We start from the raw sequence: 72,089 nt of genomic DNA, 5'->3' as shown, positions 1-72,089 counted from the left end.
CTTATGCCAAGTATAAGTACACTTGAGTTTATTATCTTTTTCAATAAATATACTTTCTTGTCAACATGCTGATTGATTTTACAAGCTTATTCAAACTTTATTTTGGAATTTAGCAGGTGAAGATTTTATTGACCTGTTCACAGGTTTATAAAGAACACCAAACACTGGACACCTGAAATGAAATAGCACCTCTGGAATCTTTAATGCCTGCCTCAAAACACCATTCTGGGGCATTAGTTGTATGTTGTGATTGTCCACTATTATGCTACCAACACAACTTAATGTCCCCCATTTATGTATTGGCAGGTGAAACATTTTTTAGTTTTGGTTGTCGTTTTCATTATCGCTGCAGTGTGTGGGGTCATTTTATCAGGAAGGTAGTCACAAAATAAAAATAAACTCTGTATAATTTCCTGTTATGTTAATTTCAGATTGGGGCTCCCAAATGGCGCATCCAGTAAAGGCACTCCACATGGAGTGCAGGATGTGCCCTATAGCCTGGGGATCACAGGTTCGAGTCCAGACAACTTTGACTGGGAGTTCCTAGGGGAGGCACACATTTGGCCAAGCGCTGCCAGGATAGGGTGCCTGTGGTTCTGCATTGGAGCTGCCAGATCTGTGCTGCCCTCTGGCACTATAGGTCTGGTGGCCTCGCTATGGATCTGCAGTGTGAGAAATGACAGATTAACAGGAGCGCATTTCAGAGGCAATGTATTCTATTTTTCTACTTTTTTTTTGCATCGTACTTCTCCTTTACTATCTCCTTTTCATTTTTTGTATCCACACCTACAAATGCCTAATTATTTATTTTGTCCCTGTCTTTAGGCCAATATGCTCATTACTTACATTCAGTTATCAGGTACCCTTACCTGGCATTAACACAACTTGTCCCCCCCTTGCTTCCTTATACTTTCATCTCCCACTATGAATGCCCTCCCAATGCTACCCTTCTCCAATTAATGACTATGGGCAGTGTTATTGTATCGAACTTGTGGTATAGTATCGAGAGATACAGTAGCAAGTGATTTTCAAACGAAATGTGTTAATTAAATGCTTTGAAATTGAGTCGATGAGGTTGTTAATAAACGCATTTCTCGTTAAAAAGCTTAATCGTTGCAGGTCACCTACATCACTTCACTGGCATCAAAATCAACATCAAGCTTGTGAAACTTGTGTTGTAGATAAAGTGTATCTGCAAGGACAGCTTTCAGTTCTAGTACATCAGATGCATGTTCAACATTTAGGTCTTGCAAAACAAATACAATGTGTAACCCATACTGATCTTGGTGTCAGTCAACTCATCAGTGTTCGGTGAATTGTTCCTGTAGTCATGCATTTTCTCAGTTACTCTTTGCTCGCCTCCGCGATAAATATACTCAACATGATTAGAAGTAGCAACCAAACACTTATAGTATTATGAGAACATTTTATATGCACACAAACGAGTGAAGGTGAAAGTGTACATTGTACATAAAGTGTGGGGTAAGTCTGACAACATTACAAAGTACGTTTAGGTTACAAATGGTTAAATTAAGTAAATAAATCTATAACCACAAGTATAGAAAGGGAAAAATATTTTCTTAAGTACAAATATTGAATTATCGAGGTAGTCTGTAAGAAATTAACCCTGGTCCTGTACACTCTGTATTGTCGGCATCACAGACACGGTCTGTTAAATGTCTGTTTCAAGATGAGTTATATACTCTTTCGTTAATTAAAACCCTCTTTTTCCAAGTGTAAATAAACTGATAACTGATGACAATTAACACAGATTTGCTTTTAAATCCCCATGTAAACAAAATAAATAGTCACAAGAAGCACTGCTGTTAAGATATTCATTATTTCATAAACCAACATAATTTTGGAAATCACATTAGGACGATTATTGAAATCGACCGCTTGAAAATGCCAAAATCAATGCTACATACTGATTTCTTGATTAACACTGACGTTATCATTTACGACCTTTTGAAAATCCTGCCCTATGTTTCTTCTTAGTTATTTGCATGTCCTGTTTTTTCATATCTTGCATCTCATTTTTTTACCTTACCTGTGTGTCTTTGAACTATGCGTTTACCATACAGACATATGTCTAGTACAGCTGCAATAACATTGGTAAATCTTTAACCAAACTAACCATTTGGAATAACAAATACCCATATGTCGAGGCTTTTGGACCATTTTAAGGAACTTGACTTCTAAATGAACAGTTTAGAATCATTTTTAAACTATCACAATTCTGCAGCCATATGTGTTTATTTTTTTTGTTGAGCATTTGAATAAAGGTTGTTTGTTTTATCAGATGGTACAAGTTTCTATAGATTCATCTTCTGAACAAAACCAGAGCTATTTGAGATAATGATTTATGGAATTATATTTTTAGATTGTTCTTGATAGTGGTGATGAGTGAAAAGGTTGGAAGTGTTTCTAAACCAAAGACTTGGCTCATAGTTTTGCTCTCGATCTGTCCGTTCTCAGGGCAGTGAACAGCGGAATCCAACCCCAGTTTTATAGGGTACTGTTATTTACTACAAATCCCTCAATAGTTAAACTACCGACAATACTGTTTTCAAAAATACATAATTTAAATCTTGTGCAATAGAATTCTGCTTTGTTGCAGATGAGTAATGTTGTTTTAGTCACTTGTCTGGTATGTATATATTTGTTGATTGTTTCTTAATATATCAGTGGATCAGTGTAAAAATGTTTTTAAATTAATGTTTGTTAAAGAATACCATCAATATGTCTATTTTCCATTGCCTTATTGACCCCCTTTATCTGTGATGTTAAATTATTTTGTAAGATGTGTGCAGGCTGCAGTGTGATGCTATTGACATCCCAAGAAACTTGAATCCTGCTGGGTTAATACACTATTATGTCTGTAGAGCCTTCCGTAGAGTAACAATTATATCCATTACAAAACTGACATGAATAGTGTTGACCCTTGAGAACTCATATAAAGTATAAATATAGTCTCACAACTAAACCTGTTTCTCTTTAACGTGTTAATGGAAAGGTAAGAATTTTCTTTTTACTATTTGTGGAGTAGAGAAGTAAAGAAACTAAGTTGAGATAATGGGTAATTGGATTAACTTATTTATTTACATTTTGTGTTACAGATCTTCCGTTGTTACATGTAACTAGGCAACCCTGAGTGCTCTTGACAGTTTCTTGGAAATACAGCTGAGTGCTTTTCTGGTCTCTCAATCTTGTTTAAATAGCATTCCTATGACAATATGGTATGCTTGTAGGCAGCTCCGTTTTACTATTTATTTTCTGTGTTATAGGTTACCAGTGGTCCTGCCAACTAAAAATGAAACGCAAAAGATGACCACAAGTGAATCCTCAGACAATCAGATCACCTGCCCATTCTAAAGAGTACACCTTTACATGAAGGGTCATCACAAAAATAAAATTTGAAAGAAATCCATTTAGCCGTTTAGGAGGAATCTTGGTATAGAGAAAACCTTGAAGATGGTTTCCAGACAGAAAGCCCTTTGGGCTCTATTAAACATTTACCACATGGTTAGCCACAGAGTTAGGTTATCAAAGTCAAGGTCACTCAAGAAATTCAACACCCAATATCAAACCTCAATCAAATAGATTGCTCTTTGGACTGTTCCTGTACCTCAATCAAATAGATTGCTCTTTGGACTGTTCCTGTAGCTTTCCTATTTACATTTTTTTTTATATCCTGTGCTGCTGAGTGCCCTTTTAGCAAACTCACAATTTACCAGACTGCTGATGGTGAGTTAAATATTTGATCTAACTTTAAAATGCAATCTGAGCATATTATTGCAAGAACTATTACCCCTGTGTCTGGGAGAGTTCCTATTTACTGCTAGATCTGAGCTTCATTATTATTATTTTTGTGGAGTATAATTGCAAAGTTGCTAAGTTACAATTTGTTTGGTGGCGAGTTAGCCAAATACAAAAATACAGTACATTGTCATTTCCTTTGAAGATGTGTCCTTGTTTAACAACTGTTTGTTTAACAGCACAACTATAGAGTATGATGTACTGTACTTGTATTTTCATCTGTCTGCAGGAGATTAACAACTATAGTTATAAGGTAAGTCTACTACAGACCAGTGTTCATAAAATATAGAAAAATAAATATTTTGAATCTCGATGCACATTGACATGTAGTGCAATACAGGTCTAATATTTTTAAATCTTATTTTTCAGTTGCTCTGTTTGATTCACTTTGGCTCACAAAACTAGGTTTATACTAATACCTAGAACCAGAGCGAGTGGTCATTATGATGGTTACATTTTAAACAACCTCAATATTAAAATGAAAGACACAACTCTGTACAACTCAAAAGTTTTATTCAAGCACATTATATCTGCACAGCCAAAGCAAGGTATTTAAATCAACAATTAAGCATAAACGGTTAACTTAACACATATAAAGCACTACTTAAAAAAAAATGAAAAACTATAATAAAGTAAACATTTCTAGTGTGTAAACAGGTACATGTAGATACACAACTGTAAAAACAAAATCATTATTTTTGTTTTTGAAAGTAATATATATAAAAAAAAAAAAAACTCATTCCCATTATGTAACGTGAATGTGCTTTCAGAGAAACAGACTTCAAAGTATCACCCAAGTAGCACAATCCACACAGATATAACGCTTCTCATCTTTTCCTGTGCATTTACCACATACTGCTCTCACATTGGGCACAGATATCAGAAGTTTTTATTGCATTTAGCTACCTGACATAGTCTTCTCTTACATGTGTCACTGGGTGCAGCACTGAATTCAGGTTGGGCTGCATTTGCCTGCTGCTTTGCAGTTTTCTGATCGAAATGTTTCTGCCAAAGCTCTGTGGTCAGCTTCATGATGAAATCTCTCCTACTGATATTTTCTTAGCCAGACACTACTGCAACTTGTTTTATGATGATAAACATGAAGCACCTGAGTGTCTGACATTCAAAACTGGATACAGAATAATATATTGCATTTCAAACAGTCCATCAATCTCTACAGGAACATCTAGATGAGTTGTTAAAGTTCAATTTAGCTAAATGTTTGTTTTAGTTGATGCATGCATTTGCAAATGTGCAATAAACCAGCAAAGCTGCTGACATCATAGCACTGGAAACCAGATTCCATGCCTTATTAAATTATATATTATGACAGTAGGAAATGTAAGGAAACACATAACACAACAATAATGGCAGTGTGTTTCCTGCTTTGACTTTTATCTTTTATTTAATAAGGGGTGTGTTTGTTCTTTCGGGTGAGACATGGTTGTAAGTGACTCTGTAGCTGATGCACAGTTCACACACCCTAGTCTTGTATCTTGTAAAGCGCTTTGTGATGGTGGTCCACTATGAAAGGTGCTATTTAAAAATAAAGATTATTATAATTATTATTGTTGTTATTATTTCTTAACACGGCTTCACACAGTTGTGGTTCATTTTAATAGTTATTCTAATTACAGACCACTAAACTGAGAAGAGCCAGTGGGTTTATCACGCTATTCTTTTGCAAATGATTTGTCTAGCTTTAAACTGTCAAGCTATAAAATAATATTCAGACTTACGATCCCAAGAGGGATTCCACAACTGGATATTTTTTTTTAGAAAGGTTGACTTTGCAAAACAAATTCAGATGCCAGACTGAAATTTGATGAAACAGCAGCAAAGAAATGACAGGAGTGTTCTAATTAATCCCATTGTAGGGGTAGAACAGCTATGATTATTTGAGATAAATGTGTCGCTGGTTTTTGTTTCTCACTTTTTTGTTGAATCTGCTGCATTGAAAGCATTGTTTTTTTTATTTTTGACTGCACTTTCACCAGCACTGTTGACTTGGTCCTGCCTTAAGCATACTGCACGACTGGTGATTGGATGAGCAAGGGGAAGGGGTTGTATGAAGAAGACTATGAGGCGACCTAATTCAAGCATTCAAAATTCTAAAAGGTATTGACAGTGTCGACCCAAGGGACTTTTTTGACCTGAAAAAAGAAACAAGGACCAGGGGTCACAAATGGAGATTAGACAAAGGGGCATTCAGAACAGAAAATAGAAGGCACTTTTTTACAAAGAGAATCGTGAGGGTCTGGAATCAACTCCCCAGTAATGTTGTTGAAGCTGACACCCTGTGATCCTTCAAGAAGCTGCTTGATGAGATTCTGGGAACAATAAGCTACTAACAACCAAATGAGCAAGATGACCCTAATGGCCTCCTCTCTTTTGTAAACTTTCTTATGTTCTTATGAAGGCGGAGGCTAGCGAACCAGGAAGGGGAAGCACCAGGGAGAGCCATGGAGGCATGGAGGGATGGTTCTCGACATAAACCTGGTGAATAACTACTATTATATAAAAAGGAAGATACTGATGGAAAAAGGGTTGTTTTTAACAGAACTTTTATTGATTGGTTACAAGTGTGGAAACTATTTGGACGGTGCACCACGGGCTATATTGCAGTAGCCCCGCTATTTTCTTTTTATGTGTGGCTTCTTTTTTTGTGTGTTCCCTCTTCATGCTGCCACCTGGGAGGAGGAAGGAAAGATATAATGGCGTAGTATTGTGCGATGGTGGCGGACTACTTACCGGGATGAACGCAGCAGGCTCGGTTGGAACAATAAGGTACTGGGAACCTGAAAAGACACCAGCAAGGGGGGTAGTATTCTGGTTGCATTCATTGTGTGATTTCATGTTAGTGTGCAACTGGGAGGAGCCTAGCAGCTACTTTCCGTGTGCATTATTACAAGGCACCACTGGGGGCTGTTGATGATAGTGATACCTACCAGTTCCAGAGTTCAGGAGATAGCAGCGGTGATACGGATTCCATCCGGGCTGGGGAGGCAAAGAGGTGGAGACACGCAAGGGCACAAGTCTAGCTAAAGGGAAGTAACCAGCTTTGCTGGATTTAGGAAGAATTGTGAACCTGCTTACCTGTATTTCCTATTCCCTGAAAGCTATTTTTGTCCTTTCTCCTCTCTCTAGAGTCTACAGAGGATTGGAGGATGGTTCCGGTGGATGTAGCGCCTCCTGGAGGACAACAATCTAAAGCAGGGACGGTGGGGGGGCGTATAACCACGCCCCCTCTTTTTTGGACTCTTCGATCTTTTCCATTCCTTTGCAGAATTCTGGACTACTAACTACAAACTGCATTATTATTGCACTTTGTCTCCTTTGTTGGATTTGCTGTGATTATTAATCAAGTGTTTTTGCCCACAGGAGGGTAGCTCCAAGTAGTATTTTTAGACTTTGTATTTTGTTTGTTTTAGTTGGAACTTCCTTGTGTGTATTTTTAAAGTGAACCTAACCCTGTGGAGAATTAATAGTTTGTTTTATTAATTTTAACCTTGTTGTCATTGCTGTGTGTGTGTGTGTGTGTGTGTGTGTGTGTGTGTGTGTGTGTGTGTGTGTGTGTGTGTGTGTGTGTGTGTGTGGAACCCTGGGGATCGTAAAGAATCTGTATAGGGATAATTAAAAGATCTCTCAGCCACGAAGGTCCTTGCCCTTCTGAAACCCAAAGTGGCGTAGTTGGCTACTCATATTCAAGTTCTTTTAGTATACTGGTTATCGCTGTCACCTTACCCGTGACAAATAGTTCAGATAAAAATAGTGCAATAGCTTGATTAGTCGCCAATAACAACATTAATAAATCATGAGTTTGAGCCTTAGCATAAACAAAATAAAGATGACGTTATGTTTGGATAGTCAACTAGCAGTTTCTAAGGTCGACCACTCATCTATGGTATTCCTTACTAAAGTTAGCCAGAAATAAAATGAATCCCCTTCAGATCCTTGAAATTGTTAAACACTTCCTTTCCTGTATTACTTTTGGCATATAAATGATTTACCTTTTCGAGTTTGAACAGTTTATTTCATAAGACACTTTTTTTTTTATGTAGTAAAGATGTCAATATTGGTTCTATACGTTACATTTAGTAGTAATGTAAATTATATGAATTACTGGGTTGTCAAAAATATTAGTAACATTGTACATGTTGTGAAACCTTTTTATGACTCATTTATATCATTAAAGAACATTTTGAGCTGATTAATAAGAATAATTCATAGTTTATATTGATAACAACAGTTATATTTTACCATGAAGTTACAACTGCATTTTTGCTTAACTGGTGGATGCCTTCATGTTACTGCTGTTGTTTAATGTTTTACTGTATGCAGCAAAAGCATTTCATTTAATGTATGTTGCAAAAACAAATGACATGTGACATGCAAAAATGACCAAAAACATTTCAAAAGATATGGTTTCAAATATTTCTAGGTACATAAAGTATTGAGGTGTGTTAAATGGATTTCAATTGTTTAATTATAGTATATAACCCTAGCCAAGTTCTACAATTTAGAAAACAAATAAATCTAATATTATTTACGAATAATGCTCTTGAAAAACTGAAGGTCACACAACTGTGATTCTAATTAACAAACAAAAAAAATCCATACTGAAGAACTGACATGGTCAACAAGCATTTTGTTCAATCCAAAAAAAAAAACCCAAAAACATGAGCGTTCTTGAGAGAGGAAGATATCATTATGTTTTCTAATAGCAATACAATTTAATTTCCATTCTCCACAGTTCTGTTGCAATACGAGTATAGAAGCGTTAAACAGTCATCATCAGTTCATAAAGATAAAAATACTTTTTGGACAGTGGTATTTATTCCTTAAATGGTAATTTACATTTAATTTCATTAAATAATTATAGCTCACTCAGGTTTAAATAGGCAAGAGGCACAACATTTATTCAAGCATGATAAAACCCCTGGCCAGGACTCTTTGGGGAAACAGCTCTGTGACATTCTTTGGTTTAATGTTATCATCATGATTTATGCTAGGCTATTGAAATTCTTATTGCAAGCACTCCCATAAGAAAAACATGCATTATTTATGAATATTTCTACCTCACTGTAAACTGGAGCCAAGATTGTAAACAGGCTTTCATCAGAACCAATGCTAGCATCAAGTTGATCATCTGCGTGCCCCCCAGATATATTATTGATCTTTATTAGCACAGTAGACATTGGTCTACTGTAGGAAGAGTGGGCTTCAAGCCTTGACTGCTACCTCTAGGTTGTATTAGTGCTTTGACATACTGCACTTTCTCCCATGTGAAGAACGCCCAGAAGAACACCAACACTGTTACAACAGTTTTTTTTAAATAAAGCATACCAAATCATTTCAAAGAGGAACATCAACAAAAAAAGCATTTACAAATTTCCGTGGTCTATACCTTAACAAACATATATGTAAATAATATGTGTATATGTATTAATCGTGACATTTTCTATTGATAGAATAATCATCCAATCTATGTGATCAATTAATCGCATCTGCTGGTGATATGCATTTGTATTGAAAGACAATTCTAAGTAATAAAGAGTATTAGCATAATGTTATTTACTGTAAATGTTTCATAATGCCAGCTAATGTTTAATATACACACATATATATAAAGGGGGGGAGGGGGGCGTTATACCGCCCCCCTTTATAACACCCTGTGGCAGAGCAGAGCTCTGCCCTATATAGATTGGCAGGGATGGGGTTAAATTCCCCTACCTGCCTGGGTTTATTGGGTTCAGGTGGCTGGGGTTGATTGGAGTAATTAATGATCAATCAGCACTTGGCCACCTGACATAAAAGGAGGCCTCAGCTTCCCATTAGGGGAGGAGGGAGCTGAGGAAGCAAGCTGGTGTTTGTGTTTGCTGTTTTTGTGGGGTTTTTTTGATCCAGTGAAGGCATCGCCCAGCCTGGAAACCTTTATTTTTGCTTTGTGTTTTGTTATTTGTGTTTAAATATCTTTGTTTTTGCCCTTGTGCACTTTTATTTTGTGTTTATTTATAATAAAAGTATTCTTTTTTTGACCTGCAGTCTGTCTCTGGGCTTCTAGCCACTCGCTAGCTTGCCACACACCCCCTCGCATACCACCAGCTATTCTCTCTGAACAAATGTCACCAAAATAAAAACAGTGCTATTTGTACCCATTATATCACCATCTCACTGTCCTCCACCCGCCAACATCCCAAGCCAAGCAAACGTAAATATAAAAACATTGTGGTTTCCCCCATTGTAGCGGCAGCGAAATAATCATGGCCAATTAAAACAACAATGTTAACCTTTGACTCCCTTTCCTAATTCGTTGTTAACTGAACGTTCATACCAATGTCATCAACACTCCCGCTCCCAAAGCAAAACAGAAAGCACAAAATGGATGTGTGCATCTGAAAATAAGAAAGCAAGACATTGCAAATGTATTCTTGCCTAAGTGAGGCACATACTGTTAATCGAAGGACAATTGGATATGTTGTAATGGATAAAAACAAATAGCTTACCTTGATAGAAAGGGTTGATTTGTTTAACCTGAAAAAGGCTTGCCGCAGTCTAAAACAAGTGACTTTTATAAACCACACACACACACACAAAAATAGTATGGTAAGAGGTTTGATTAAGTTTTGCACAAATGAAGGCTGAGTTAAACTAAAGCATCAGTTTTGTAAACAGCATAATAGTTTTTTCTTTTTTTTTTTTAATTTTCATTTAAAAAAGTGTTTGCCTGTACATATTAAACTTTATTTATTTATTTTTTTAACTGCTTAAAAAAAATGCTGTTGAGCTTAAATTACTTTGTGAAATAAATAGATGGCATTGTTCAATCAGGGATAGTATTCAGCAGGGTTACAGTTGTTCCACAAACACTGAAGTTCAAATGACCAGTACAGTATATATATATATGTATATATATATATATATATATATATAACAAATTGTTATGTATAACAAACAAACAAACATTTCAGTTTATTGCAAACATAGAAGGCTGTGTGTGTGTGTGTGTTTTTTTTTTTTTTTTTTTTTTTTGACCCTTACTATAAACAGTGGAACCTTGAATAACAGGCAAAAAACGGGTACCGGGAATGGTCCGGTATACTACTCCAACTGATGAGGGTATCTATATATATATATATATTATATATATATTATATATATATATATATATATATATATATATATATATATATATGTTCCGATCTAAAATTATGGTATGAATGAAGGCTAGATTTTATATGAGCCACTCGAATGTATACAAGTATGAAAAGTAATGTATACTTTTTATATAGACACACAGTAGGACCATCAAAGAGGTAGATTGCAGACTAGCTTTTTAGAAAATCTTTTACGGTTTCCTCCATCATAAATACTAACAAAAATAATTTGAATGATGACCTTTAGCTACAGTATCAGTATTTAGATTTTCAGTTTTATTTTCAATAGTTTTGAAATGGGAACACATATTAATAATGAATTTTGGACAAATTCATATTCATTGCAAAGTATGAATCTGAGCTAAAGTGCTTTTCTCTATTCCATCAGATATTGAACTCTAAATCATATATGCCTTAAAACTATGTGCCTTATTTAAATTACGTGATCAGACCTTTATGCCCAATAATAGTGTCTAGAATTGTGACAAGGGGTATAAATCACAAGTAAAATATCTGCTTATATATATATATATAAATTATATTTTTTTTATTTGTTTTTTTCCATAACGTTTATGATGGACAATAACAATTACTGTCATATTAAAACCATCCTTTTTATCGGCAGTGGAAACATATGTGAATAAAATACAATGTTTATATAAAGAAAGCCTTTGATGTTACCCATATTTTAGCCAGTTACTGGTATCAGTTGTACAGCTAGTATACCTCGGTTCATCCCAATCTTCTACTTTCTGCTACCTGGTTATCACATCAGCAGCCTATTTATTTGTATGCATCTTAATTGTTACATTATATAAACTGTAAGTATAATTTAGAAATGTTGCAAGCTTTTAAAAAAAAAATAAAAAATTCTGAGGACAGACTTGGAGGTTATCATCTCCAATTTCCCTAATCACTGAGGAATGGTAAAGTTCAGTATCCTTGTTAAACACCTTGGAGTCCCATCAGTCAAATCAGTGTTGTGTTAACCGTTGACAGTGATACGATTGGTGTTTCTATGTTTCTGTCCAGCACCAGTCTAAAAGTAACACCCAAAGTGTAAACATCGTTAAATAAGTACAAAACCAGGAAGTCGTGTAAAGGTGCAGTTATAATTTCAGCAGCTAAAGTCCGGATTTTGCTTCATTTCCTTACAGTGACCCAGTTTTCTTAGTAGAAAAAATACAGCTATTGTTTTTAAGTATGAGCTTTACTGTTGGTGTAAAATATAGACCACAATTGATTAAAGTGTGATTGGTTTGACTTTCCTTCTCTAAATGCAATTAATAACTTGGCAAGCAGTGGAGTGAAGCATGTTAAAATACCCTTGTACAAATAAACATTAAACAAAAAACAAACAAAAAAAAACCCAGTAATTAAGAGTAGATTAAGGCTCCTGTTTACTAAAAAGTGTGGAGGACAGTACTAAAGATTTAACCATTCTATTTATTTTCCTTGAAATTAAGGGTAATGGCCTATAATGGTGTAATTGCATACAGATATGCAGCACTTTAAGTTTTCACACTGTAACACACCTCTTTCAATCATTAAAGATATGAGTAACAGTTCCCTGTCAAAACATAATTGTACTTTTCAGTAAGAAAAAAAGAAATTGTTAAATAGCCTTATATATCTCTAAATTCCCCAATGTACTATGAAAAGCCAAATAAATAGCATTGAAAAACAGACTTGATATATCATTTACAAACACAAATAGGAAATTCAAAGTTAACGACTTCCTCGGGCCAATTAACTGAAATATTGTTAAACATAAATTAAATTAATAAAGCACATACATACAGACCAAGGCAGAAACAGGAATGCATGTTCATTTTAAAAAGTTATCTGTATTTCACAGTTTTATATTTTTTATTAAAACTACCTTAAATGGCAACTGTCACAACATTACAGCAACTACTATAAGCATATTGAAAGCTAAATGATGGCCCCATGGAGTTTTAGATGAGAAATTAACAAAATCAGCCCCCTTATTTGGAGGTAGATCTATTTTACAAGTAATTTGGGTTTTTATAACACAGGAAGCTTTTGTTGATCGATGTACTTGTCTATTTGAATTGCAAACAGGGTGAATAGTTACCTGTGTGTTCCCCTTGTATCTTTCCCTTGCAATCATATGTAGACCTGACATTTACATCCATGGATTCTACACGGAAGTGAGCTGTGATACAACTGGAAATTAATTTCTGCCTCTTTGAAAGTGGAACTGAATTTCTGTCTCCTCATTTGCAATCATTTTGAAGTCCTTATGTGTACTGTAAAACAAGATATCTTTTGCAGTAACTTAATTTCGCTAATGACCTTCAAGGTACATTTTCATGACAAGAAATGTTTGTGGTTCTGGCTTGTAGATTTAAAAAAATCTCAACATTCACAATCTCAGTGTTTAAAAAAAAAAAAAAAAATTTATTGGCATATTAAAATCAAGTGTTGTACAGTGTTGTACCACTGTTGATCTGTCATTAGCTTGCACAGTAGATTTGTAAATAGCAACACTGTCATTTAATCCCAAAGAACAATGGAACACGCTGCACTTTACTAGTATATAGTACAGTATACAACAATACAGTAAAAAAAAGTCACTGCACACAGAAAGATAAACGTGTTGATGACGTGTTAAACAGATAGGCTGTATGTCATAGCAAACTCAATTGCTTGGATTATTTTAAACATGACAAATTATTTTCAACATAAAAATTCAACTGAATAACATAGTTCATTAGTAGTTGGTGTATTAAATTCTCTAGCAAACAGTTTTAACTGAAAATGAAAGTCTGTACATAATGTACATGTCTATTTTTATTTTAATGAGAATAAAGAAAGTGCTTAAAAGACCAAAACCAAAACACTCAATATCAGCTCTAACTGATTTAGAAAGCTTATCCTGCCAGTAACATCAGCATTCTAATGCAGTGTTACTATTACTGTAGTTTTATTTATTTTTTATTGCTCAAGTGAACAAGCATCCCTAATACCTGTTTTCAAAAATACCATGGTAATTTCTCTGGTCTTCTGTTTTAGCAAATTTTAGCAAAGTGTTGATAAGCCATTTAGCATTCAGAGGATGGATAGCAGAAATGTGTAGGTCTGGGCGTACGTCCTCCAAAGGAAAGCTCTTTCTCATTACATCACAAATAAAATCACTGTGAATGTTTTAATAGCAGCATTCCCAGAAACATCCAGAGGCTGGAGTTCACTTGTGCAATTTCCAGGAATAAATACCTGACATATATTGTTCTCAAAGTTTTTTCAGGAAGGCTTCAGTTCTCGGAGCTGCAAAAACATCAAATATAGCTAGAGCTTTCTGGGTGTTTGGCAAGCCAAGCTTCTGGTGGACTGCTTCAACATATTGAACAATAACTGTGTCTGCATAGCTCAGCATGGTCTCATCTGGGCTATGCCAAATATTCCACCCTTCAGGAAAATGTACTTTGGGGTGAACATGCTCTGTTTTCCCAGCATAAATGATTGGGGGACACAGCATATCTCCAGAACTAGCGACAACATGTAGGAGAGCAATTTTACATTTGTCCTGCAGCCCTCTACCTCCATGGTCCACTCACTAACTGGAACCATCCTAATAACTATAAAAACAACAATAATTAAATAATAAGCACTGTATAAAACATTTCATAAACTGGAATACAGTATTTTTCAGAATCTATTACAGTACTGTTTCCATATTTATGACAACATGATGTAAAATACTGTACTATCATACTGTATTTAGAAGCAGTAGTACTGTAACCTACTCTAACTCTACACATACTGTACTGTATTAATGCTACGAAGCAGCACTGTGCTCCAAGATAATGTTCCTACTCTACAGAGAAAACAGTACAACAACATGCAATATATGGGATTAAAAAAAAAAAAAAAAAAAAAAGTTTAACATAAGTTTAGTACTGAATAATAAAATGTAAGCTTCCTACTGTGGCAGTGCAAAACAACGGCTATGTAATTATTAGCTTAAATTTAACACACAATATACTGTATTAAAGATTGCAACTAAAATAATAAACACTATTATTGTTACTGAAAATGAGCAATCGGATATACAGTGAACAAGCTACCAGTAACACTTTCGAAAATAAAACGCAAAAAAAAAAAAAAAAATCATAACCTGTTTGGTCCCTTAGGAACAGATTCCCTCGTTGCCGTCTCCTTGATTCTTATAAGAAACCCTTTCTTCAATTGTTTGAAATTTGGCAGCAGTTTTTTAGCAGCCTTTGTTGTCTTTCTCTTGACAAATCCTACCCGTACCATGAGAGGCGTGGCCCAGGCACGACCAACATCAACTTCACTAAGAGGCCCGTATCATGAGAGGCATGGCCAAGCATGACCAACATCAACTTCACTAAGAGGCCCGTATCATGAGAGGCATGGCCCAGGCACGATCAATATCAACTTCACTTAAGAGGCTTGGTTTCTTGTGTTTTAAAATTCCAGTTGCTGCTGCAATTGCAATTGATCGATTTACTACACTACCAGCTGCTCAAAGTTTAAGCAAGCAATTTTGTACATCTTTGTCATATTCACCTAGCATGACAGGGTGTCATATTCACCTAGCATGACAGGGTGGCCACGACATTGAAAAGACAATTCAGACATATCATCACCTTTCTTCAGGCTTTCAAAATATCGTTTTTTAAAATGTCTTAAAGTAGACTCGTTAAGGCTATGTCCCAGTTCAATGGAAAACTTATGAACGGCACCAGCATTTCTACTGAGTGTAGCGTACCTTGCTGTTTCGGCTCGTGTTGAATAACAGTTGTCATATACGTGATAAGGTTTTCTATTTGGTCATTCGGTGGCCTCAATAACGTTTTCATTGACAGATGCTACTGATCTTGCTTCACGTGGATGGTCAGTGGTTCCTGGGTTGTTTTTAAACTTTACCCAGCGAAGAAGCATGATTACAAAAAATGAACACAACCAGGCAAGTACAGTAATGTACAATACTACAGTACTGGCTGCATCATGGCAACTGACAGAGTGCACGTGACCAGAAATACAGACCTGCACTGCAGAACTGTTGTGTGTTGTGGTTGCACCTGTCACGTGGGTACTGTACATCGGCTGCAATCTTTTTACCAGTACGTCACATGTATTTTATTAATAATATATTTCACGGCACATTAATTTTGCAGATTTTTGATGAGCGCAAAATTTTCAGAAAATTCTTCCTCACGAAATGTTCTTGTTTTACAGTATTTCTACCATCAAAAGCGGGCTAGTCTAAAAGAAGATGTTACCTTAATAACAAGTAAAAATCATTATGGTTACCTGTTTATACTGATGACTTGGCACACCCATAATGATTGTGTTTGATTATCTTGGAAACACTGCTAGACACCTCGCTGTCTTTTTCTGTCAACCGTACATATCACCTTGTTTGCAGGTTTTCAAAAGAAAATCATCTCCTAAAAAAATAAATAAATAAATCACTTCACACTGGTCAGGGACATCAAAGAAATCAATCACACTGTAAAAACACAAGGCAATAGAGAAAGCTAACAAATATAAACCAGTGCATAAACTAATGTCTTTGTAATCACTGACTGCATTAATCTAATGGTTAAATATCTGTAGAGAAATGCACTTTAGGATAAACAGCAGAATTCTATAAGATATATAATATCTTTAAAACTTCACAGCAAATATAGCCAACATGTTTTGACTCATATGTCTTCTTCAGAGCACCGACAAGAAAGATAAGTACATAACCCTTAAACAGTCATTATTCATTTCAGGTGAACAAAAGGAAACATTAAGCAGATCACATTTCAATTAGATACACGGGTAGATCACAGCAATCAGTTAACAAATAACACATTGTTTTAATGGCAGCAGCAACAAAGAGACAATCATAAAGTTAATGAAACAATCAAATATGATTCATAATAATATATCCACTCTAGCATAACAATAAACATTAAACATAATAACACAGTTCATATCATTAAAAAAAAAAAAAAAAGAAGGATCTCCAATTCAGCTTTGTTGTTGCTTGTTGTTGAGGGAGTCATTATCTGGGAAACATCTTTGCTATCACTGAAAACAAAGAAGCTGTCCTCTTCCTCGTCATTGCAGATTCAGGTACAAGACCCAGCTCTTCAGCAGCATGACACATATTCTGATGGATTATCTTTGTTTCTCCAGCAAATGAGATGAGGGGATGAGATCACCATAGTTACAGGTTTTCTGACCCTGAAGGTGATCTATAGCATTGGCCATGGACCTCAGCACTCGGCAGTGAGTACTCATCAAGGAAGTCTAACCACTTCCTTAAAACTAGGAAGTTTGTCATGGATTAGTAGGTTCAAACTATCAAACAATGAATTCCATCAACTAGGACGGGTTTTCAAACTTTTTTTCCTGAGCCCCCCCCCCCCCCCCCCCTTTAAAAATGTTTCAGGCTGTGATGACCCAACTCCCCACCCGCCCGGTACATTAGTATTAGTAAATTACTGTACATACTACATAGAAACGCTAAATGAAGCATGGACATGCAATCATTATGCCTGCAGTCAAAAGTGCCAGAGCCTTTCTAAAAGTGTGGGTGGGGTGTGGGGTACAGGGTGCAAGATCCACTGGTGAGGGGGTTTTGGTCGTAGCAACGGTTTTCAGGAATAAATTATATTTTTTTAGCTCATATAAAATGCACTTTTATTTCAACCAAACATCTCAACTGTAAAATAAATAACCCGATTACAAAATGAAGCCATTACTTAGTATTAGACCTACAAAGACAGAAGTGTCTGAATCAACAGCAAGCCTGTCATTAGTGTTACTTGTGTTTCTGTTTCAAGATGATCATTCTGTGTGAATTAAGAACTCCTCTGATTTGTAAATAAAGTCTGTTTTCTTTAAGTTCACTTTCAAAGACTCTTCTTCAGGGGTATGTAGTCATTTAAGAAACATGTTTTACTGTCTGAAAATGTTGTGTCTAACCTTTCGCATCCAATTGGTTGTAGTTCAGGGAGCTGGAAGTACAGTACTTGCAAACAGAGTTTGCCAAATGATTGTGGCAATAATCATAACATTGTACTAGGATTGTGGCAAATTGAGAAACAGTGTGAAACACAAAAAAACCTGAACATTTTAAAAAGTTTTTTTGACTGGCACTAGCACTTTATACAGAATTTTAATATACACAAACAAACGAGCATCTGGACGCTTAATAAACACAACAGGAGGTCTGGCTTCATATTACATCATTTACCGTTAAGGATTAAGTCTATATGCGCTGCAATGTAATGCTAAGGACTTTAAGTAGCGCATCTGTTTTTTTTCCATTTTTAGGTGCTTATTTTGATCTATTTTCGAGTTTTATGTAAATCTTTTTTTTTTTTTTTTTTTTTGTTATGGCACTTACGCTTTGTATATAGTGTATTGTCACAATGGTAGTAACTCAACAGTACACTACACACTTAGTTGTACCTTCTTTCCTTTGCTGTCTTCCACAACAAAATGTATGTTTGTGGGAAGGTAGTGGGTGGAGCTTTTGGGAAGGACCAGAAATGACAGCACACAGGAGCCGGAAATGGAGATTAGTCCTTAGAGCCCTGTACCATCAATGGTATCAGGGCAGGGTTTTATTTTACAAAAACAATAAAAATAGAACAGTCCAGTATTGCAAAAAATAAACAAGAAAACCACCTGGAATACCAGCAATGGTAAACTCAGGTTTGAAATAAAAAGAGTAAACAAAAATGTCACGGTTACAAAATAAATAACAACAAAGGAAGCAATGGGTTTCGTTGTGGTACTGCGGTGGGTTTTCTCTCACCGCTTCTTAGCTCCCTTTCACAGATTAATGGCCAGTCCTCGGTTCCTCACTCCGGTAATCCAACAGTGTTCAAGGTTTTCAAGCTTCTGTGAATAACAGCAGTGAATGAAAGCAACACAACAAGCGCAGCATGTGTTTTCAGTTCAGCCCAGAGAGCACGAATGGCAAAACCATACTGCTTAAATACTGCCAAGTCCCACCCCTGCAATCAGCACGCTGCCCCACGTCAGCCAATCAACGAGAACAGCACAGCTGATTGCAATGATGGGACCCGACGGCCGCATGGTTTTGCCTTGGGCCAAGATGGCTGCCTGACCCGGAACTTCCTGTATGGTCAGAGTTCAGCCTCCTGATCCAATCACTGTCAACCCTACACAGCGCTGCCAGTGGTCGGGAGGGCAAATTACGACAGGGACTCCTTCCAGTCCTGTCACAATGTTATATACAGTTTATTATTATTATTATTATTATTATTATTATTATTATTATTATTATTATTATTTATTATTATTATTATTCGATTTTATGTATAATTATGTTCAACGTTTAAAAAAACAAAGTCCCAGGAACATTCTTCTGCGGTTTTTGTGTGTCTAGGAATTTCGCCACAATTTGCAATTCTTTAATAAATTGTCACTATCTGACTATAACATAGCTTTAAATCTTGTGAACAAGACTACTACTGTACTTGTAATCTTGTTTTACATCTCACAAACGGAGTCACCAATAGAAATGTAGAATTTACTGCTACTCAGTTGTTGGGTGGGTTTAAAGTATTCAGAAAAAATCAATGCTAGATACAAGTCAGGAAAATTTGACCAGCTGCACTAGGAAAGGTGGTTTTGTTTTAGTTCTTTGTAGTAGTTTATTTATTTATTTATTTATTTATTTATTTATTTATTTTTAATGGGAAAGGGGTGAAGTCCACGTGAATTGAGTAACCATTTCCAGTGTTTCCATTTTTGTATCAGGTGTATTATCGGCTAAAACCAAAAATCAGAGGCCCTAATATTAAGGTTATGTCAATACGTTTTGTGATCACGTGACCCCCCTACAATAGCCTTGCGACACCCTTTTGGGTTGGGACCCCCAGTTTGAGAAACGCTGAACTAGGGCATGGAGTAATCAATTGACAATGGCAGATTTCCAGAATTCTGAAGTTTTTGGTCGACCAGATGCATTTCACTTGAGCTGTGTAGCATTGTCTCTCCTTAAATCGAAATATGTACTGAAACAATGATATAATTTTAGTTTTGCTTTTCTACTATTGTCTATGTATTTATCTTTTCATATTTCTACTTCAATGGGAATACAAGTGTATTATTTTGAATAAACAACATGATTGAGGCAGTGTGGTCCAATGGTTAAAGTCCAGAGCTTGTAACTAGCCGGTCACCAGTTCAAATCCCTCCCCTGTCACTGACTTACTGTTTGACCCTAAGCAAGTCACTTAACCTCCTTGTGCTCCATCCTGTGGATGAAATGTTAGATTAATGTCTTATTGTAAGTGACTCTGCATAATGTACAGTTCACAGCCTACCTCTGTAAAGCATTTTGTGATTGTGATCTACTATGAAAGACACACTATAAAGATATTATTATTATTTTAACTCACATTGGCCTTTGTTATTATTAGAATTAAAAGAAAAGTACTAATTTTTTTTTAAACTTTACTTTCATTTCCTTTGGATGTTCAGTTTTTTTTTTTTTTATTTACATTGTTTTTTTTAACATTGAACAGAATTTAATTGATTAAAATATTGTAACTTGTCTTAATATCTAATAATGTGTAATAATAATAATAATAATAATAAACTGTATATTACATTTTTTCTTACCTGATGTGCTGACAATTTAACAGTTTTCTTTGGGCTGCCGGTGAGAATTCCTGACTGACTATATGTAGGATTTAGGAAGGATTTAGGGGAAAATGTTGCAGATGATAGTGTACTTTTTTAAGATACAAACCATATGGGAACAAAAAAGTGCATATTTTTGTATCCAAAACATTGTTTACAAAACTCCATGTTGTTGCGTTCTCACAGTGAAAGGGTCATTTGCATCTGAAATTCTGCAATGAACTTACCTCCGGATGGTGTAGCAGCAATGTATTTTTGAGAATTTTTAAATTACAAAGTACTCATACATTAGCATTTGCATTACAAATTACAAATTTAATGAAAATATATATTTCAATTACATGTATTTTCAATACTGTCAATCCCTGATGATAGTTTACTTTTGGTTAAGAAAAAGGATTCTGTCAGAATACATTTCATTCACACAGAGCACAGGGAGTAAAACATTTAAAAGGCAATGGAGAGTTGTTGGGTCTTTTAATTGAATCTCATCATACTTTAATATGTGCTGCACACACGTACCCGACTATCACGATAATCCCAAAAATAACAAGTAAACACATTATAAGAAATGATTGCATCTTGCAGATTTGCAATCTAGTCACAGTGTGCATTAATCACCACCCTATCACAGCCATCCCATATCATTTGATAATAATAAAGAATAAGTCTTGCTCAGCAAGAATAAAATGACACATTAGGACTTCAAAATGATAGCAAAACCATTAAACCACTGTCCTGTCACTTTCTGGATGAAAATTAGGGTATTTATACTAGTATTGGTTTGTTTGCGAACTGTTATAACCAGCTCACTAACATGTTAACAAATGTGTTTCGTTAGTTGTTAATAAAAACTTCAGTACATGTTGTCTGAGGCATTTACTTCAGTGTTGTTTTTTTCCGTTTAAAAATCCCTCCTTCACGAGGACCTGGATACATAGAGATGTCCTCATCATCTCGTAGTTTTGCATATGCATGACCTGGTATCTTCTAATCAAAGTACCACCATTCCTGTCATAATGAGAGAGCTGACATTTGTGATAAAATCAAGAAAACAATACTTTTATGTTTGGCTTACTGTAAATGGGCAATTTTTAAGTTTAAATGAATGGTCTGTAGCATGATGAATGCCCGCCCCTCTATGAGGATGTAATCCAAAGGTGATTAGAACATAAGAACATAAGAAAGTTTACAAATGAGAGGAGGCCATTCGGCCCATCTTGCTCGTTTGATTGTTAGTAGCTTATTGATCCCAAAATCTCATCAAGCAGCTTCTTGAAGGATCCCAGGGTGTCAGCTTCAACAACATTACTGGGGAGTTGATTCCAGACCCTCACAATTCTCTGTGTAAAAAAGTGCCTCCTATTTTCTGTTCTGAATGCCCCTTTGTCTAAACTCCATTTGTGACCCCTGGTCCTTGTTTCTTTTTTCAGGCTGAAAAAGTCCCTTGGGTCGACACTGTCAATACCTTTTAGAATTTTGAATGCTTGAATTAGGTCGCCACGTAGTCTTCTTTGCTCAAGACTGAACAGATTCAATTCTTTTAGCCTGTCTGCATATGACATGCCTTTTAAGCCTGGAATAATTCTGGTCGCTCTTCTTTGCACTCTTTCTAGAGCAGCAATATCTTTTTTATAGCGAGGTGACCAGAACTGCACACAATATTCAAGATGAGGTCTTACTAGTGCATTGTATAGTTTTAACATTACTTCCCTTGATTTAAATTCAACACTTTTCACAATGTAACCAAGCATCTTTTTAGCCTTTTTTATAGCTTCCCCACATTGTCTAGATGAAGACATTTCTGAGTCAACAAAAACTCCTAGGTCTTTTTCATAGATTCCTTCTCCATTTTCAGTATCTGCCATATGATATTTATAATGTACATTTTTATTTCCTGCGTGCAGTACCTTACACTTTTCTCTATTAAATGTCATTTGCCATGTGTCTGCCCAGTTCTGAATCTTGTCTAGATCATTTTGAATGACCTTTGGTGCTACAACAGTGTTTGCCACTCCTCCTACTTTTGTGTCGTCAGCAAATTTAACAAGTTTGCTTACTATACCAGAATCTAAATCATTAATGTAGATTAGGAATAGCAGAGGACCTAATACTGATCCCTGTGGTACACCGCTGGTTACCACACTCCATTCTGAGGTTTTTCCTCTAATCAGTACTTTCTGTTTTCTACATGTTAACCACTCCCTAATCCATGTACATGCGTTTCCTTGAATCCCAACTGCATTCAGTTTGAGAATTAATCTTTTGTGCAGAACTTTGTCAAAAGCTTTCTGGAAATCTAAATAAACCATGTGCTTTGCAATTATCCATTATCGATGTTGCATCCTCAAAAAAATCAAGCAAGTTAGTTAGACATGATCTCCCTTTCCTAAAACCACGTTGACTGTCTCCCAGGACCCTGTTAACATATAGGTGTAAGAGGTGCAGATGTGGGACATTTAATAATCTGAGATTGGGATTTACTAGTTGTTGAGAGATATACAATAATGGGTACACATTTGGCTAATGTTCAGTAATTTGATTGTGCCAGCTATGTATTAGCAGTTGAAAAATATTATCGTGTTCTGTTACCATGAGACTTTGCTTTTTTTATAAACATTTTTTAAAGCTATTTATGTAGCTGTTTATGTTATTTTGTGATTCATATGTGGATTATGCTGTGAAGTTATTTAAAGATAGTAGTTTTGCAACTGCCGCTTCATCCAAATAGCATCTGCATAGAGAATATTATGTTCAGTTACTTACTAATGGCAGTCTGTGATCCATAAAGTAGATGTGCTATCTTTAGTTGAAACAAAAATAATGAATCTATACCAGAGAATAAATCTAAATTTTTCAACGAATAAACAGTAAGTGAAATGAAAGAAAATAATGTTGCTAAAGCATAAAAACCCCCAGCCTGCATATTGTTTCAAATAGTTTGGCTTTAATGACACACAATACTTTTCCAATCAGGCTATTACTTGCTTTATTAGATCTTATCGCTTATTAACTCAAAACCTGTTATATTTTAATTATATATGATTTATGACTTTTGTGGGTTGTACAATAGCAAAATCTCCCGCAGCAATTTAAATATCATAGTCAAGCTTTTTAAATTGCCCAGACATGTTTTTACAATGTGTGCATGACATGATTTTTGCAATGTATTTGCCAAGTAAACAGCAGGGTTTTTTTTACATTTCTAAGTGTCTAAAAAGCAATTTCTTTGAATTTGTATTCCAGAACATCAATATTGTGAGTTGTACAGTAGTTAATAAAAAATGTTTTGAAAAAAAAAACAATGTATTACTTCTTCAGACATGATGGGGTACGTATGCGATTATATCATTCATCTGAATAGTCTCATATGGAACTGGGTACTTGTGGAATAGTTTACAAAATCACAAAATAGCCACACACAGGAAATGCAGAAGGGTATTATTATTATTATTATTATTATTATTATTATTATTATTATTATTATTATTATTATTATTATTATTATTATTATTTAAATCCATATAATCCATTACGGGTTGCTATACATTTCCCATAACTTATTGCATTTTCATCTTTGGTAGATGGTTATAACTAACACTATTGCCTAACAGTGCTTTGCATGTCAGTTGATAATTATTCTGTGCTTGGTCCAATGACGCTGGATATCTTCATTTTGTGCTCACACTGATAACACTGCCTGTAAAAGGGCTTGGCTTGTCAGTTGAATAAGATTTATGTTCTCAGCTGTGCTGTTCATGGAATAGATCACAACATTGTTTGTGTATTTTAATCCTGAACAGTTCTCTCAAATGAAACCCAGAGGACTTAACTAGTTTCATAGTTGCTTTTCTCTATCTTTGTTATGGTGTGTCAAGGCCAACTTGAGGTTTATGCTTGGGTGTGGGTCAGAATTATTCTCATTTATCTTGCAGTTTGTACATGCTGTGAACAAGAACAGCATTTCTAAATACTATTATACTGTATGTCATTATGTTCCTCTTAGCAAATGAAACACCTGATTTCCAAACACATCCAGACAATTATATAGGTGTAATCTTGTGAACGGAAAACATATCTATATGTTTACTAATATTTTCAGCAAGAAAGAAAGAATTATTTGCATACTGAGCCATTACTGTTGTTTGAACAATTTTAGGCTTTCCTTTTCCAGACAAGATTAAGCAAACTGTATTAAAAGAATAATCAAATGTTTATTGTTGTTAAACTTACATTTATACCCTATAGCTAGTAGCTGTGGCAAGTGTTTTTGTGTGTATGTGTGTGTGTATACCAGCGCTTGAAATGGGGCGGTACTCACTGGTACAGAGTACCGCCACTTCCCAATTTCAAATATTTGAGTCCCGACACTTCTGAATTTAAACCATTTGAGAAGCACTTTGGTGCTTATCACTGACTATCTGCCCATTTTCTTTTCCAGACTGTCAGCTGCATTTATGTAACTTTCTAGTTGTTACTTTGTTGTCCCAGCAGCAGCTGCAAGGTTTAAATCACAGCAGAGCATAAATGGCAACTCCCAGAGTACATTACAAAACAACTGCAATTCCCAGAGTGCATTACAAAACAATTGCAATTCCCAGAGTGCATTATAAAACAACTGCAATTCCCAGAGTGCATTACAAAACAACTGCAATTCCCAGAGTGCATTACAAAACAATTGCAATTCCCAGAGTGCATTACAAAACAATTGCAATTCCCAGAGTGTATTGCAAAACAGAGCAGGGGAATTTATTTTGAATGGTCCAGGTCAAGTCGCGGTTAGACGAGATGAGCTGGACAAGGAGCGAGGGAAAGAGAGACAGCTGGACAGGATGCCTGAGAGAGAGAGCTGGACAGGGAGACTGACATAGATGGAAAGGGAGACAGAGAGAGAACTTGGCAATGGCAAGGAGACAGAGATAGAAGTGGAAAGGGAGTCAGAGAGAGAGAGAGAGAGCTTGAGAGTATTGTGAGTACCGCCATGTTTTTTTCCCATTTCATGCACTTGTATATACATATATTTCTTGTAAATGCTGTCGTGAGTATTTATTGTGAATAGTTAATAAACAACCTGACGGTCTTGGGAGAGCCTACCTGCTGAGTGTGATTACCAGCTGTGGAGTCCTAATCAGCTGATAGGTGTGTTCCAGCAGGGCATTCGGTATAAAAAGGTCCTGTCTATACACCTCATAGTTGTTGTAAGGCCATAAGACAAAGGATTGAATTTGTCAACACTACCCGGACATAGACGAAAACATCTTGCTGAAGTCCTCTGATTGCCATGAGTGTGAACCGGGATCGGAGCTAAAATTAGAAGCCGAAACCACAGATCACTACGTGTGTAACAAAGATCAGGGTTTGTTTACTAATCAGGGATTTATTTCGGGATTGTAGATCCCAGCAAAGTATAGTGAGGTGTACAAGCGGGACTTCTCATGCAGGGGAGTAGCGCACGCCATGTTCACGGCAACTTTTATTTGTGTTTTATTTTGCTTTTCGTACACTGTGTTGGGTGTCCTCCATGTGCTACCATTGTTGGTAGTGTCAAGTGATCTGTCTGTGTGTTTGTGTTTGGAAATAAAACCTACTAGCCTGCAGGATTGTCAGCTGCGACTTGTGTCTTGATCTCCTGCCTCTCCTGTCAACCAGCAGCAAATACGCACCCACACATCTCTACCCTGTTACATTAGCAGGGTCTTCAAACCTGGTCCTGGAGAGCCCCAGATCCTCAGGTTTTATAGGTGTCTATGTCATCAATGGCTAAAGAGTCGGAACACCTATTAATCTTCACTAATTAAGCCAATGATTGGTGCAATTAAGTAACTGAGAGCTCGGTTGAAACGAAAACTAGAAGACCCAATATCTCTCCAGGATGAGGGTTGGCTGCAATTTTGGCTGTTAGCATGATAACTTGTATACACATAACTATTATCCACATGTTAGAAAGGTTTCAAGAACACACAGATTTTGGCTCAAGTCCTTCTTCACACTCTAAAGCAATTTATCAGTATAGCTTTATTTCACCTTTTGCCAGAAGTCTTAAATTACATTTGCTTTATAACATATGCATCCTCATTTGTCATGCAAACTGGAAATGTGTTTTATGCTGCAACACAGATGTGCTTTTTCCAAAGATAAACACTTTTTTGTCTGTTGATTTTGGTATCTGTGGGCCAAAAGAAACTTAGGACCCTATTCACAAAGCATTGACTCATAGGTTGTTACTTTTGTATTCGTGAAACTGTTTTAGATTGCACAGTATCAGCTACAGTAAAGGTACAACAAGATAGTAAGACATATCTACTGTAGGGACAAGTAAAACTGTGATATCCTAACCGGGCTGTTTCCCAGATAAAGACCTGCATTATTTTAGCACTGATTAATCTGGATACAGAATCTCAATCAATAAATGATCATACTCTGCTTTGAATGTACTCTTCCAGACTTAATTTGATATAGATATTCCCACTGTTTTAAAATGCAGGGATTTGTAGTTTTGTAGTTTTTCAACTTTACGGCTGCCTAGTTTTTATCGTGAAATTTACATGTAAGAAATTTACTGAGTCGTTAGGATGTCACAGTAATGTATATATAATTTCACTGCAAGGTTCAATTAAAAAAAAAAAATGTTGAAGTTTGTTTATGTTTTTATTGTATTTACCTAAACAAGATTTATATTGTTTTGAAATTGAGTGATTACCAGATTTTTTTTTTTTTTTTTCACAAGGCCTCCGCTACAGCAGAGTGGGATTTTGAATATAGGAATACTACTGATTGGATACATTTTTTAATTAAAATGGTATTTGAAAATATACACTAACTAACTTATTTTTTAATTTACCTGCTGTTACCATCACCATGGCATCCTCTATTCCCGTCTCTGCACCCCATCCAATTCCATTGAAAATTTGTTTCCCTAAATATCAATTATTAAAGATGTTAACTGGGAAGATTTTTCAAAACGGCCGCCTCCAGTTTTTGGTTTCTTTGTTGAATATGCTTTTTTGGCCTCAGCCAGCAGATTTTTCCATTTTTTTAAAATTTAATTGACAGTGTGATTTACGACTGGGTTGATGGCATTTACCCATCCAGTAATTTCTTGTCAGGCTTTATTTTTGTCTGATTTTTTTTAATGACACCCCTAACCATCCCAATATTATTTATTTTTTAATAATTACTTCTTTTACAATTGCTAATTTTTCTTCTTCGCTAAAATTAATTTTCTTCACTTTGCTGTTGCTAGCCATTTTTTTTTCAAACAGACTTGAAAAAATAAGACCGGTCTTCGTTGCTTAGCCACAGTAGCTTAAGCCAAGTCTTATGTAAGACATGCTAAGTTTTGTTTTGTGCCTCAGACTTATCTCAAGGTCTTACGTTAAACCAATTTCGCTGGACTTAAACTAAGTCTTAGACTTAAGTTAAGACTGTTTTGTGCAACCGGCCCCAGGACCCTATTGGTATTCTCTAAGGAGTTATCATTCAGTTTTACATTTGACCTTTAGGAGAGGTCAGAGTTCACAGGTAATAACATTTTTTGATACAGCATATATGGGTTCCTATATGTGTTCCATAGTAACCATAACGCTATTTGCATTCTGTAAGGAGTTATTATCCAGGTTTACATTTGACCTTTTGGAGAGGTCAGAGGTCACAGGCAATTACACTTTTGTATAGTGCATACATGTCTTCCAGTATGTGTTCCATGGTAACCATGACCCTATCTGCACTCTCTAAAGAGTTATGATCCAGTTTTACATTTGACCTTAAGGAGAGGTCAAAGGTCACAGGCAATGACATTTTTAATAGAGCATACATGGGTTACTATATGTGTTCCATAGTAACCATGGACCTATCTACACTACAAAGAGTTATTAGCCAGTTTTGTATGTTGATGATGTCATCCAATGTGGCCACCATGATTTTTTTCATTGTAGCAACTTACCTTGAACAGCATTTAAGGACAACCACACTAGGATTATGTTTGCCAGTTTTTGGTTAAATTGGATTAGTCGTTTTAGAGAAAAAGGTTTTTGTACGCCAGTTTTGTATGTTGTGGATATCATCCAATGTGGCCGCCATGTTTTTTACCGTAGCAACTTCTATTGAACAAGCTTAACACAGCAATTTTTGTTTCAATCGAATAAACACTTTCCGAGATGATATTTATTTTTTGATGATTTGACATTTTTACTGTATTTTTATGACCTTATCCAATGTGGCCGTCATACCACAAAACTAATCAGCTTCTTATGAACAACATTTCATTTTGACCTATCCCTAAACATGTATAGCAAGTTTCAGAACTCTGCAGTAAGATTTTTTTGATAAGTAGACGTTTTAACAATCTTTGCAAAATCCAATATGGCTGCCAATCCATGTGACCTACGACATTTTTTGTTTCTGTTTTTTTTATCTACCAACCTACCAATTTTTGTGAGTTTTTGAGCAACTTTGGGAGGAAGAAAAATAAATAAATAAATAAATAAATAAATAAATAATAATAATAATAATAATAATAATAATAATAATAATAATAATAATAATAACAACAACAACTAGAGTTGCCAGCAACTATAAGGCTTCCAAACTACCCGCTTCGAAAATAACACAGAACACTATTTTTAGTATATTACAAGTTAGGTGTTTTGATATCAGTGGCCCTATTTGCATTTTATAAGGAGTTATCGACTACTTTCACTTTTGACCTCTGATGTCATAAACATGGCTGCTGTTGATGAAAACTTTTTCTTTGAATAACTTTTAAAGATTGACCATTCATAAACATGCACAGCAAGTTTCAGAGCTTTAGCTTTATGTTAAAGATTTACCACTGTGGCGGATGGAAAGAAAATAATAATAATAATAATTAGAACTGTCAGGCAGTTTTTATATTTAATTTGTTTGTGTTCTCGCCCATAATCTATACGATTGCTTTTTCACCAGCCCAAATATTAATCAGTAAAACCCTAGCCAAACAACCATTCATTCATAAGTTGTATGCTTGACAGATAATTACAATTACAACCTTTAACTCCTTATCATTTTTTTTTAAATAAATAACATATAATACATCTGAGTCTAAAACCCCATTCAGAAGAGTTCAAAACCAACATGTTACTGCTGTGCCACACTAACAGCATACAACTACAGGGGGACTACCACACTCTGTATTGGGTTACTTACCAACCAAAAAGTGGTTATCCACTTCTCTTGCGATGACTTTCATGAACACAAACACCACTGTTAGCTTTAAACTGTGAGGCAACTGTGTGCGTGTTATATAATTTAGAACTCAGTTACACCAAGATATGCTGACAAAAGGATTGTACCAGCACAGCAGACTTAAGTTATTGCTGAACATATTATTGAAAGCTTGAATTGCTATTTCACAAACCTCTGTTGCAAGTTCTGAAGTGCTTGCTTTATACATGTCAAAAGAAATAGTTGTTAGGACGTGCAGGAGTAGGTAAATTAAGTCTGGGTCATCGCAAATTGAAATCATTTTAGGAATTAAAATAGAGTTAAAGCTAAGCAGCACAAATGCATTCTTGTTTAATTGTCTCTCCCTGCAGGGTTTCCATAGTAGCTGAAACTAAATGACAATGGTTTGTGGAATTTTACACAGCATGGTGCCAAACACACATTTGCATTGAAATATTTGTTGGCCGAACTAGACTGGAGTAATACAATGGCATTAATAAGCCACTATAACAAACCATAAATGAAGGTGGGGATAAATAGACACCAATGTATATTCAATCACACTTAGCTTTTTAGCTCAGAATGACCTCAATGGTGGGCATACTAAATCCAAGCCTTTCAGAAGTGAAGACTATGGCTGCTGCAGATTTCTACCTAAACATCCTTGAAGGAATTAGAAGCAGCAATTGTTGAGGAATGGTCACATATCCCTCCAGAACAATTTAAATAGCTATGTTGCATTAGTGCTATACTGGCTGCCCATGGTGGACCTACATTGGACCATACTGACAGTTTCATGTCCAACCCTTGGACAGCACATAAAACCCAGTGATTAATAGCCTGTCGGCATTCCACTCTGGGGGAAGCCTCAGTCTGGAAATGATCTACATTCTTATGATATTATTTAGTAGCCTAGCAGTAGCTTGTATGCTTGAGGACAAATGCAGTAATCAATATTCAGTAATCGTGCCTTAAACTATAATAGGCGTCCCTATATATATATATATATGATAAAACAGCATAATAACAACTTAGACGGCTGCAAATTGCACTTTTACGTATATAAATCTGTCCATATCTGCCTCTCTAACAAGCTATTACAACACCGGCAGATTAAAAGTGAATAACTTCTCAATTAGTAGCAATCAGTTATCCACTTAATGCGTGTCTCATGAGGTATACAAAGGGGATTCGCGATCAGCTGACTGGAGGAGATGAAGTACTTTTTTGACAAATTGGCAAATAGATCACCTGCCTGGAAATTTAGTAGGAACAATCAGGTAACAAACAAGTACTTAACATTTAGGAGACAAAAAACTTGCATTAATTTAACCTAACAAATAAGATCACTCATCACCTCCCAAATACATGTGCATTGGTTTTGTAATGGATAAATAAAGGAGAGCTGGGAAATGGTATTAGGTATATTGACACTAATTTTAATTAATTTATTCACTTTTAATATATACTTTCATATTGTAAGTAGGTCATTCTATAGTATACCAATACAGGACTTTTTGCTGTTTCAGAAGTATTATTACCAATGTTCTTTTGATAAACACAATAAAAACACTATGTTCATACAACACATACAGTATAAACTTGAGATGGTTCATGGTTCAAATATTAAGGGCTTTTATTTTACAACTTTCATATTTATTAAAATGACAAACTTTACTGAAAAACACATGTGTAATAACTTACAATATATAGCATAACATCGTATACAATATGAACGGTAAACAGGAAAGCTTATTCTGATTATGTTTACACAAAAAACAAAAATACTACATTTTTTGAAGTTAATATGCAGTAACTATCTGTGTGAATGGACTGTAATAGATTGTATTTGGTTTTCACTCTGTTTTAAACCACATTATATTACTAACATTCTTTTTATACATAAACACAGCATTTTGATCATGGCAGAGTCTGGCAAATTCAAAAGAGAAATGTGTTCCCAGAATAACGCATCTTATACTGCAAAGAACATAAATTACATTCCTACAAAAATCTGAAGGACAATGCTTTAAGGAAGTTTAACTTTATGGGGTAGGTGTACTAAGATGGGCCAGTCACAGAGGAAACATACTGCACTTAGCAAAGTTTACATTTTGTTGTATGTACTAAGAAAAAAATATATTAATGAAAAGAGCCGCAATATGCTAATTTAAATATATGCTGCGTCTTCTTTGTGAGATCTCTATTGCAAGAGTCGTGCAACATTGTTCAAATAAATAGTGGGAATTGGTTTGCTGCAGCAGAGGGCCCGATGGATAATGTCTATACACGCAAGGGTCCAAGAATCAAAACAACAGTGTTTTTGTTAGGAGATGTCAGGTTTAAAAAAAAATAATACAATAAATACAATCGCACAAATATACATTTATAGTGCTCAGTGTGTTTTAAATGTATAAATCATTGCACTGAAATAACACTAATGCTTTTTAGGTAGGCTGCATATTACATTATGAACAAACATATAAATCTGTACAGCAATCAAAAAATAATAAATTGGAACTAAATGATTTTAGCATGTATTATTATTATTATTATTATTATTATTATTATTATTATTATTATTATTATTATATATTAACTTGGCAGCCTAGACAATTAAAACAAAATAGATCATGTTGCCATATTGACAAGTTATGATACTTAGATGAGGACAGTCAATTCTCGTTAATACAAATTTCAAGGGACCAGCAACAAATTTTGCATTATACCACTAATTCGTATTATCATTAGTAGCCTATAAGCCAAATGTAAACTCTCCATTTTTATTTAAGTTAGTCAATGGTGCAGTAATAAATTGTGCACTTACAAACCACCTGCACATTAATAGTATAGATGTGATTTCCTATTCCTATACCTGGTGGGGTTAGTGGCACATGTGTGCAGTCTATTTCTCCCAACACGTTGGGGAAACCAGAAATGTGTTTTCAAGGTTTGTAAGTACACCCTGCTTTTAGGGGAAAATACATATTTGTATATATATATTGTATTTGTACTCAAAAAATGCATTAAGCATAACTGGCAACACATGAGAAAAACGGAGTTCGAAATGCCAGCAACGATTGCGATTGTTTAAAACTTTCAAAAGTTCTTAATAAATGGATGCAATTGTAAGTGTTGCAATTGCCTGCAGCTTTTGCGCATTTCATTATAATATTTGAGAACCCTCATTTGTACTATCTTCACCCCCATTCTACGCTTGAGAAACTGCAGCCGTAAACCATTCCCTGAAAAGTTCCAAATAGCATTGCGTTTGTTTAGTACATTTCACCCAAGACTTCCGACTCATTTGCAACTGGTTTGCGACTATTACGACAGGCAAAAGACTTTAATACACCTACCCCTAAGTGTCTTATTAAAATGAGTAATCTCTTGTGTGTTATATCATTGTTAAACAGATTCAAAAGACCAAACAGTATTACACCTTTATACAAGTTTTAACAAGTGATTACAATAATTGGGTGAGGTCTTAAATATGTTTAAGGGGTATTTCATACCCACATCACCATACCATATGGAGAGAAATATTGAAACATTGTTTTGATACTGATCATATTATAGGAAAATATAAGGGTAGATCATTAATTTAATGCTGATTGCTCACAGGTATCATACCACATCTGAACGGTGACAAATTAATGGTTCCACCCAGTTAGATGAAGAAAAAATGTATTGCTGTGTAATTTTCTTCTGGGGGCATTGAAGCTGTCAAAGTAAGCATGTGTCAAACTAAAACATTTTCCAAACCAGGAGCAACAGAGATGATTAAGAATTTGAGCCTACTAAAGCATGTGTTTTAGATTTACAGGTTTGTAAATCTGTTATTTTACTCTGTTCACTGGATTTCTAAGAACAGACTGCATTTCACTAAAACGTCTAGATGCAAGTGCTTGTCGATCAGCGGTTGGGTGACGCAAGTGTGATCTAAATTCGGAGTAATTTACATAAGGTGAGGCTTACAGAATAAAGCACTCTTTAAACAGGATTAAGTATTCATTGTACATTTTTTTTTTTTTTTTTTTTTTTTTTTTTTTTTACAAAACTAACACTATAAAATCTTTATACAAAAATAATGTTAGACTATGTATGGGTATGATTTTAGCAAGCTATAAAACAATTTCTAAGACATCAATTATCTTTTTCAGTTCTATACTGTAAAGCAATGTTACAGATCTGATGGAATTGCACCTAATAACAGAATTATATGCCGTTCATTTTAGAATGGACTCTGTACTCGTAGTTTTCTTACATCAGCTTTGGACAGTGCTGTCATAAAAAGCATTTCTAAGACAATTTCCAGCTACAGTTCCCTTTGGAAAGGGATTATGACTACCTCTTTGGAACCTGTACTGTATGTTTTTTCTCCTTCTGTGACAGTTTGATGATGAAGCCACAGTGCCTGCATATTGTGGGATAGGGGTAAGTGAGCTTGGCTAGCCAACACATGCAGCAATCATATCTCATCAGAACCAGAGTCTGGAAGACTCCATGGATGGTAAGAAAAATAGCTGATGGTGCTGCAGGCTAGGTGCCTTTAGAGCGTGAGTAGCAAAGGTATTGTTACACAACTCGACTTTAGAATAACCAGTTGCTTAAATTGGGCATTGAAACATAAACACTCTTAAGCAAGGCGCAAAATCAAAAGCGTATCAAAACAAATAAAATCTTCAACACATTTTAAAAGCTGTCTTTCATAACTATCTACTCCATGGTGTTAGCAGCAATTTATGTAAACACTAAATCATGTTATTACCAAGCACCAAGCCGTAATGTTTTAACCCAAATAAATTCTTCATAAGCCTCACAAACCAGACCGCAAAGATGTGGCCAAGCTATGGCCAAAGATTTAGCATCATCTAGAATTTTAGGATTGAGATTTAATAATAATAATAATAAAATATCTGAACATAATTTAATTAAAGCAACTTTTGAAATGTCACATTTTTTAATTTGCCGGTTTTTCGTTAATTATATGGAAAACTACAAAGCAGTATGTAATTCAATCTGTTAACGTAACATTATTCAGCAGGTTTCTTCAACTTTATGAAACAAAATTAGTTAAATCTAACTAATTTTGCTGCAAGACTTTTGGTCACTGCTGTACATTGTTAGGAAGCTATAAACAGTGTGGGTATCCTAGAGGATGTCTGTGATCATAAGGAGAAGGTGAGTTAAAAGTAACAACTTTTCATTCACATATATATCCTGTTATATTTGGTACTCGTAAATGCAGTTTTTCTCCATACATAATCATTTTTATTTTGTAATCCAGTCCTAAAGAATATGAGCCTATTCACAAAATGTTTTGTGAAGTACTTTTTTGTTTGATCAAGTTTGCTGTTAATGAAACCCTTTTTCAACTGTTTTATGTGAGAAATGTTTATGAATCCTTTAAAAAAAAAACATTCCTTAAAACAGTGTTCTGAAGAATTGTAATTCTGGATCGTTAATCATAAATTCATAAATATTTTAATTCATTAAATCATTAATTCATAAATATTTCCAATACGCGGTTTGTGAAACTATATGGGTGGAAGAGGCTCCCCAAAAGGAGAAGACGAGTCCTGGCTGTGTGTAGAGCTTATTCCTGTATCTGAGTCTGTATCAATCACATCTGCATGGGACAGTACTAGTGAAACCTTACTTTTTATTGCATTGCTCTTTGTCTGGTCTTTAAAATGGGGTTGTTCCACACTGTCCATGGTATGCAATGCACTGAGCTGAGCTGCTAAAAGCTCAAATTCCTGTTTCCTGTTCTGTTGCACCACGTCATTTTGTTTCAGTTCTTTCTGAACACTTGAAAGGTCTGAATGTATTGCCAAGCCATTGCGCATACTGTTTTCCAGCTCCACTTTGATGCTTTCTAATTCTGTAGCATTGTCTTCATCCTCTGCACTCGCTGCCGCCCCTTGTGGATCCTCTACACCCTGAAACCAAATACTCCTGATCTCTTTTTCAATGTCATCAGACAGCTTTTGAATAAGCTCCCTGTGCTGTCCTAGTTGTTCTTCTATCTGTAAAATCCCATCACTGGTGTAAAGAGTCTCATCGAATTGACTCACATCTTGCTGGTTGCTTTTGTTCTTGTTATGACTTTGAAAATAAGCATCTTTTACACAATTTCCCCCATCAGTCTCTGCCCATTCTGTTCTCAACTCCAACTCATTTTGTTCAATCTCCAGGTCGAGTTCTCTGATCCTTCGTATTTGCTGCCTAATGGTGTGGTCTTGAGATATAATTAGCTTGATCAGGCTGTCCATACCATCCCTCTCTTCCTGCGTAGTCCCCTGCTTTATCTTCTCTAACTTTCTGAATGCCCTTTTCACCATTTTCTTCTGCTTCTTCACTGGCATGGACTTCATGTATTGTGCTGGTCCCTGGTTCCATTGTCTCTCTTTAGTATGTGTTTGCTTGGTCTCAGATGACCTCCAGCCTGGTTGGGGAACAGAGGCGTCTGTTTTTACCAGAACAAACTGAATATATGCTTTTTCATCTCCCCAGGCCCTCCAGAGCCGCAAGATCCTGGTTAATGGAGGCAAGGCCCTCTCAAAACCTCTCCATCTTTCTACAAGGCAGTATTCCCTGGGACTTCCTATCAGAAGGCTCTTGTCCCCAGCTATAGTCTGATGTTCCTCTATCAAGGCTTGGACCACGTCAGAACAGGTTGTATGTTTAGTCAGGCCAGAAACCACCTTCTCTTCCTGGCAAACCCATACTTGAATCTCTTTCCCATCATACTCCATTTCCTTGCTGGAGGACCTAGAAAAGACAGATAAATAATTTAGAATGAAAAATAAGTAGTGTCTATGGATTACAAATGATCTCTATCTAGTCTCTTCAGGGAAAAACTTTTTTATGAAGTGGCATATATTACTGATTTCCTCATTGTGGGTAAATTCTAATTATGACTTCTTACAACATAAAACTATCAGTCTCCCCAGCTACAACTTCTAATATGAGACTGTCTTGCTGCTCTCTCTTTTTTTAATTGTGATAATAATGACCTACAATTACCGATATCAAAACTTGAAATGAGTAAAAAGCCCCAGCAAATGTCTGCCAATTTTACGCTGGCAGGTTTGTGAACTAATGAGTTTTATTTCACTTTAAGGACATCCTTTTAATACAATCAGAATTAAAGGAAAAGCAACATTGAAACTGTTACTATAGCTAACTCTGCTAATTAAAGCCTCAAATCATCTTATTTGTGGTAAAAAAAAAAAAAAAAAGCATTGTTTCCTGTTTAAAACATATTTATTAGGAAAATAACAGGAAGGTAGTGTCCAGGTTTATATTTTTTATTGCTGTTTAAGCTTTTGTGTTCGGGAATAGGGACATCCACCTTCTGGATGTTCCCTGGTTTTTATGTGCTGTTTTCCACAGTGAATTAAAATACCTCTTGCACTCTAGAAAGTGTGTTGCCAAGTTGCCAGGGAATGTGTTTCTTTATCCAACTGCAAAGGATAGTATTAAAGCAATTTTAATCAGCCCCTATGGTGGTTTTTTCTACACAAAAAATAGTTAAATTGCTCTGCCTGACTGAAAGAAACCACCAACTTCTGACTCGGTCAATAAAACTAAAACTCCACATTTTCATTGTCCAAATACACCTTTATGTTTATACGGCCAGCTCCAGTCATGTAAATAAAGACTGTACTGCATGAATATTCGTGTGGGTTAAGAGATATCTTACGCACGCCTGGCTGCACTGTGCCTTCAACCACCCAGAAGTGCTTATACAATGGCTCTATTTTTATTTTATGAAAAGAAAACAAAAAACAATAGCATTTTCAACTTCAGAGTTTTTTTCCAGTGTATACTTCCGCCAGTTCAAAATATTTCCTATACTTGTCTTTGGATGTCGCAACATTTTTTAACCTTAACGGTGACAAGACTGAAGTAATGCTGTTAGGTACCCCCGCAAGTAAAACCAGAACTTTAAATCTGTCTGTTGATGGAACCATGCTTGAGTTCAGATCTAAGATGAAAAACTTGGGTGTGATTTTCGATCCTGGGTTAACTTTTGATTCATATGTGCTGAATACTGTCCTTTTTTCAATTTAGAAATATTGCCAGACTGCGTCCCATGCTTTCTCTACCCGCAGCTGAATAACTGCTTCACGCTTTTGTTTTCTCCAGGATCGATTACTGTAACACCCTGCTCGCTGGGGTGTCTAATAGCATCCTCACTAAAATTCAATTTGTTCAAAAAGCCAGAAATTTGTCTAGGTCCCGCTCAAGAGATCACATCACTCCTGTCTTGGAGGCCTTGCACTGGCTGTCTATCAGGTTTAGAACTGATTTTAAAATTTTAAAACTGACATATAAGGCACTTCATCTGACTTAACTGTTAGATCTGTTTTTTACACTCCCACTCGCAACCTCCGCTCTGCTGATTTCAGACTGCTGTGTGTCCCACCTGCGCTCTACGGGAGACAGGGGCTTCTGTTGCTATGCCCCCAAATTATGGAACTCTATTCCACTAGACTCAGCTTCTTTGAGTGTTTTTAAAGTTAATTTAAAGACTTACATTTTTAGAAAGGCATTTTTTAGATTTTTATGATTGTTTTATTTCCTTGTGTTTTTTTTTTATGGATAATCTGTTTATTTATTGCAGTACTATTAATTGTGAAGCGCTCTGAGATGACTGCTTTTAGTCATTTTAGTGGGCATTGCAAGTTCTATGCACCGAATTAGGAAGTATATGCCCGAGTACAGTACGTGGCATTGTCTGTCACAATCCCAGAAACCTTGTTAAATTCAATAGCCACGTGAGATGAGACATGTACTTTACTACACTAGTTCTGTGGTTTGCAACACTGCTCCAGTACACTGCGTTAGAAGCCTAATTTTGCGGGATCTACAAGTAGAGCCCTAGTTATGAGACACAACACAAAGTAGAATGCCTTTAGCCCTTTACGGGTAAATTAATTTTTTGTGATGAGATTGTCAATCAGAGTGTTCCCTCAAACCACGCAGATGCATGAACTACATTACCTACATATGTTCAAAACTCTTAAATTGTTCTAAACTGAAAAACAGTAATATTTCTATAAAATGCATTATATCAAAATAAACATGCATTTGCACAATGAAATATATTGAAATAATCATTTTAAATATTAATATAAACACTAGTTACATACCTGTCCCATTATGCAACGCACACCTGGCCAACCACCCACCCACCCCCCCCCCCCCCACCCTACTTTGTGGGTGGGGCAAGCAGAAAGATTCAGGCCTAAGTACAACCGCCCGCCCGTGACTCAGGACTCACGACCACGAAAAAGAGACGTTTACTCTTGGTCGCTGTCCCTGGATCTACTGACTTGTCCAGAGTCCAGTGTCCAACCACTGGCAAGCGTCCGCAGCTGACTAAGGTGAGAGCCCCGGCGACCACAGAGCGACATCTGGGCCACCAGGGGGAACAGAGCAAGTGGTACCCTTGCCTCCTCCTATGGCTAAGGTGGTCCTGGGTCTTCTGGCAGGGGTGCCTGTTTAACTCCCTTTCTACCCCATAAGCCAGAGTATCTTTACCCCTTTCAGGGCTCCTCTACCGAGGGTGGCACCAACGCTGGCAGCGGCACTGGGCCCTCTGTTGGTGGCGAAGCTGGCAGCAGTACGGGGCACTCTGGCAGTGGTGACACTGACAGCAGCGTGGGGCACTCCGGCAATGGTAGTGGTGTAGGGCACTCTGGCTGTGTGGCTGAATTTCGCCGTGCTCCCTTCAGCAGCAGATGTAGCAGTTGCTGTGGATGGCCAGTCGATTGCTCTGCTAACTCTGGAGGACAACGACAACAATGGACAACAACGTCTCCTCCCCCGTTGGCTCTGGAGATGGCAGCAGCTTCTCCTTCTTTAGCTCTGGAAGGCAGTGGGGCTCCTTCCTTTAGCACTGGAGAGAGCAGGGCTTCTCCCTCTGGCACTGATGACAGCGGGGCTTCTCCCTCTGGCACTGAAGACAGCGGGTCTTCTCCCTCTGGCACTGGAGACAGTGGGGCTTTTCCCTCTCTTGCCTCCGGGAATGGTAGTGGTTGTTCCTCTGATTCCTGAAGAGGTCAGCAGGCCACTGTGAGGTCAGCAGGCCCACAGGCAAGGCACCAATCTTGGTCCTCGAAGCTGCCGAGGAGGTCATCCAGTCCGCCATCCCACTGGATTTGGAACGTGTCGCGATTCCAGCCGATCCAGTTATCTTTTTTTTTAACTGCAGTTCTATGGGACACTATCCCACAAATATCACCATATATAGCAGGGTAGCGTTGTGTTCAAGGCTGGGAAACAACGGGGAAAGCAGACCCAGAGAGAGAAGGTGCAGTTTTAACCCTTAGCGGTCCATTTATTCAGCGTCTGTCAGGCACATCAGGTCCAATTTTTTCCACAAGCGCTGTTTATTTTACATGTGCTGTTTAAAATAATTTTTTTCAGTAAAACTGGTTTAAAAGGCACTGCATAGCAAAAGGACATCAGTACTGTATCTCCAGCCAAGTCGCACCCCTTGTTTGCTGTATTTTTCACATACCTCTTCATAGTCATGCATATTGATAAATCCTCTCCTGATCACTTGTTTAATCACCAAACTCCTCAATAATGCGATCCAAGTCATTATTTTGTTCCTATAACATGTCAAAAAGCTCTGCAAATGTCTGTGATATTCTTTGAGCGCTGGATGCGGAAGCAGCTATCTTCTTTGTCTGTGTCCGTGTTATCTCTGTAGTGCAGGGGCTACATGTATTGCTCAGATCAGGCCCTTTATTTATTTATTTTATTTTTTTTTGTCTTTCATTCGGCTCCTATCTGTCTCACTCGGCCATTGAATGGTTTTCTCTCCTTTTTCAGGAGAAAAAAATGACTAAAGACCTGTGCTTGAAGTCTTTTTGATGATGTCGGATAGGGTCCGACATCGGACTGGAAAGGGAAAATTGTAATGTCGGACCTGGTCCGACATAGGGTTAAAGGGTTAAAGCACTGTGCACACTTTTATAAAAAGACACACACACAAAAAAAAAAACAACGGCACTAGCGCCAAAATATAAGGTTTAAACAAAAATACAGTTACCTTCTCTATTCAGGCTGGGCATTGGCCTTCACTGAATAGTTAAAGTCCTACACTCCTCCACCAACAAAGGATTTGGCTTGTTTTATATACATGTGGTCGTTCTCCAATTAGCACTCAGTTACCCAATTGGGGAATGGTCACACATGTTGTTGTTGGCAGGGACAGATTTAACCCCATCCCTGCCAAAATTACATGTCCACCAGCAGGGCTTACGCCCTGTCACAGTCACACACATATATTTTTAAAACAAATATTAAAGTATTACATTCTTAGGCTAAACGGCATATACTTGATACTTCAAACACTTAGCATACATATTTAATGAAAACTGAACAAAATGTGTATTTAAAAGTCAATGCTGACTTGAAAGAGGAAGTATTAATTAACTGGTGCACACAGTGTATTGTGTTTAGTACTGCAGCGGAGTCACGCCTCCACCCACAAGTTACAGACTGCTGTAATCGATTAAAGATCATCTTCGGTTCACTAGGCTCAATTAGCAGAAATTAATATCATACGATATAGCAGTATGAGACAGGATGACTCGTGTGGTGTCGTCAGACCAGGAACTGTATTGACACAGTCTGTTGTGCCGGTTTATTGTAAATTAACAAATAAAAAGGTTTAACAAAACAGCAACACAGAACAAACAAAATGGTGCTGGTGGCCAAAACAAACAGACTAACAAAACAACAAGTACTGTGCTGGTGTTATCAGCCCATATAGCAATTGTTATTGTCTGTTTCTCTCTTCTCTCTCCTGTACCTCTTCATTGTACACCCAACCTTGTGTCCAAGAAATATTCATTCTTTTATACAGCTGTGCCGAGACTTGATTGCTAATCAATCATTCAATTGAATCTCGGCACAGTCTGCACGTGGACTGATTGTGCAATCCTGTGCCTTAATACAAATATACATATCACCTGTGCTACATAACCCACACTCTGTACACCACTACAATAATACACATAACAGACAACATAAAACACAAAACATGCACAGGGAAGGGGCACACTGCCACACAGTATCATATACATACGGTTCAACAGACTTCATTCTCTGCATTACTTGTACAGCTACAGGGACACCAAAGTACAGAGACAGATGACTGGCAGGGGCCAGGTTTCGAATGAACTGTGCATTCCCAGATTACATTTTTATACCATTATATCTCTTGTAAAATGATTTCACTTCTGATCGCGAAAAGGCTTGATTCCAGTTTGAGGGCAGTGTTTTATGCTGAACGGCATGTTTATACAACTTATCTTATTTGAGCTGTGGGTGACCAAAAATGGTCTGAAACACAGGAATTTAACACATTTTCAGGCACCCCCTTTAAGTAAAAAAAATCACACAACAGAGAGTTAATCCCTTTTCCAGTTACTGCTTCTCTATAACAGACAGGCTGTTATCTTGTGAACAGTAGTACAAGTTAACTTTTCAAGGAAGGTATTCGTTATACAAATATTGGAAAAGAAAGCTGCAGACAGAAAATATGATTCAGCCTTTTTCTTATTCTGGCTACTCTGGGTAGCTGATGTTAAATCGAGAGGAATCAGAAATCACACAAACAAAAGATCAGAACTTTGAATAGAGATGTATATCAGATAACATTACTGCTGCAGAAAAAATGAAATAATCCCCAGAACTGCTAAATATGTGTTTCATGTTCTTCACCTTTAAGAAAATGTGCTATTAAAAGCTAACATTTTATGATGTATTGCCTGTGCCCCATCTTTGTCTATTTTAATAGTATAAGCGTAAGACAGTTTCTGAACATGACAGTGCCTATTGGTTACATCTACAGTGGATTACTCACAGCTCTTCCAGCAAGGTCAATAACCACACTGCACAGAATGTGAGCTGTTAGACCAAGCTTCAATAAGGTCTTGCTTGAAGGTTTTTACAGGTATTTTAAGAAATGTTAACCTTTTTCTTCAGTAATACAACATGATTTTCAAAGAAAAGTAAAAACATAAATACCCAAGTAACTCACCCCTTCCTTGCGTTGTACTCATTCAGATCCCTCCACCTCCCTCGTCTCTGCGCTTGTGGATACCCCTTGATACAATCTATTATTGGGGAGTCTATATTTCATGGTTTTATAGCATAATCATCAAAAAAATAATATTTATAGTCAAATGTCAGTGTTGTTAACTGTTGAACTACTAAACAATTTTCAACAGAAGCTGCTGGAATGAAAGTGTTGGCAGGAACTGCTATATAAAAGCTGTAATTGCAAGGTGATATGCAGTTTGTAAAGAGGTCCTTTATGGCTTAATAGCTGGCAGCGTTAAAGAGATGAAAGGTTATGAAACCACAGTCTGGGTATGCTAGTCACTACAGTAATACATGACCTCTTAGGAATGCAATAAGAATTCAGCAGGTTAGCTAATCATTATGAATGCTGAGAACTGAATCCAACACATGTATAAACTATGCAAAAGGCAAACAAAGCAATGCCCTACAAGTACATGCAGTACATAGAACTATTGTTGAGATCTACAAAAGTAACGTGAAACACGCAATCACTAGACTGCAAGGCCGCTTTATTAGAACCTGTACCTTACATCAGGTTGGGCCATCGCTTTCTCTGGTGCTGAAAGGTGTCTCGAGTATCAAGGCACAATTGCAGCAATGTTGGATGGAATTGATCTGCAATGATGCTTAATTAACCCACCACATTGTTTCATCCTTCCAGAGTAATCAAGCAGGAGAGAATGCCCCACGCCTGGGCATGGCCAAATCCAGTCAAGTAAACAAGTCCTAATAGACAGGCATTGTACAGCCACATGTAAAAATGTAAGTGTGACATACAGACAGTAGGACAGTTGCCTCCATAAACCTGATATAATAACTTAGCATGCCCAAAAGCAAGTTTTATCATAAATGGATTCGTGGTTCTCTAGAAATGTGTTAAATTGTAAGTTTACCTTTACATTTACCAGCGAGCCATTGTGTGTATTGTGCTAACTGCTTTAACTCTCTGTACCATCTCAATTGGCTATAAAAGCAAATACACATTCACAGTTTACATAATGGTCAAGTTCTTTCATGTGAAAACACTTCTAATAACATCTGAAATGTATGAAGCGACTCCAGGTAATAAATAGGAAATAATGGGCCATGTCATAGCACAATTTGTAGTACTTTTGTGAAGGAAATATTAAACAATCCAACCATTTCGGTCCTGTACTTAGATAACCTTAACTTAAGCTTAAAAGAGAGCTGCCACTACACAAGGGCAACCTTTATTAATAATACTACGATTTTCAAATGCTGCAGTGTTGTATTACATGATTTATGACATTTTAGAAGTATTGTGGTTGTTTATTTATTTTATTGCTTATACAGTAGCCTACCTATATGTAGCAGCATGTGTGGCTAACCTACTTTGACTACAGTACATTTATTGGTGACAGTTACCGAGAACCTATTAGGTGGGAGTTGGAAGGTCAGGGGTGTACTGTATCAGCGAATCAGGAGTGTGTATTGGTTGTTAAGGGGTGGGACAATGCTCGTGTGGCAGTGAAATCCAAGAGTGTGACGTAGATATTTTTCTGCACCAAAAATTACCTCAGAATATCAGTTTGATTTCTGTAAAAACTACAATATGCTCTACTCGGTTATTTTTCTCACAGTAACTTGCTTGTTTGTAATATCTCTGCAAGACAAACCAAAACTAAATCTTCTCATAGATAGTAAACACATTGTTTTTATTTGTACGGGATTGAGTACGGGAATTACAATTGAACTGAAAACAAAACAACAAAACCACCCTTAACTTTAGAAGGACTGTTGTTCTATACACAGTTTATCTTGCATTTTCTTTCATAACTGTACTACCATAAAATAAAATGTGCTTACTATGTGTTTGTACATTAGTTTGTAATTTCCGTGCTAGATTGAGGCTCCCGTCTCTTCGGGGGCATTACATGTTCATAGTCAGTGTTGCGTGTTTATTTGTTTACTGTGTGTGTTTTTTTTAGTAGGGGGAGAAAAAAAAAATACCTTAACATTTCTTTATTGATAGCGGCATCTACTATAAAGCTGATATATGACTTTAATTCGAGGGCAGCACCAAATTGAAGTAATATGGTATTTTAGAGCTACAACATTTTGGTATTTTCTTTAAACTTATAAACCAGAGTAGTACAAACTACTTTTACTATTTCAAGATCAACCACCTGCATTGTGCTTGTATTTTTAAAAATTGTGCTTGTATTACCTTAACTTTACGTTAAGGGATTCAGTCATATTGGCAAAACTTATGTTTGAGTTTTTAAAGTCTGTTCTAATTGATCATATCAAGTTTGCTATTCATGAAACAGTTTCAAATGGTTGGCTAGAACAATATCATGACTAAGACAGTTCAGAACTCTGCATTTTAGGTGTTAATAGTGCAGTTATTAACTAGTGATATTACAGGAGCAAGGTCTACTTCAAAAAAAATACTAGAAAACTTTGTAATTGAGAAAAAATTAAGCTATTAGCAAAATGTTTTCAAGTTTTGCAACTCCAATATTTTTTCTTCTTTCAAAAAAATGTGTTAATGACACTGGAGAAAATGGCTTTGTGAATTCTCCTCATAATGACAATGTGATCTGCGCAATCAAAAGGCTGTCCCGTTGGGGCACCCTTAAAAATTAGACATGCCTCAAAGTATTTTTATTTGCAAGAAAAATAAACAGAACTGAGCAGAATACTAACTTGAAACCAATCTTATTTTTTGCTCTTGCTTTTTGGACACAGTAGATTGAAGAGTGTTACATAGAAGTGTCACGTTTTATTTTGTACTCCTTGCTGGTTACAGGAAACATAGCTACTAGCAACACTACAAGGGGAATTGTGCAGTCACACACATGTACATATGGGTTACAGCTGAAGAAAGTAATACCTGGAGCCAAAGCATACAAAACCTTTTCATTCTAGTCTAGGAACTCATTCTGGTAGACAATTGCAACAGGGAGAGATTTGTGCTGACTCTGCTGGCGTGTTCACGGGCTGCAGGAAGAGGGCGGCAGTCGTCCAACAACCGCCTGTGAGTCATGGCAGTGACACGGGGAGGTGGGAAAGTGGGTGTGTGGACTTGCGCTGAGAGGCGCATCTTGGGAGATTATTAGCCCTATAAATTAACGCTCTATTGTTTCCTCAGGTCTGCCCTGTTAAACGCGCCGAGAGTGCGGAAGCACTGGTCAACGACCAACAACCAGTGGGAGAGAAAGAAACGGAGGTTCAGAGCGAGACAGTGAGGGCGGGGAACCCTTGGGCAGACCCCTGATTAGTATATCAGAGCAGGCTAGTGAGCCGGCAGTGTAGGACGGTGATCCGGGTTGCACGGGCAGCGGCGACCGGGATATCGCTGCAAAGTGCAGCACCTTTTCTTTGTAGTTTTTGTTACTGTTTTATTTTCCCTGTTTCTTTGTGCCTTCTGTTAATTATTGTTTCGAAGCACCTGCAAGGGCGCCGGTATTGTGTACCATCGCTTGGTATGCCCGTGGTTCTGTTTACCATCGTTGGTAAATCAGACCATGGACCCACAGCGCCATCTGCGGGACTAAAGAAAAAACAGCACCCTGAAATAAAACTGGGCACCTGGGCGGTGTTGCCAAATTCACCTGTCTGTCTCCTGTGTCAGTGAATTACCCACCACTCTTCCACAAGAATATTGAGGTGGTTTTGACTTAAACTGAGCTTCTGGCATGTGAGTAATTTTTAATTCCATATCAACTCAAATCACAATAATTGATTATTACAAGTCGTGTCCCGAAGTGTCAACAAACGGAAAGGCTTTAAACTCTGGTGCCTATAACAGCTATCTGCACAGCTCTATGCACCAAATTTTACCTAAAATGATGACATAGCATTCTTTTCATTTTTTACAGCACTTTTGTATGTGATCAAATGTCTCTTCTGTTTGACATATATTCAACTACTTGTTTGCTTTTTATATTATACAGAAATAAATATATCCAATTACTTTGGATTCAAATTGTGAGGTGTGAGGTACAGAAACTAGATGCATGACATTCCTAAATCTTCTAAATTAGCAGAGCAGATTATGTTTTCCATACACATACATTAAGTTCAGCCTCAGGGGTAAATACTTACATTCATGTTTGTACTTTTTGAAACTTCAAGTGATTTCATGGTTTAACTGATGCAATAGGTTTTGGTTGATTTGAAGTTAAATGACATGCATTTTGCAAATTCATCAATCACATTGACAAGTAATTTACTGTGTCCTCTAAGATTTTCCAACACACAATTTAATAACAGTAGGGGACTTCACTGGGGAAGGTATAATTTTTATTTATGTTATATGGCTGTATTCACATATACAGAATCGGCCAAGTTTAGAAAAAAGTGATCATCCATATTACTATGTGACTTCTACAAAATGAGACCATTCATTAAAAAAAAAAAATCAATGTCTCTGGAGTGACTAATACAGTGTTTTGGACCGCTAGACTATGTTGACTTCCCTAATCTCTGTTTTATTTCAATCAGACTTAGACATCTAACCATCAAATGACTAATTATAATTATAAATAATAATGATAATTAATAATAATAATGATAATTATAAATACATGTTAAAAGATGCAAACAAAATATTAGTTATTAATATAAGTGATACAGTTCACCTCAAGTGATACTAGTTCACCTCAATCCCCACGAGAGTTTAATCAGGGGCAGTCTTCCTCTTTGATTCTTCAACAAGCAGAACAGGAAGAACAAGAAGTACAAGGAGCAAGGTTTTTGTCTCTTTGTTCAAACAGTAGGAATAATTGAAATGATACTCTAGTCCAGTGGTTCCCAACTTTTTTCAATGCTGTCACCACCTTGGTGTTTGGATCATTCCCACGGACCACTTGCCATGCATTTTTTTTCACAACAGCATTTTGAAACTACTTGTTATGTGTATATGTATAAGTATATGAAGAATATAAAGTATTTATATAACGTACCTAACATGAGATTCCTGGGCTTCAATGTTCACTACCAAGACAGCAAGGAATGTTGGCAAAGTTCCTGTTTCTTTTGTTTAATATCTAGTTTCACATTCTGAATGCTTTGTAGATAAATGGCATCTCACTTGTGCAGGTTTATGAGTTTTGTTTGACAAAAACTCTTGAGAAATAATGCACTGGGGCTTGGGTCGTCCTCAGATCCAGTAAATGTAAATACATTCTGTTCCGTGCAACAGTTACCTCGTGTAGCAAATTAATCTATCCATTTCTAACACAACTTATTGTATTCACTGAGTCACCAACTTCGCTTGATGTACATATAAAAAACACACCGAAGACGAGGTGGGTGGGAATCAATTAGAAAAATTAAAAAAATATTGGAGTGTACAGGATGTTATTTATCACTTCTGGTGGGCTGTGATGTGTAAATTAAATGGGGTTGTTGACACTCAGTCAATACGATTTATAGCATTTTGGTTAAATATGACAGCGTCAAGAACAGACTGTACTAAATTAAATATATTAAACCTAGCTGAACAAACCCATACAATAACATGGAGCTTAAATCAGCCATTCACACTACTGTACAGTTCACAAGTCAAGCTACAAATATAGCTTCTTTTTGTTTCACATTACCTTATGTTACTATGCAGCTAACCTCTTCAAAAACTTATATGGAAATGTACCCCGCCCTTGTGCGTATCTTTGTGTTTCATGTTGTCTGTTTTATGTGGATATAGCAATCCATGGGACATAGATGGGTCTGTGTAGCACAAGTGATTTAAAATATATAGTTGTATTTAGGCATGGGGATTGCACACATTAGTTCACTTGCTGGGATTCAATTACTAATTGAATCCCAGCACAACTGTAGATATAGCTGCACGAGTCACTCACTCAGGGTTGGGTGTTCAGGGAGAAAGAACGGGAGAGGAGAAAATAAATCAGTAAAATAACAATTGCTATTGTGCTGGAGGGCCAGCACGATACTTGTTGTGTGTTTAGTGTTCGTCCCATTTGTTAGTGTCTGTCTGTTTTGGCTAAAGCTACACTCTCCACTGGCTATCTATCTATGTCTGCTTACATTCAATTCAAGACCCTTGTTCTTGCTTACCGCTTTCTTCACCACACTTGCCCCTTCCTACCTCCAATCCCTCGTGTCTCCCTACACCCCCTCTCATCCTCTCCGCTCCTCCTCTACTGGCCTACTGGTCATACCTTCCTTCAACCCTCCATACTCCCGTGCCAGCTCCTTCTCTTCCATAGCCCCTCTGTGGTGGAACCAGCTACTGGTGAACCAGGACTGCTCCATCTCTCATGGTCTTCTGCTGCTTCCTCAAGACCCACCAGTTCAGACTGCACTTGTACCCCTCCTACTATGCACTGGGGTTCCCTGACCTACGCACCTAACTTGTAATCATAACTTGTTGCATCCTAGTTGATATTGTATTTTAGTTGTATTATTTTCACTTACTGTAAAATATACTGTTTTAAAATATTAAGCTTGCATTGTAACCCTGTAGTGCCCTGTAACACCTGTAAGTCGCCTTGGATAAAGCCATCCTATTAGACTTCACTATATCTGCTACAACTACACAACCACTAGATAAAGTTCTGATTGTGTGAGGTGTCCGTGACAACTTCCCCAACATCATCTGCCTTGTGTAAATTACACATTTAGATACAACCTATTTGTATTTCAAATGTATGAAACTGGTCAATCCCTGGCACATAACGGCTTCACACCTGTTTTGTTTGTAGTATAACTAACTACAGATTTTAAAGATTATAAAGTTTAACAGTTAGAAAATAAAGACACATTTGGTTTGAAAGGATTAAATAATACTTAAATTATAGTAGATATTTCCTTTGTGTTTACACTACTTTAAAGTTAGACATCAAACAAATATAAATATATGCCTCTTCTGAAATACAAGATGTGTCAGAGAGCCAGACATGAAAACTACATATTCTTAACTTTTTAAGGTTTTTTTTTTTTTTTTTTTTTTTTTATTATTTTAAATTCTCCAGGTTTAGTGTTGTGTAAGACATGAAGATATGCCTTTTCAGGTTCAAAGTAAGTAAAATATGTTACTGTATTCATACATGCTACAACATTCCTAAATCACCTAATACAAATGAAAAAAAAAAATTAAATAATTCAATAAATACTTAAAAGATAGTCTGCAGTTTGGTGTAAAATTTTATTCGAGAGTCAATTATAACACATTTCTATTTATATAAAAGGAATTCCGATCCATTTCAATTGGCAGGTACAGACAGGTTCAAACATCAGAACATGCCAGCTGATCTGTAATGTGATATTATATAACAACTGTAAGTCACTGTGACAGAGAAAGAATAAATCTTGGTTATAAATCTCCCTCCCAACCTATGAGGGTGCTGTGTAAAGGGAATAGAGTGCCCTGTACTGGATGGTCTGAGAATTCATTCCAGGGAAAGGTGAAAGTCGTCCATCTAATAAGAGGGAGGAGCTACAGTACCAAGTCATCGCCCCCGAAGGGAAGCGATGTGGCAACCGCAGAATGGAGGAGAAACAGTTGTACTCACTAACCAAGGGAGTGTGACTGACGGTACAAAAGGGGATGTGGCTAGGGGACAATCTGTTCCTTTGTTATGGTTAAGAGCGAACCGCTAAATGAGAACTAAAAACATACCGAGAGAATTTTGTTTGTTTGTCGTGTCTAATTGTATTTGTTTGTATTTCTTAGACGGCTAACAAGATCCAGAGCTGTCACTTAAGGCCAGCACCAAACCCGGACAACACTTCACTGTTGTGCACGAATAAATTGTATTTCACCACTTCCACATTAGGCCTCCCCAGGCGAAGGCAAACTAGCCTCCCCAGGCGACGGCAGCCCTAAGTGTTGCAGTCTCAGCAGCCTTAGGCATTGCAGGCTAAGCAGTGCGAGACAGGCAACCCCAGGCGGTGCAGGACAGGCAACCCAGGTGGTGGAGGTGGGAGTGACAGGTAGTCCTCTCATTGCGGTGGAGGTGGGAGCAGCAGGTAATCTACCTCTGATGGTGGAGGTGGGAGCTGCAGGTAGTCTCCTGGCGGCGAAGGCGGGAGCAACGGGCAGTCTCCCCCTGGCAGTGGAGGTGAGAATAGCAGATAGTCTCCCTTTGATGCAGCTCTCCCTCGGTTGCGGTGACTGGTGCTGCTCTCCTTTGGCCACTGGGGTAGGCGTGGCTCCTCCCTCTCGCACTGGAGACAGCGGGGACTCTTCGTCTCGCGCTGGAGACAGCAGAATTTCTCCCTCTCACGCTGGAGACACTGGTACCTGGGTTCTCTCCATATCTGCCTCTAGGTAGCAGAGGACTAATTACATAACCTGCTCCAAAGAACCTGGGCGGTGTCTTTGCTGCCAGGCCCTCCATTGGTCCCCATCCCTCTGCCGCAGGGCCTCAATCACTATCGAAATGGACTGGTCCACCAGCCCAGGATTTTCCTTTATCCAGTCCCACAACTGGACTGACTCCAACTCGCCTTCCATTCTTTTTACAAAAAAAAATCTCAAAAATAAAATAAATGTACCCGCAGTACTGTTCCTGGCCTGCGTCTCTGGAGGCCCACTGCTCTGACACCATATGTGGCATGATGGCTCGTATGGTGACGTCAGACCAGGAAGAAACACACAAACAGCATTGCGAGTGAATCTGAATACGCTGCTTGTGTGTTTATTAACAAAATAAAAATTTTAAACAAAACAACTAGACAAACAACCACGAACCAAACAAGTATCGTGCTGAGCTATGTCACCACGAGTAGCAATTGATTTTACTTTTTACTTTACTCTCCTCTCTCCCGTTCTCCACTCACCGAACACCCAGCCCTGAGTGAGTGACTTGTGCATCTATATATACTGCTGGACTGGGATTCAATTACTAATTAATCATTCACTTGAATCCCAGCATATGAACTAATTTGTGCATCCCCGTGTCCACATCCTATGTGCAGTCCCTGTGCCTAAATACAAATATACATTTTAACAACATTTGTGCTACATAACCCAGTTTATACCCTGTGCACCACTAACCAACCATAACACACGACATACAATATAAAACATAGAAATATGCACAGGGGTGGGGAGCTCCGCTACAATGCGAAAAAGCTGCTGGGCAAAATAATGCATAACACGCAGATTTCCAGATTTTCAAGAATCTGCTGACAAGACAGACACGGCGATGCTGTTGCTGTTATTGGAATGCAGAAAAAGACGGAAACACACATAGATGAAGGCAACATACACTGCTTAGAATCCTGTCTTCTTGTCATGGGAACGGTCTACTGTTAGTATATACTAGCATAAAGAAAGGTGTGATTGTATTCATATGTATACCTATACACAGACAGAGATTGTTTAAAGTATGATATACCATAGAGTTTAAACATTCATAAAAATGTACCAAAATGCACATCCCTGGAGTTTATTAGCCTTTGTGTTAGTACCTGATGGATGGGATGCAAAATTTTGGGCAAGTGTGTTTCAGGAACGCATGAATAGAAAAGCTAGCGTGACCTCTGTTTTTATAATTAAAGTTGAATTATGTAGAAATAATTAGCATTCAATATTGATCCACTACTGTCTTGGCTAGCAGAGTATTCACCTTTTACACTTGTGGGAGTACTGAGCGTCGTAAACAAATTGGTCATGTGATATGAAAAGGCGGTTCTAAGACTGCTTTGCGTTCATATATATGGAAAGGCCAGCCCTGGTCCTGGATTGCAGACCCTGGTTCACGTCGAAACGGTGGCCTAAATCTAGGTCAGCCCGGACGTCTTTTCTTTTTTGGACCAGTCACATATGAGAAAAGGCCCTGGGATAGCCCTGGGCCACCTTAAATTGCAACTGTGAATGGGGTCTATGTTAGTCTATGTTACTGTTAGTCTACCCCTACCTCCTACTCTGCACTGGACTTGCCTGACCTAAGTACCGCATTACTGGATCCTTAGCTAATACACTATCTTTGCATTATTGCATTACTAATATATAATTGTAGATATAACTTGTTGTAATCCTAACTTGTTGCATCCTATTCATATTGTATTTTAGTAGTACTATTGCACTTACTGTACACTACACTGTATTTAAATATTAAGCTTGTATTGTAACCCTGTACTGCCCTGTAACACCTATGAGTCACCTTGGAGAATGGTCTAAAAATAGGTATTTCAAGATATTTAACAATTAAACATAATATTTATTAAAGGAGAAACAAATAGTGTTGTCACAATGTATAATTTTGTCTAGTTATTATACAGCAAAATGTTCCTAAATATGTAAGTGCTTACCTGAAAAACAGTAATTGCTAAATTGTTGAATATTTAGTTTTTTATGTCCACATTGCAAATAAAGTAATAAGAACAAATGTTGTTTAAAAGTTCATATCTAAAACTGCTTGGTTTAAATAAGCTTTTTTTTCTCCATATACTTTAAGCAAGCATGAATACATCAAACACTTTTGTATTAACCCTCCAAAATGTCACACTGATTAAGAAAGACAGAGAAACAAGTCTGAAAGCAAGACAAACAGTGAAGAATCGGTCACTAATTTCAGCAGAATATTCAATAAATAAAAATGCACAGGGACCAGCAGACAAGGACATAAACCATACAGGAAATTACAATTAACATTGGTGTTAATTAATATTGGTGGGAGATATTGACAAACAAATAGTTATCTTCATAACTAAAAAAAAAAAAAAATCCACAATAATAAGGCAGTGGCAGAGAGAGGAAGAACGGGTGCAAATACCTCTCTGGATCTCATAAGAGAAAAAGGAGAGAAAAAGTTAATGAATGCTCAAAAGCCTGGAAAACATAATAATTTTGTGTCATAAAAAGCAAAAAAAGTTCATTTCTGATCTTGAGTTACTGAATATATAGCAACATTTTTAGGTGTGACAAAAGCTTATCTTTGAATATAGTTTATGAAGTGCTATTTTAGACTGCTTTGCTACTGATTACTAACCAGACAAGTCTATAATAAACATTGCAAGACTGGCCAGGCTACCAACTCCCTTAGGCCGCTGTTTAGCTATTCATAATGGGCCACCACTATGAGTAGCAGTGGTGGTTTACACTACAATCTACACATGATTACACACCAACAGTTCAGACTTTGTAATCGGTATCATGTTAAACAGCTCTGACCCTTACAGTTGCTTATCAGACATTAAAATGTATGCATTGATTCATCAGGGATGATCTCAAATGCAAGTACCATGTCCAGAAGCAGCAATACCCACAGAGTACAATACTGTACAGGATTACTTTATGTAGCAAATGGCAATGAGGATATTATTTTTCATGTAATGTAGACCTGCATTTCAAACAAACTGTACAAAAATGTGTAGTGCCTCTAAGTGAACTGCCTATATGTAGGCTACCGGAGGCAAAAATATCTCGGAGCAAATCCATTGCCCACAACTGTTTTCATCAGTTGTATAAAAATAAACATTGTTGCCTTTAAATTAAGAACGTGTAAACACACACACACACACACACACACACACACACACACACACACACACACAATTCTGTAATTTTGTTCAAAACACACAATGTGACGTTTTAAGGCAAGCACAAATACACGTTTTCCTTTTTAATAATTACGTTTTCTATTGTTAGTAAAATACCGATAACACCGATTTTTTTACCATTTAGAATCATTTCTTGCCTTGGTAAATATTATAAAACCCTGCCAATTTCGTAACTTGAAACAAATCAATGTTACTGTACTTTTACTGAGGTGTAAACGAAGCCATTGCGTTTACCTTGAGCCGTTACATTTGACAAAAATCTTGTCACTATTCCATTACAGTAAGCATCGCAATATTTCTGTCGGAGCATTCAAAGCATCCATTTCAGTATAATATATATAATAATAATAATAATAATAATAATAATAATAATAATAATAATCCCGAAATAAGTTAATTAGTTACCTATTTTTCAGGCGCGCTTTTAAAAAATTCCTTCCAAAGGGAGCCATGACAACTTCAGGGAGTTTACAAAAATATTTCCAGCCGCGTTAACAACCCATACAGTAATGCGAAGAAACAGAAAGTTGAGTAACTTTTTTAACTCTTTCCCCTCCCTCTCTCTTTCCTCCACTACAGACAATGCTTACGTCTTAGGAGTCCGTCCAAATGCAAATTCAATCTTAATGTATCATTACGGTAGCGCTGTTTAGCTGCTCATCCAGTTCCAAAAATGTAGAACTTAGTACATGTTGAACTTTGTCTCTTATCGCACGATATATATATATATATTATTATATATATATTATAGTATATATATTATATATATATATATATATATATATACTATATATTATAGACTGATCTGACATGTCAAAATTTGAAAACGTAATTTCAAATGAAACACTCGACTGTCTGCCATATATTTTATTGTTTTTATTGTGTTGTATCATTTACACTTTTTAAAGGCCTCTTTACATAACCAAACGAAAAACATATGTGTTTGTTATCATCAGTGTACGTTGTGCGTATGCATGTAAACACTATAAGCACAACAAAGCAACTAGTAAGAAGGTTACTGTCTGCAGCTTATTTTGTTTTTCAGCAAGGCTCACTTTCAGTGTGATTCATATCAAGAAGGTCGTTTGTTTTCAGTGAGACAAAAACATCACGAATTCGGTTCAGGTATAGGGGTTTCTGAGCTGAACTTTTATACGCTCTTGTGAGACACCTAGTGGGGGTCCAATATTGTGCAGCATTAAGAACCTTTGCATTTAATGTTGGGTAAGCTAACTATATAATTCTATCTAGGATGTATTATTTCTTCATGTATGTTGTGTATAGTATGTGTTTATTTTAAAATTACTTTCTTACAAAAAATCTTAATTAAACGGGTCCGTTGGCCCATACATCAATTTTAAACTGTTAGAAATGATATAAATCATATACTTTACCATGTTCCATAACATTAGTATTATCAAAAGTGTCAACCGGACCAATAAAATAACCACACAATATTTTCATTGGTATTAAATTAGTACATTAAAAAAATTATTATATGGTTTGGAATAACTATCCGTTAATCACTTTACAATCTATACCCAAGCACATCTTTCACAATTAAACAGAGCTGTCTTTAGCCTTCTTTCTCAGTTCAGGCTGCCTTCACTGAACCATCCCTTCTTTTTTAAACAAGCAGAGTTTCTTGTCTGACTGCTAGATTTAATCCAGTAGTAATATGTGCAGGTACCAAGGTAGTTACCTCATTACTCTGAGTTTGTTACTCTGGATTAAGTTGACATCTGGATCTGTATTGCATCATTACAGTTGAACAGGTATTACAGATGCAGCGCTGTAATGGGGGGTTTATGGAGTTCACAAATACAGTGCTGTGATGGGTCGAGGGTACCAGTCGAATTAATTCTCCATGGTGTTGGAGAGCTTCTGAATCAGTGGGGTTGTCATTTTGTCCCAAAGCATCATAAAACTTTCTGTTCAGCTTCAGAAGATGTTCACCCAGCATCTCAATACCCAGCTGTCTGTGAAGATCTGCTGTTCTGGTGAAGGTTGAAACTCTTGCAGGAATCTGCAAGGCTTTGTTCTGTACTGCCTGAAGTAACAGACGAGTTGTGTCCAAACAGCCATTCCAGACAGGGGAAGCATAGGTCAAGGTAGGTCTGATAATTGCCTTGATGATCTTGATTTTGTTTCTTAGTTTTGGTTCTCGTCTTCAAGAGAGAGTAAGATGCATAAAAGCTGAACCCTACATAGGCACTATTGTTTTCCCACTGGATTGCATCACCAAAATATTTAAGTCAATTGTCTTTCTTATTTTTGTGACTGATTGAAAATTATTAAATAAGTGGAAAATTAAATACCCCTGCGGCTTATGACATTATAGCCCCCAAATAGCCCCCGGGGTCAACAATTTTCCACTATAGCCCTCTCTCTCTCTCTCATCTCTATCTCCTATATATCTAGGTGGAGGCCAGAGGGTCCGAGGAGCAGAGAGGAAGGTCTCACTACTCTCTCTCTCTCTCTCTCTCTCTCTCTCTCTCTCTCTATATATATATATATATATATATATATATATATATGCGTGTGTGTGTAAACTTGACACATGTTGTGATAACGGCCTTTACACTTCAGTGAAAACAGATGAGTATGTGACATATCTGTATTTTTTTTGTGTGTGTGTGTGAATTGCACACCAATAGCTTAGTCATTGGTGTTACAAGATTTATTCCAGAGTCTACTTTCATGATAGGGTGCTTAAACTGACAGGTCGAAGAAGAAGAAGAAGAAGAAGAAGAAGAAGAAGAAGAAAGAAGAAGAAGAAGAAGAAGAAGAAGAAGAAGAAGAATTAATTTGAATAGACCATCCTTTTAGAAAATTCCAATGCAACAAATGTAATATTTTACAGGTGCTTATCCTGTTCAGAAGTTCAGCTCAGCAATTGACTTGATTGAAATGTCTCTTCTAAGAGACCCTGAGTATGATAATTCTTACATGACGTCAAATTCACTCTTAAGATTTTCTTGAAGTTGGGAGGTGAGAGGGGGTGGAGTATCTTAATGACATCACACTGCTCCCTATATACTGGGGGAATGGATTACAGTTTTCACTATTCTACACCTAGGCACAAAGAGAGTGACCAAGGAGTTAGTGAACATTGTTTGCTTCCTTTCTGATCTTTTCCATATGGACTTGATCATTATCTAGACTTGCAATAACTTGGAGTTTACAAGATGAGAACTCAGCTTATTTGTTTAGTTGTCCTGTTTTTGGCTTATGATGGGGTGTGCTCAGGTAAGTACTACTGAACTACGATATTTATTGAAAGATGAAAAGGTTAATCATTATTTAGATTTTTTTTTTTTCATGTATTGTGGTTCATTGATTTTTTTTAGAATGGGTATTAATCAAGTAATGGATTGCTGTGCTTCTACCATTTCAATGTATCTTGTGCACCTGTTACTTTTCATTTCACTTTTTAATCCACAACATTTGGTCAGAACATTTCTATGTCACCTCTTCAGTTGTCTTGAGTGATTTACGAAAATATTACAGATAGAAAAAATAGCATTTTAATGAATCAACACTATATCTGTAACCTGAACTTTCTGTTCTTGCAAAATGCAAAATAAATAATTGATCTGGCTTTTTTTTTTTTTTTTTTTAAAGTAAAATATTACACCTTTTAAAACTTTGACAATATTTGTTTTAAAGTGCATGGTATGAATTTATTAATTATTGCATGTTATTATTTTCTTCCGGTACCTTGATAATAGTGTCCTTTATTCATTATTTCCCATGCATGTAATGTATTTCCGGGGTTCATTCAACCGGTTCTGTAATACTATATTCTTGCTTTACGTACATGCAGCACTGTAATACTACTGTTTTATAACAACATTTCTAGTGCCAAGACAAACAAGATATGATTCAAATACTTATGTCAAAAGCAGGAGATGATACATGGTCACAGAGTTAGTTTGAGGTCTGGGTGACAATTTTGTAAACCAGAATAAGAATGATAATGATTGACACAAACATGATTTCCATTTATTCTTGCTTTTATTATTTTAAGGAATCAATACAATTCTATAGTATTCACACAATATATTCCCTTCATCATTGCTAATGATTCCCCACCAAACTACATCTTGTACTCTGCTTGCAATTTGAGTGGGGGTCTATTAAACAAGCTTACTGTAGCTAAGTATAAATTCTTACAGGGATACACTATTCCAGTGGTGAAGGTTTTTAGTTTTTAATAGTTTAACTTAGCAAAACATGTCTAAAAAAAATATTTTTGCATCCCAAGGTAATTAATTAGTACAAGGGACAGTTACTTTATAATAACTGTATTAATTGGATATACAAAACTATAGGTACAAAGCCCATTATTATTTAATACATAATTTTATCACATGCTATGCTAGATCTTTTGAGGATTATACCCAGTTGACAGGCAATGCTATATATGTTTAACAAGGGTAATGCAGGTTTTTTTTTAAGAACCTTCAGAACTACATTCCCTCTGGTACACTTTTCTTGCATAAGAAACTGTTTATTTTAGCTAAGTAATTGCTCAATATATTGGTAGTGGCATGGCTTCATTCTAGCTTAGTGATCTGATCATCAATACTCTTCTGTAAATACCAAAGAAAAATTGTATTTAATTGTATTTAATAACCAGAAAATTGATTTTGCTTACAAATCATCCCTTTTATCAACAATTTACACCACAAATTTAGTTAATGGACTTTTATCCACTCAAACTAGAGAGCCCTCATTGTCTAGTGGTCACTCTTATTTTTTTATATAACACTCTTGGTTGTTCGACATTGGTTGCCTTTAGGTACTATGTTTACTACAAATCCAGTCAAGCAATTTAATTTCCTTGAAGGTTACATAGTTAAATTGACATTGATTTATTTATTTGTCTGTTATACAGCTTGAACATGCATATTGTACACCATCAGATTGAATAAGAGTAAATATACTTAATTGTTCTAAATATCAGTATTAATAACACATGAACCAGAAGTCTTCTCAAGTCTTTTAAAAACAAATAGTTTTTGGTTGCATCTATACTGTTTTTCTCACCTGAATGCTAACACAAATACATATTACTCCATAATTGCTTCCATTAAAAAAGCTAAATATTTCACTTAGACAATTATTGATCTTGTGGGTGCAATGAATTAGTCACTTAGTCATTGCACAGTGTTTTAGAAGACATGTTAATTGACTTGGTATGGGCTCCCATAGGCAGAAGGCGCTATCACATTCTGTGAACCCTAACCAAGCAAACCGCAGTCCATTCCTTGCCAGGTCAGACCAGAGGCTACATGACTCCTATTAATGCCTGGTTGCAGTCACTGCTAATAATTCCCCTGAGTAGAGCATGCTAAAATGATTCATAGGACACAAAAATCCTGTATAAATTGAACCTTCAGGTTTATCATTTTGACCTACAACCAGAGCTTTTTGACATACTGCTGTGATGAGTTTAGAAACATTCCTGCATTGATATGATTCACAAGAATGGTATCAAAAATGAATGAGTACTTCAGGTAATATTATAAAATTACAAACAAAAAGAAAAAAAAAGTCAAAAGCCAAACACGTTTCCACCAGCAAAATCTTTTCTCTTCAATTTCAAAGAGTACGTTGTCCAAGTATATGTACTCTCTGCACTAAAGATAAAATTAAAGACGTTTCAAAGAGGCAGTGTTACTTACTGCATCATAGTCATTATGTGGAATGCTAAACCTAAAGAAAGCAATTGTGCTTCTAGGAAAAGATATCAAACTGGTACTCCATGTACGCCTACCATAATCCCATGTAAACAATAGCCATATGTTTTAATTTTATATTGGCCCTGAAAACTGATCTATGCTATATAAGTGTATATTCATTTTTGATAACCCCTCCAACGTACGATATATATATATATTATATTATATATATATATATCTATATATATTATATATATATATATATATCTATATAGATATAATAAAATATATATAAATTCAGTGTATAACTGTAGATATAATTTGTAAAGATACACAAGTCGATGACATATATCCCAAAGGAATTAAAAATACACCCCCGTACAAAATTTACTTTAGGAACTTAAACCTCCAGATTTTTGACCGTCGAGTTTCCTTATTTTTTTTGTTATTTTTTTATTATTATTGTTGTTGTTTTAGTGTCCAAAGCCACTTGCTCATCTCTAGCATGAACATATTTTATTTGCTATGATGCTCATTGCTGTCGGTAGATTGGTACTGGGAGTGCTTTTAATATGGTTGTCTTTGTTGCATTGTAGATCTTGATCAGGAAATGAAAGCATTGGAAGTCGATTTATTGAAAAGCCTCTACACTTCAAAGGTATGTAGCGTAACATCTCAGATGAAGGCCCTACCCAACGCTGAGTACAAAGTGAACTCTCACACATCAACCTTTTTCTCTTTCATCTGATCTCAAAATAAACCTGTCCCTACCAAGAAGGGCCTGTGGGTTTAACAATTAAACATAAATATGCTCTCAAAAAATAAAATAAACAATAAAACATGTTCATAGTCTGTTGCAGATTACAACTGACAATTATTCATGACAATTATTCCTCCTGTTATGAACTTTTAAATTGACATTTTCAACAGAATATGTGTGCCAGGTTATTATTTTTTTTAATTGTATTGAATTCACAACATTATTTATAGTTGACCTTGTCTCTTGTGCCATAAAATTACTTTTCTCAAATCTTGTGGTTTTATGAATAACTGATGGTACTAAACATGGATTATTATGCTAAATATACAAATAATGTGGAAAGTAATTTTTTACATGGCGGTGCACATCCTGCATTTCCACTATTTGCTTTATTTCAATTAGGATTTTAATAGGCCAAGTGTACTTTTTACAAACAAAACCCATTCTAGTTTACATGGCAACTTCTCTCTACTGCGCCTACAGTAATTGTTTATGAAGAATATAGCATTCAACTGTTTAACAGTGAAATTGCTTGTCATCAGAGACATGAACATAATACCAGAGAGACACAAAGCAGATGTTCTTTTATTGCTGTCGCGACTGTGCAGCTAAAGTGTCACTGTTATAATAAGCTATGAATTAACTGGCTCAAATTATACATTTTTTTTTTTTTATCCTGCCAAAATATACTTATCATGCTGTTTTTAAATCCATGTAACTCTGCCACTTGTCTAGTGGATTTAATAGGCTTGTGCTGGCATAACTGAGATAAAAAAGCATATTGCCTTTAATTATAAACACACACAGAGACAAATAAACTATTATCAACCCGTGTTGCTTGAAGTATTGTAATTTACTGCACTTTGGAAATATATTTGTGCATGGCTTTACTAATTTAGACTACTTAACTCTCTTATGCTAATACACCTATAGCTCCTCTCACTACTAAACAGATGAGTATTATTTTGGTCCATTTAGCTGCTGTGGATGTAAGCCACATGGGCTACATTTTCATGTAATATTATTTCATAATTTATCATTGGTAATATGCATTTTACTTGCAAATCGAAACAATACAATACAGTATGATGCAATATAATACAATTTAGCCATTACAGTTCTATATCTATTGTTTCTAGTGGCTTCCACACAAATATACTATAGAAATGTGAAAGTCAAGTAACTTGACAACTGTACCATTAAACAACTCAATCATGTTTGGAACAAGCAACCATGAACATTTTATCTCCATTGACTGTAACACTATCTTATGCAATGGCACTGTACTAAAGGGCAACAAAAGCACCAAAAGTGTGAAGCTACTGTGTTAATAGAATTGTTTCCGCATTGGTATTTGTTTTAATATACTGTACTGACTTACCAAATACACACCTGTAGTATCTTTTACAACATGAATTAGAGGGTGCAATCCTGCACAAAGATAAAACACTTTGCCCTTACCTTTGCATTTTTACTGTTTTTCCTCAAAACCGTGTCCAGTCTTGACTGATTTGTACTATTATTGTAATGTCACATTACTCTGTATAAATTGAAAATTGACACAAAAATGAAGTGTACTAATCCTTCATTTATCATATTGATATTCTGACACCTTCCAGTACACTATTGATAAATGTAATCTATCTCATGCTTTTAAGATTGTACACCAGTTACAGTTTGTCATGTATTTATTTCTGACACAGATAGGTTTTTAAATTGGCTTTACTGTCAGAAGCAAAAATCTGTATGGTGGACTTCATTTTATGACTATGTAGTATTGACAGATAAATATTTGAAAGTCACTACTTATAGAGAATAACAGGAAGATTTTGAAATGAAGGAATGTTTCAGCAATATTTAAACAACATGCACAAATATTTTTTCTCATAGTTAAGATTAAAAAAAAATGATGTAAAGCTGGTACATTCGTATCTCAGAGAAACGGAAGAGGAATATGAAATTAAAACAAGGTAAAGGTAGTCATCCAAATAAAGCTGAAACACTAATGGATAACGAGATAGAACGTCTGTACAACACTAAAACACTATGTTTAAAAAAAAAATGTATTGCTGAACCTCATCTTCTTTAATATTAGCATCACAAGGGTATCCATGAATTATAAAAAAATAATAGCTGTGCCTCTTCAGTGAGTTACAGGAAAACAATTCCATCTCGGGTTTCTGTGACAGTTTATAAATGACTCAACCTTCGGTCTCTTAATTTATGATGTCACAGAAACCCGAGATGGAATGATTTTCCTGGAACTCACCGAAGCCAATCTATTATATATAGGAGAGGTATTCTGAGCCATTGTGCATAGTAATATCAATATGGATCATTACTAAACAGGTGGAAAACAAACTATTGCTTTTGATTAAATTATCTACTTTAACAAAAAAAAAATAGGTATGGATTATGTAAATTCATTATGTTTTCTTTCTGAAACCTAATTAACAAAAGTAAAGGGAAATTTCATACAACTAGAAAATACAAGTAGTGGATTGAAAATAAAAGTTTATTTTCTATTAATACTTAAAAGCTGATTTTGTTAAATGTTGACAGCAAATACATTCCATGTTTATCATATATGATTAATCTAATGCATGGCGTATGGTTTATGACTACAGGTGAATAAACAGAGGTTCCCCTATTGGAAGGTGACACTGCTAAACATGTGCAGGCTTCTAAATAACTTGAATAGCAGAGGGGAAAATGCATGGAACAGTGATGAAGGGGTCATCTCAAGGGAACACTTTTCAACACTTCCAGATAGCTTCAGTTCGGAGGCATTAGAGGCAGCTTATCAACTCATAAAGATCTGCAACAGAAGAACATTACAGCCAAAGGAGGTAAGAAATAAGTACTTTTCTATTACACAACACAGCTGTTAGACATACTGAATTGCAAATAGTGTTTACTTTAAGCACAATTATTATATGAATGTGCCAGGGTGTTAAAAAAAATAAAGTATATGTTAATATATGTAGCTCTTCTTCAGTATCACAATTTAAATTATTTAAGTTCTGGCCCCAGAGGGAAGAATACATATAGAGTGGCTACAGTATGAAGTTAATCATCAGTTTTAAAACAAGACATTATAGAGACTAATTACTGACTTGTTTTATTAACTTACATGACTTCATACTCACTACTTATGGAAACAACATTTTTATGAAACCATTGCTGTTTGTTTGTAAAATGTTTTATAATTCTGGTGTTATTGTGTTATTTTCAGAGGAAAATGGGGTCTCACTTTGCAATGTCAATATGGTACATTGAAATTTCGTTCTGTTTGATATACAACAGTTACAAGCATGTTACAAGATACATAAAACACTTAAACTCAAAATCAATTATTGTAAGGTGACACTGGTTTTATGTTGGGAAATATTTTTAAGAAAAATAAAAAACTGAAATATCTTGCTTGCATAAGTATTCAACCCCCACACATTAATATTTGGTAGAGCCACCTTTCGCTGCAATAACAGCTTTAAGTCTTTTGGGGTAAGTATGTACCAGCTTTGCACACAGTGTCGGAGTGATTTTGGTCCATTCTTCTTGGCAGATTTGCTCCAGGTTGTTCAGGTTGGTTGGACGACGCTTGTGGACCGCAATTTTCAAATAGTGCCACAGATTCTCAATGGGATTGAGATCAGGACTTTGACTGGGCCACTGTAGGACATTCACCTTTTTGTTCTTGAGCCACTCCAATGTTGCTTTGGCCTTGTGCTTGGGATCATTGTCCTGCTGAAAGGTGAATTTCCTCCCAAGCTTCAGTTTTTTAGCGGACTGAAGCAGATTCTCTTGCAGTATTTTCCTGTATTTTGCTCCATCCATTCTTCCTTCAATTGTAACAAGATGCCCAGTCCCTGCTGATGAGAAGCATCCCCACAGCATGATGCTGCCACCACCATACTTCACTGTAGGGATGGTGTGTCTTGAGGCATGGGCAGTGTTAGGTTTGCGCCACACATAGCGCTTTGAGTTTTGGCCAAAAAGCTCTATCTTGGTCTCATCTGACCACAAAACCTTTTCCCACATCGCAGCTGGGTCACTCTCATGCTTTCTGGCAAACTCCAGACATGCTTTCAGATGGTACTTTTTGAGTAACGGCTTCTTTCTTGCCACCCTCCCATACAGGCCAGTGTTATGCAGAGCTCTTGATATGGTTGACTGGTGCACCATTACTCCACTCCCAGCCACTGAACTCTGTAGCTCCTTCAAAGTAATTGTTGGCCTCTCTGTGGCTTCTCTCACAAGTCTCCTTCTTGTTTGAGCGCTGAGTTTTGAGGGACAGCCTTTTCTTGGCAGTGCCTGGGTGGTGTGATGCAGCTTCCACTTCCTGATTATTGATCCAACTGTGCTCACTGGGATATCCAAACACTTGGATATTATTTTGTACCCTTTCCCTAATCTATGCATTTGTATTACTTTATCTCTAACTTCTGTAGAATGCTCTTTGGTCTTCATTTTCCTTCAGATTCACAGCCTTACCAATGATCCTTCAACAGTGGGGTTTTTATCCAGAAAATGTGACAGCAACTTTAGTGGTTCACAGGTGTAGGCCAATGGTAAGGTAATTGTGTCCTCATTAGGGCAATTTCTTTCATCGGTGCAAACTGGGAGCTTCCACAGCACAGGGGTTGAATACTTATGCAAGCAAGATATTTCAGTTTTTTATTTTTCTTAAAAATATTTCCCAACATAAAACCAATGTTACCTTACAATAATTGATTCTGAGTTTCAGTGTTTAAAAATAAAATATCAAACAGAACGAAATTTCAGTGTACCATTTGTAATTCGGTAATATGAAAGAATTGGTTAGGGGTCTGAATACTTTTGCAAGCCACTGTGTGTATATATATATATATATATATATATATATATATATATATATATATATATATATATATATATATATATATATATATATATGTCTCAATCTTAAAATTCTAAGTGATGCAAAACTGTTGGCTACAGCTGTACTGTAGCCTAAATCAACACAGCTTGCTTTGAGAAAAAGCTAAATATTGTGTCACTGATCACCCCCCAATCCCATCTCCCAATAAAATCCCAATGTGGTGCCACATATCGTATGCCCTTGCTTATCAATTCAACTTGAAAAAATCTACAGCACTGACAAACAGTCTACACCAAATGGCTTAACATTTTATAGTATTCTGCACACAGGACTCTCAATGACTAGATAAATAGATTTTGTATTTTCCAAATAGCAGTCATTTTTAATAAATACAGTATATCGGGTCAAATAATAAATAAAATAAATACAGTATTTGTACCATTGCATATTTTAAAACCCACTCAAGTTGGCCACATGCCCATCTAATGTCCTCTATTGATATAAATAGGTTGAGTGATTGGTATTATCTGACTGCTTTCTAAACATGCATTTTCAGCGAGTTTAAAATGCTTTTGGCAATTATGACAGGTTTTTGACATTGGCACCAATTTCCCCTAGCTTGCCTGCAATCTTAATATTTAATATGTTGTTTCAGGTCAATATAAACTAGGAGAATTGTGGACTTACATTAACGTAAAATCAATTGTTGTTTTTTTTTGTTTTCTCCCTAATGTATCATAAACACCAGAACATAAAATACCATGCTAACATTTGTATTGCTTACCATAACACATAAAAAACAGTCCTCACAGACAGACTGATGTGAAAATTTATATAGTGTGGAAATAGTTATTTGTACACTAGATTATACCCAAATTAGATAATGGGGTTATATAACCCACAACAAGTGAGACAGCACTTTGAATACTGTGTTCAGTTCTGGTCACCACATTACCAAAAATAAATTGTGGTCTTAGAGAGAATCCAACGAAAGGCAGCCAGACTAATTCTGGGGCTTAAAGAAATAAGCTATGAAGAAAGGTTGAGGGAACTGAATTAATTTAGCCTAGAACAAAGAAGTTGGCAAAGTTAACCCTAACAAATACTTTATGCATAATACAGTAACCAGGAAATTAATTGGACATAGGACAAAGGGTAGGTGACACTTCTTTACACAGAGGGTGGTGAGGGTAATGAATGGGACCTAGCCGTGTTGGTGATGCAGATCATTATAGATTCAGATCACTATTAGGACCCAATCCTTTAAGATTAACTATGAGCCAATCTGTAATAACATTACACTGTTTTACCTTTAAATTATATATTTATTTATTACAGGAGGTGGGCACAGCTATTCAGTTGGACATCCAAGTTTGCAGTTGGTTGAAAAAAAAAAGTAACTATAAGTTGCAATAGTAAAAAAAAAAATCTATTATTTAATTTTTTTTGCTCAACCAAAACTCTAAACGGCAAAAGCAAAGGGGCTCATATGTATATTATTATTTGAAAAGTATTAATGTTTATATGTTTTTGTTCTTCATTTCTAGTTACTTCAGATAACCCAAGACCAGGATCCGGATCATTCAAACTATAAGAACATGGAGATGCTAAAGAGGAAATCACCTTACATTTTGAAAAGACAGTTGCATATTAACAAACCCAGAAGACCATTCATTTTGAAGTGAAATACATTCTACTGACCAGATACCTTGTGGAAAGACATTATACATTTTGTGAATATGTGGCTGTATTTATTGTATACTTGGTGTTTATTACTTGTTTTGTGTTTTCTGGAACAACGGTATAAACTGTATCTTTCATTTGAAACATTGATTTTGTAAATAAACTTGACAGCATAATTCAACCAGGTCTGTTGTTGACAGATTCAAATCATTCATCCAATTTCTTGACCCAAGATATGAAATTTATAAGAATAATAAAATGTCATTCATTATTAAACCTTTCAAATTTTGAAATCATGGTTAAAGTTGTGTAAATACAAATAGTTTCATGTATGCATCTACAAGTATTGTCAAAGAATAAATTAACTTTTGTTGGTATGCGTCCATGATCTGAATAATGTATTGCATTCTGAAATGATTCTGGTTAAAACCCACGGACACCTTTGCAGATTTCTCAGCCAAAACTTCTCAAGAATGTATTCCAGCTCCTGACGCCGCAAAGACAGGTTTTGGAAAAAAAAAAACAACAAAAACATACTGGGATTGTCAACTGGCCTTTGCTCTGTATGATAAAATTCATTCAGTTGCATTTCAATCACTTGGGATGACTATAAAAACTACCACCACTACTCCTTTCAAACCCTGACTAGAAGAAAAACTATAAATAATTGTAGTTCTTATATATTCAGATTGGCAGTTGGCACTGCTTTTGCATTTTTTTATCTGCACCTCAAGTGGGATTTTTCTCTCTATTTTCCTGTATTTCCAGTGACTTATCTCACAGGATCTCAGCAGCCATCCCATTATATTTCCTTCCTGGTGTTACAAGTTGATTAAAAGGTTGATATTGTTTATCCTTCCCACTGGAAACTAATGTTTGTGAACCACATTTATTTTGACAGTGTAATCTATTTTCCTATTTTCTTTTGTAATCATCAAACCCTTAAATCATGTGTGGAAAATCACATATTGGGTAAGGACAGGGACTTCCCTAGTTAATTCTTTTTAACTAGCCAAGAAAACAAAACAAGAGATATTGATGAAGGCATACATTTATTTTATTAAGTTTAAAAATATGGTACCATTTTTAGGGTCCTCATTTAAAAAGGAGGACGGTAATGTGTTTCATATCTTTACCAAACATTTATCACACAGTGCACCAAGCCTCCTATAGACGTTTTGAAATGCATTTGGCAACAATTTGATAAACTCTCGATTTTGTACAAATGCATTAACCTTTTGATTATGAGAACCCTCAATATGTGGGTTGTTAATGGAAATATACCATACATGCTCAAAATAGCACCCAGTCTTGACTGTCCGCCCTTATTCAAAATTTACTGGAAAATGTTTAATCTCCAACGCTCTCTAAAGCACCACCCCATTTTTTTTTTTTTTTTTTATTTAGTGTGTCCAATTATAATTTTCCCCTGATTTTCTCCCAATTTGGAAAGCCCAATTGCTTTTCTCCTCACCGCACCAATTCCCCACATGGCTCAGGAGACCCAAAAAATCAGTGTGCGTCCTCCAATCACACGACCAAGCCAGCTCCTTTTTGCACCCAGGACCTCTAGAGCGGATGTTAGCCCTGCAGGTGTCCGCTCTGAAATCACTGGCCAGGCTCCTGGCCAACAGGGTTCGCTGCAGAACGATGAGGAGAAACAGTCCCTGCTGGTTTTACCTCCTTAACCCACGGGAGCACCTGGGCCAATACGATGCTCCTGTCAGAGTCCCCAGCGAAGACCAGCCTACTTCGCTCAGCCAGGACGTGAACCTGCGTTGAGTGACTCACCCTGTGCTTCTACCAGATGAGCCACAGGGGGACCACACTAATTAAGTATTCTTGACACAAAATGGCCGCTTGCACAGGGGTTTGAGATCTGTTCTGTAAATCACTGCAGGTAGAGCGATAAAAAAACAAAAAAAAAAGTACTCTGGCTTTTCTGTTCCATACTGCATCATGGATTGTTATTGCTGTGTTACCTGATTGACAATGTGGGCAATAATCCTTACACTATCAGTGCACTAGAAAAGACCTTTGAAACAGACTTTAAAATTATAAGTGTGAAACATTGTCAGGATGGTAACAATGCTAAGAAAAATTACAGCTCTATTATTTAAACAGCTGATTCCTGTGTGATGTATCTGTGGCGCAAAGCCACAAAGAGGTGGTCTATCTGTTATTTTTACATGTTAGAGTCAATATATGAAAGATGTCTACAAAACTATAATGCTATTTAATATAACGCTCATATTAAGTTAAGTATTAGAAAAATCACTCTTTTTTTTACTATTTAAGAAAAATTATATTTTTTCAAACTGGGTTATTTAGTTGATTTGTTGGGGTATTCACAGTTTTTCTGTTAATCATTAACGTTTTACAAGAGCTGTGTAGCAACTATGTTCTGTTCTGCTGCTTCAGCTTTTAAAACATAAATAAACCACTAACATTTTCAAAAATGTACTTTAAACTCTTTTAATATTTTGAACAATACATTTTTAAATGCTTTGTTATTGTAGGGGGTGCGTATTTCCACGTAAACACTGTAACGTCAATAAATGAACACGAATAATAGTATAGGATGCATTTTCTGATGGGGATTCAAAATTCGATGTACAACAATGCCAGAAAATGTACTGCAAAGTAAAATGCGAAGTAAAATAACAGACCCAGATCTGACTAGAACTAGAAGAGTAATGGTTCATGTGCTTTTCGGGCTTCCTGCATAATGAGTGCAGTCCCCAAAATTTGAATTATACATGGCTGTAGAAACACTACATAGGGGACATAGACAGACAGACAGACAGACACACACACACACAGAGCGGGATTAGAGTTCAGAACTCCACTTCTAAGGCACTTTGTCTCACAAACTTGAGACTGTTAGGAGGTTTTTCTGTGAAATATAACCCCCCCTCCCCATAAAATATTATTCTTTCTATTATTATGCTAATTAATTATGTATTAAACTGTATTCAGTCTTAGTAAATACTGTAGATAACTAAAATAAACGGTGTGATAGTAGTATTGTTGTTGTTGTTTTTCTCGTTAAACTTTAAATAACCAGCAGACTATAAATATTGTAATGACCCTGGGACTGTTGTAACCACTTTCCAGAAGGTTCTGGCCCAGGGTCAACAGCTCAGAACAGCAGGTTTAAAGGGATTTCAGAGACAGAAGAATCGCCACTACTGAGAGGCTTGGCTTGCCGTGCGAGTGTATCAGTGTTGGTAGAATCAAGCGATGTTGCAACTTCAGGGGATCTAGAGCAGGGATTGGTGGCTGGTGCACCGGAGGCGTGCCCTGGACACAGAAATAAGTAGTGGCTTGCTGTGCTGCTGCGGAGAAGAGGGAGACAGGAGACAAGTAGGCTAGTGTTGAGAGAGAGGAGCTGCTGAGACAGTGCTGCTGAGACCAGTAGTGAAGCGTAGGGGGGGGGCACTCCTGGTCAGGTGCCCCCCCCCCACAGATTTCTGCCAGGCAGTGGCTTAACCACAGCGTTACAGGAGGGAAAAAGTGCTGAAAATATGTTTTTTTTGGTGGCCTCAATAATAATAATTTCTGTTTGTGATTGGGCTATTTACTGTCAGTCATGAGAGGTTCAACCTTGAACTCTTCTGATTGGACAATGCACACAGCTTTTACACTTTACAATACAAATGGACGCGCAACATGAGATAACACTGAGTGAGAGAGACGTGAAGTATGGCCTGACAGCGGTAGGGGAAAGGAAAACATAATTAAAAAATTTGCTATTTGTTTTGGTTGTCCTAATTTGTCTAAACGGCAGAAAACTGCTGATGAACAGTCTAAAGACAACAAGCTAGCAGCTACCACCAGCAGTCCTGCGCCAGTCAAATGGTAATTAAATTAGTCAGGATTTGTGAGATTAAATAAAATGGTTTGCCCCACCAATTTTTCAAGCCACGAGTAGTCACTGACTGAGACAGTGTTGGAGAACGGGAGAGCGAGAGATTGAGAGCAGAAGAACCAATGGGAAAGAGAAGAAAAGAAGTGAGATTACAAAGGACTAGAGACTCCACTTAGTTGGTTTATCACATGGCCAAAACAGTGTGCTCTGGACTTCCTTTTATTTAATTTGCATTATTTTTTACAGTTTTTCATAGGCTGGTCTATGAAATTTCGCCTGTGGGGACCAAGTTTTGGCATGACAACGGCAATACTGAAAGCAGCCTTGCTAGCAACACTTGACACCTGAACACACGCGCACATAATGCAAAAATTGTCAGGGCGCAAAATTCTGCCCGACAGCGGTGCCATGAAAAGTTTGTCAACAGTAAAAAAATAAAAAAAATAAATAATTGCATTATGGAGATGGGATACACTGTAAGACGTTAAGATTAATTGGATAGACCCGACCCGAACCCGACCAGTGTTCTACCCGAAACTCGTTCGGGTTCGGGTCGGGTCTCCGTGAAGACCTCTTCTTGAAAGCCCTTTTTTTCATTTTGATTAGAAAAAAAAAAAAAACTGGATTTAACTAAATAAATTTGAAATTAATATCCATGCATACCTGCTTACAGTGCCCTACAGTCTTTAAAAGGTGGCTTTGAAAATATTGTCCCGAGTCTGGGTAGATCCAATGAAAGAAAGAGATCTGCTGTGACTGAGAC

At 36.4% G+C, this 72,089-nt stretch overlaps 2 protein-coding genes across 2 annotated transcripts; one reads left to right on the top strand and one right to left on the bottom strand.

Annotated features, from left to right (window-relative positions):
* Positions 1–34,854: 34,854 nt before the first annotated feature.
* rassf9 (Ras association domain family member 9) lies at positions 34,855–54,954 on the bottom strand. Its single transcript, XM_041255223.1, has 2 exons — positions 54,870–54,954; positions 34,855–36,623 (listed from the first exon to the last, which is right to left on the bottom strand). Exons 1-2 carry the CDS (start codon positions 54,914–54,916, stop codon positions 35,387–35,389), a joined length of 1,284 nt encoding a protein of 427 aa, XP_041111157.1. The 5' UTR covers positions 54,917–54,954; the 3' UTR covers positions 34,855–35,386.
* Positions 54,955–57,563: 2,609 nt separating this feature from the next.
* Positions 57,564–67,680, top strand: nts (neurotensin). Its single transcript, XM_041253910.1, has 4 exons — positions 57,564–57,713; positions 60,748–60,809; positions 63,539–63,760; positions 67,320–67,680. The coding sequence occupies exons 1-4, from the start codon at positions 57,653–57,655 to the stop codon at positions 67,455–67,457; spliced, it is 483 nt and encodes a 160-aa protein (XP_041109844.1). The 5' UTR covers positions 57,564–57,652; the 3' UTR covers positions 67,458–67,680.
* Positions 67,681–72,089: the final 4,409 nt, after the last annotated feature.

Source organism: Polyodon spathula, chromosome 7 (genome assembly GCF_017654505.1).
Source record: "Polyodon spathula isolate WHYD16114869_AA chromosome 7, ASM1765450v1, whole genome shotgun sequence".
Lineage (NCBI taxonomy): Eukaryota > Metazoa > Chordata > Actinopteri > Acipenseriformes > Polyodontidae > Polyodon > Polyodon spathula.
Note: the sequence above shows the minus strand (reverse complement) of the source record. Positions and strands in the feature narration are given on the sequence as shown.

Coding starts and splice junctions, on each gene's coding strand:
- nts (XM_041253910.1), top strand. CDS start 57,653: ATGAGAACTCAGCTTATTTGTTTAGTTGTCCTGTTTTTGGCTTATGAT. Junction 57,714..60,747: donor TTATGATGGGGTGTGCTCAG/GTAAGTACTACT, acceptor GTTGCATTGTAG/ATCTTGATCAGGAAATGAAA. Junction 60,810..63,538: donor AAAGCCTCTACACTTCAAAG/GTATGTAGCGTA, acceptor TTATGACTACAG/GTGAATAAACAGAGGTTCCC.
- rassf9 (XM_041255223.1), bottom strand. CDS start 54,916: ATGGCTCCCTTTGGAAGGAATTTTTTAAAAGCGCGCCTGAAAAATAG. Junction 36,624..54,869: donor AAAGCGCGCCTGAAAAATAG/GTAACTAATTAA, acceptor TGTCTTTTCTAG/GTCCTCCAGCAAGGAAATGG.